Below are 72,089 nucleotides of genomic sequence, written 5' to 3'. Positions count from 1 at the left end.
CTGATGTAACTCTGAAGGCACACTTCTCCAGCTTTACAAATAAACTGACCTCCCTTAACTTTTATAATACTCCTTTGACTTGTTGTTCATGTTGTTCGTCGGATCTTGAGTAAATCAGGATGTCTATATATCAACAACAAGCGAGTGAGGATAAACCAGAGGTCACTCCTACATCCCCAATCATAAATACAAAAAACAACTAAGGAGTGACTTATCTGTGCTGTGGACAAAAAATTGAAGCCAAAGGCACCAGAGGAAAAAGCCTCCCACCACTAGTGACAAGGCGATGTTGGAACCAAAAACAGGGAAAAGAGTGAACACACATACAACAGAGGAAGAAAAAACAATAACTCGTGTTTGATTAAGAAGAACCCTCACTCACCCTAGTGGTGACATGCTTCATCATGGGGTTCCCACTGGAGGAACCGAGTGTCCCTCCAGTGTGCTTCAACGCCTGATTTGCAGCGGAGCAGGTTATTGTGAAGTATGTGTTATGTGCAAGTGATAGTGAGATTTAAAAAAATATCAGTTGTACCAAAAACAATTTTATTTGGTGGTCAGCCAATATTATTAAAAACATGTGTATTGGATATTGTCCGTGGTAATATTATTGACCACTTGTATCCCTTCAAGAATAGGTCGACATGTTTCAGCTGTCTATGATAATTAATGCAGCTTTATGGGTTTTTGGGAGGGTATAAAAGTATGGAATTTTACCCTCTGTGGTAGTAAGGAAATCCGCCTCATGCTTGCTAATAATGCCATCATGTTCCGCCGTAGTCACTAATTCTAGAATTTCTATTTTCAAACTCTCAGACGGGTCTTCAAGTAAGGGAATGTAGTTGGTCCGGTTATTCAGAAGACGACAACACTCTGTGTCGTAATCTATCCGATCCTGAATCACAATCCCACCCCCCTTATCTGCACTCTTAATCACGATTGTTTTGTTGATCTGTAGAGACTGGATTGCTTGGAATTCTGCTCCTGTCATGTTCTTAAAGGGAGTCGGCTCAATGAATTGCTCTACCTCAGTGATAACCGCTTTTTCGAAGGCCAAGATTTCCGGAGGTACCATGTTTGGAGGGGGGGTGAAGTTAGATTTCAATCTAAACTTCGTGTCATTCATGGAGTCTTGAGAGAAATCTTCTGATTGTTTTTGTTCAAAGAAGCTTTTTAATCTTATCTTCCTGAAGAACTCCTATAATTCGCAACATAGTCTGAAACGATCTAATCTCGGAGTTGGCACAAATTCGAGCCCTTTCTCCAAGGTATTCATCTCAGTGGGAGTCAGCGTTATTGAGGATAGATTGGTAACTAAAGTCTCTGGTTGCTTGTGCCCGCCCTCTGGTCTTGTGTTTTGCTGCGGGTGTTGTCGCCCACAGTCTCCGACTGGTCCCAGTGGACCTGGTTGGCACCTTTTCGTTTGCCCCCTCTGCCCCGGCCTCTCCCTAAAAAACGTTGTTGGGGAAATGCATCTGGATAGTATTGTGGGTGGGCCATATGGTGAGTTCCAACCCATCATGGGTGGGAACTGTTGTGGTTGGTGAAACATATTGGGGGTGAAAATTGGGCCCTTGTGGATAAGGCTGCCATATCGGGGGTTAAAAACCTCTTCCTTGTCCCCTGCCTCGTCCTCCCCTTTTGTTCCCAATGCTCCCTGTGGAGGACCCACTCGTGTTGGACTCCCCTGATGTATCGGAGTTATCATCGTTCATGTTAGGGGGTGTATAATCAGGACTGGAATAGGGATAGACCTTAACATAGGACCATCGTTTCAGATCTTTTTTAAATTTTTGGGCTTTTGATTGAGACAAATGTTCTTTATATTCATTGACTTCTTTATTTAGATCATCAAGACGTTTTTTATAACCAGTTAAGGTAGCTTTAAAATGACTTTCTGTTTGCTGTATCTCTATCATCAATGCTTCTGACAAACGTAAGGCAGTTTTTTAGGTCGAGCTGACGTTAGCATTCATGCGAAGCATGAATGCTGTCAGCTCGACAACTAATGTGATCCGTTTTCAGGAGAGTGGACACCAAAGTGTTACGAGCGTTTTCAGGGTCGGATTTGACCTCGGGAGCGAGCGTCTGGTATCTGCGCATGCGCAAAGCCGCTGCGCATGCGCAAAGCCCTTGCTCACACACAGGCAGCCCCCACCTCTCTGCATGCACGCACGCACACACACACACACACACAGGCGCGCGCATGCACACGCAGGCATACAGCACCCATACAGGCACACTATCCGCTACCTCGCATTCTCTCTCAATCACACACAGTCACGCATGTGCACACACGTTCCCTCGCGCACACACGCACACACTCCCCCCCCCACGCATACAAACAGGCACGCACGCACTTTACATCAGCCCTGGGCCCCACTCACCAACTGCGCTCTTCCGGCGGGGCTCCTCACGTCGCGTCTCCAACTAAATCGGGGCTCCCTCAGGTCAGAGGAGCCCCGCAACAGGCGCCACACTCCTCCTTCTCCCCGGCCCCCTCCTGGGGACCCGGGCTACACCGGACGGCAGGGCGCTCCATGCGCCGGCAGCTCGCGGACCTGGGGAGGCGGGACTTCCGGTCGGCCGCGAGCGGATTGGCCGGCCGGCCAAGAGCTTCCAAGAGCTTCCGGGTCGCCACGGGCAGCGTGGCGGCACTCTGCAAACACTAAAAGGTACAGCGTCCTTTCCCCAATGTTGCGCATATGAGATTCGCTTCGACCTACAATCCACACAACTTTTTCTGTACATGGGTTTGTCAGAGTCCGTTTTTACTCGATTTTGGGTCTTTGTGTCACTTTAGAATGTGGAAACGGACGCATGACCTTTTGTGACTGTTTTCCCCAGGAACCAGCGCTGCGTGCTATCAGGAACACTGCCTTCAACTAGATGAAACACACGATTTCAGCAAAGGAAGCACTTTAGAACAGTACTTTATAATTCCTATTTATTGTGACATAATTTGATATGTATAATAAACCACACTCGCATTACAAAAGGCAATAAAAAATGATAAACATACAGCACACTTTAATTCTATAATAAACTCTGATCACCATATTTTATCCTATCATTCACCATATTTTATCCTATCATTCACCATATTTTATCCTATCAAAAAATGAGTGTGTTGTACAACTAAAAGCAAACGCACCAATAAAATTAACTCAACACAGTTATTACTTCTAAATGATGTGCGTTCGCAATAAAGCTGGAGAACACAGCACCACTTGGTCTCCAGCATCACACACAGTGTAGTTGTATTTACACTCCTGACGAGGTGTTGAAGTGCAGCTTTGCATTAGCATTGAGATAGCCAATAGGTCTCGTTTTCTCTGTCTTTCGTTCTTTCTCTCCAGACCAACTCCTCTGTCTCTGCTCTCTAGGCTCTACATCTCGCTCCGGAACCTTTCCATTCTCCCTTGCATCTCTGAACCCTCTTCTTTTCTCTGTACTACCTGTTTTTCTCCACTCTTTCATTTGCTCTTCACTCTTAGTCTCTATTCTCCCTTGCATTTCTCTGTTCTCTTTCTCTCCTTCCCTTATCCCCTGCGTCTCTCCGCACATTCCTCATCTGTCCTCTCCCTTTTATCCATCCATTCTCTGCATTTTCTCTTTATTCTTTCATCTATCTCCACTTTGTCTGGTGTATCTCTCCATTCTTTCATTCCTTATCCTTGTGACGTGTAGCTCCGTCGCCTGGCTCCCTTAACTGTTTATAGTGTAAGCACTGAGCCAGGCGGCCCCAGGCAAGTGCAGGAAGAAAAATCTGTGCGTTTGACCTGTTAAGTAAACTGCTGCCTAGACCCTTTGTACTCCATAGAGGGCTTTTTATGTGGTACAAAAACTGGGTTCCTCTTTCTCCCCCTACCATTGATGGATATTAATGTTACTGTTTTATATTAATCTATGTACCCCTTCCTTCCCTTCTTACCCCGGTCTTAATGTGGACATGATTCTTTTCCTTGGAACTGGAATAGATTGTACGGTATCTATCTATCTATCTATCTATCCATCTATCTATCTATCTATCTATCTATCTATCTATCGCCCTCCCTCTATCTATCTATCTACCTATCGCCCTCCCTCTATCTATCTATCGCCCTCCCTCTATCTATCTATCTATCTATCTATCTATCTATCTATCTATCTATCTATCTATCTATCTATCGCCCTCCCTCTATCTATCTATCACCCTCCCTCTATCACCCTCCCTCCCTCTATCTATCTATCTATCTATCTATCTATCTATCTATCTATCGCCCTCTCTCTATCTATCTATCGCCCTCACTCTATCTATCTATCGCCCTTACTCTATCTATCTATCTATCTATCTATCTATCTATCTATCTATCTATCTATCTCCCTCACTCTATCTATCGCCCTCATTCTATCTATCTATATATCTATCTATCTATCTATCTATCTATCTATCGCCCTCACTCTATCTATCGTCCTCACTCTATCTATCTATCGCCCTCACTCTATCTATCTATCGCCCTCCCTCTATCTATCTATCGCCCTCCCTCTATCTATCTATCGCCCTCCCTCTATCTATCTATCGCCCTCCCTCTATCTATCTATCTATCTATCTATCTATCTATCTATCTATCTATCGCCCTCCCTCTATCTATCTATCACCCTCCCTCTATCACCCTCCCTCTATCTATCTATCTATCTATCTATCTATCGCCCTCTCTCTATCTATCTATCGCCCTCACTCTATCTATCTATCGCCCTCCCTCTATCTATCTATCTATCTATCTATCTATCTATCTATCTATCTATCGCCCTCACTCTATCTATCGTCCTCACTCTATCTATCTATCGCCCTCACTCTATCTATCTATCGCCCTCCCTGTATCTATCTATCGCCCTCCCTCTATCTATCTATCGCCCTCCCTCTATCTATCTATCGCCCTCCCTCTATCTATCTATCGCATCACCACACATCTCTCAGCACCATCACAGCATCACTCAGGGGCACCACAACATCACTATGCGCTACCACTGCATCACTGAACGCCACAGCATCACTCGTCGCCACCACATCACTCAGCGCCACCACTGCATCAATCTGTGCAACCATTCAACAACTGGTTCAAATATGTTCTCTAAATGTTTCAAGCTTTATTACAAATGTCACAAAAAGATGTTAATATTTCACTTCTGTTCTTGGATTTTCGTCACAATAAAATACACTGAACATAATCTTCACAAAAGGTATTTACAAAAGTTTAAGCTATTGCCATTATAAATTACAATAACTTTTATTTAAGTATTAATTATTTAAAAAAATTAAAAGCCATTGTTATTTGTAATATCAATACATCTAAGTCACGTAAATACAACACATATTGCATTACAAATGCTATAGGTGTCACATTTGCGAAAGGTAAAACTATTGGCATTGTAAATGACAAAGCTATTAATTTCGCTAATTTCAAAACCAACACATAAATAAAAATTTGTCATTTACAATACCAATAGCTCAAACTTTCCTAATGCGAGACCTATTGCATTGCAAATGCTTGTATTATTAATATTGCCCAATCCCGCGTGCAGTGCCAGGCAATTTGGGCCCATTCCTTCCTGAACACTGCATCGTCCAGGAAGATTCTCGGGGCATTAGTAACTAAGAGTCCCTTAGGGGCTAAATTGTTACTTAGATATTCTTTTAGCATGGTCCCGTGCAAGATGGCTCTTATGCGGCTACGTTTTTGTTCCCCAAGCTTGTCCCATTCAGTGGTTTGGGCAATAGTCTGGGATATTAGGGGATCAGAAAACAATGAATTGTCATTCATGATGGCATCAAACTCTTCTCTAGTGTAAGACAAACCTGGGTTTTCCATATTGTGAAAAGGGGTCTGCACCAAGAGGTGTAACAAACAACAGACAAAACTCTCACAGCTGCGCGCTGCAAAATATATATCAACAACAAGAGAGTGAGGATAAACCAGAGGTCACTCCTACATCCCCAATCATAAATACAAAAAACAACTAAGGAGTGACTTATCTGTGCTGTGGACAAAAAATTGAAGCCAAAGGCACCAGAGGAAAAAGCCTCCCACCACTAGTGACAAGGCGATGTTGGAACCAAAAACAGGGAAAAGAGTGAAAACACATACAACAGAGGAAGAAAAAACAATAACTCGTGTTTGATTAAGAAGAACCCTCACTCACCCTAGTGGTGACATGCTTCATCATGGGGTTCCCACTGGAGGAACCGAGTGTCCCTACAGTGTGCTTCAACGCCTGATTTGCAGCGGAGCAGGTTATTGTGAAGTATGTGTTATGTGCAAGTGATAGTGAGATTTAAAAAAATATCAGTTGTACCAAAAACAATTTTATTTGGTGGTCAGCCAATATTATTAAAAACAGTGTATTGGATATTGTCCGTGGTAATATTATTGACCACTTGTATCCCTTCAAGAATAGGTCGACATGTTTCAGCTGTCTATGATAATTAATGCAGCTTTCTTCAGGACCATTAAAGTGAATATCCCTGGTGGTCCGCGCTCGCTAAGGCGTGTCCAACCAGTGGATATATAATATGTGAAAAATTATTTTGTAAAAAAATTATTTTATAAAAAAATACCGGAATTATTCGATTTCTGCCACCCTAGTATTTCCAGGGGCCAAAACTCTGTAATTATAAAGCACAACGTTAATGCATTTCACAAATCATTCTTATTTATGTACAACACATTTGATTATACATATATACCATTTAGTTCCAGCAATTATAGTCTCTCCTTAGTGACATTGCTACTTACAACCCTATTTTAGAGTAAGCGAAAAGGATAGACTCGAGGTAATTACCTCCCAGTCTCAGTGTTTGCTGTCTTACGGTTCGCTTATTTAAGAATAGAAATTATACCCATCACAATGAATCGCCAAAAGTATGTACTCAATACACTTAGCTATGACGGGTATCACAGTAAACGTCTGTTGAAAATACCATGGTGCATGATGACCCAGTTTCACAAGGAAATATTAGGAATTGGTCTGTGATCCTCTCACGCTAAACGTGAGCCAAGAGATCGAAAACGGAACTTAATTTTCAAAAGGAAAACATTTTACGAAGAACAACTGTTGATTTGTCCTACTCACAGCACGAGGCTATGGTGCTGTCATCCGTAGGCTAAGCGGGGGAGGCTCTCTTCACGCTACGGCCACTGTATAAAAAACGAGGTTTTCCGTTAATCTAATTTAAGTTTAGCCAACAGATAAAAGTTCCTAGCAATTTCTAATTGAGTGCGCAGTACTTACTTTGCTCGTAGCGGCTCGCCGCCGTGAACCTGCTCAATCCACTGCCGCCGCCCGAAAAGTGAAATTACTAACGAGCAGCGTCAGTAAAAAAGCGAGCATGGTCAGAGGTAGGTCACGTGAACGGCGTGCGCTGAGCTTTAAAGGCATATTGTTCTTTAGTTCGTAACTATGTCCGACATCGAAGGATGTATTGTTATAAAATGGTTTAGAAAGCCCTCATGATGTGATATCCTAGAGGCACAAGGAAAACCAATATAAAGCGTCTTATCGGCATGATTTGAAGCCATCATAAACCCCCCTGCCAAAACGCTCTTTTTCTTTATATAGTTTGTGAACGAAAAAACTTTATTGACAATACCAACCGCGAGCCCCTTCTGATGAACTACTTTCTATGTGGGTATTTGGTATTCACAACCCCTATTAAGGTCGAACATTGAAGCATTTAAACCTTACTCATACCACAGATACCGTATTGTAACAGTGATATTAGCTCTTATACACAAATGACAGTTGGTGTCCTAAGGTTACTCCTGGTGTGGGAACGAAGTGTTGATCTTTTATTTTTATTCTAACCACTCACAGGAGACGAAAGCCTAGTAACTCCTGGTGTGGAATTTTAATTTTAATTATAAACACTCACAGGAGGCAGAACATTGATGTCAGGGTGGTCAACTATTGAGGCACCACTGTCATAACATATCTATATCATAAAGGAGTAGTGAGGGACAAAGTTTTCATGATTTGGTGTCATAGATTACTTGTTGGGTCATTGCTAACAGCAAGTAGTCTCTCTGTGTTTAATGAACCCACACAACGGGTCCACAAGATCGTTAAATTGTGGCAAATCTAGAAAGAAACCGAATTAAGGAAAAGGGCAGAGAATCAAACATTAAGATCACAACACAAAGTTCTTCCCTCTTCATGACTGTACCCCAAGGAATCTCGTCATTAAGGCCTGTTTTGTGGCTTGAAAGTCGGTATATCCACCTCTTTTCTTTTTCAAACAAACTGGCCTCAGAGCCCTGGGCCAGTTGTTCGATCACAGTCCATTTCAGTTCATCCGGTGTATGCTTCTGCTGTAAATAGTGGGATGTCAGTCTCGTGTTGCTTTTATGACACCGGATATTACTCCGATGCTCACCAATCCTTAACTTCACTCGTCTAGTTGTCATTCCGATGTATTGTAACCCGCACGGGCAGGTAATTAGGTAGATAACAAAGCACGAGTTACAATTGGTGTGATTTCTTTGTTGCCACACTTTTCCCTCTTCTAGATTCAGAATTTTTGTTGCACTTGTCAATGGGCACACGGCACATCCACCACACGGGTAATGTCCAGTTATTGGGGGCAATCCCCATGCATTCAGAACCCCCTCAGTGTTGGTGACATCTTGTTGTCTGGGTTGGGTATGGACCAAGGCATCCTTGAGGCTTCTAGCACGTTTGAATGACATAAGGGGTTTCTCCCAATCGTGATTAGTACTGGTAAGTACTCGCCAATGTTTATTTATACAACGAGTGACTGCATTAGATAAAGGATTGAATGTAGTCACGCATGTAAGTGGGACTTCAGAAAGAGCTTCTTTAGGAAGGTTTTCCAATAGGGCATCTCTGTGTTGGTTCCTGGCCCGTTTACAACTTTTCTCCAGAAGGTGTTTCGGATAACCCCGGTGTTGTAGTTTGCCTGTCAGATCCTGGGCTTGCTGTTTGAAATCACTCAACTCACTGCAGTTGCGTCGTATTCGCAAGTACTGCCCATAAGGGAGATTTTCCCTAAGAGATTGAGGATGAAAACTGGAGTAATGCAGTAGGTTATTTTTTGATGTCGGTTTGTAATAAGTTGTTGTTCGCAATTCATTGCCAATGCGAGAGATTATCACATCAAGGAACACAATCTTGTCCTCAGCATAATCATGGGTGAACTTCAGAGGACGATTCAGACCGTTAAGCCAATCAAAGAATGATGTTAAGGTGGTACTGTCACCTCTCCAGATCAATAGAACGTCATCTATGTACCTTTGCCATAGTAACATATTTGACGAGAAAGGATTAGATTGGTTTATTATGTGTTCACATTCAAAGTGATACACATAAAGCCCCGCCACACTGGGCGCGAACTTGCTTCCCATCGAAGTCCCCGTTGCTTGCAGAAACAGCTTCCCATTATATAAAAAAAAATTGCGTTTTAGAGCTAGTGTCGCAATTTCCACGACGAATGATCTTGTGGTGTTATATTCCCAAGCTGTCTGTTGTAACATCTCTGCCAATACCTCAATAGTCGCGTCCTGTGGTATACAGGTATATAAACTCTCGATATCAAGAGTTACAAGGAGGCATGGGTCGTCTGGTAACGTGATTGTTTGTAGCATTGCTAGGAGGCTCTTCGTGTCCTTGATGTAGGTGCTCGTGGCTTCGATGATAGGTCTTAAAAAGAAATCGCAGTATTTTGAGAGGGGTTCGAGTATTGAACCCAAACCCGACAAGATTGGGCGACCAGGTGGTGGTAGGATGCCTTTATGGGTTTTTGGGAGGGTATAAAAGTATGGAATTTTACCCTCTGTGGTAGTAAGGAAATCCGCCTCATGCTTGCTAATAATGCCATCATGTTCCGCCGTAGTCACTAATTCTAGAATTTCTATTTTCAAACTCTCAGACGGGTCTTCAAGTAAGGGAATGTAGTTGGTCCGGTTATTCAGAAGACGACAACACTCTGTATCGTAATCTATCCGATCCTGAATCACAATCCCACCCCCCTTATCTGCACTCTTAATCACGATTGTTTTGTTGTTCTGTAGAGACTGGATTGCTTGGAATTCTGCTCCTGTCATGTTCTTAAAGGGAGTCGGCTCAATGAATTGCTCTACCTCAGTGATAACCGCTTTTTCGAAGGCCAAGATTTCCGGAGGTACCATGTTTGGAGGGGGGGTGAAGTTAGATTTCAATCTAAACTTCGTGTCATTCACGGAGTCTTGAGATAAATCTTCTGATTGTTTTTGTTCAAAGAAGCTTTTTAATCTTATCTTCCTGAAGAACTCCGTTAATTCGCAACGTAGTCTGAAACGATCTAATCTCGGAGTTGGCACAAAACCGAGCCCTTTCTCCAAGGTATTCATCTCAGTGGGAGTCAGCGTTATTGAGGATAGATTGGTAACTAAAGTCTCTGGTTGCTTGTGCCCGCCCTCTGGTCTTGTGTTTTGCTGCGGGTGTTGTCGCCCACAGTCTCCGACTGGTCCCAGTGGACCTGGTTAGCACCTTTTCGTTTGCCCCCTCTGCCCCGGCCTCTCCCTAAAAAACGTTGTTGGGGAAATGCGTCTGGATAGTATTGTGGGTGGGGGGGTGGGCCATATGGTGATTTCCAACCCATCATGGGTGGGAACTGTTGTGGTTGGTGAAACATATTGGGGTGAAAATTGGGCCCTTGTGGATAAGGCTGCCATATCGGGGGTTGAAAACCTCGTCCTCGTCCCCTGCCTCGTCCTCCCCTTTTGTTCCCAATGCTCCCTGTGGAGGACCCACTCGTGTTGGACTCCCCTGATGTATCGGAGTTAATATGTATAATCAGGACTGGAATAGGGATAGACCTTAACATAGGACCATCGTTTCAGATCTTTTTTAAATTTTTGGGCTTTTGATTGAGACAAATTTTCTTTATATTCATTGACTTCTTTATTTAGATCATCAAGACGTTTTTTATAACCAGTTAAGGTAGCTTTAAAATGACTTTCTGTTTGCTGTATCTCTATCATCAATGCTTCTGACAAACGTAAGGCAGTTTTTATTATTAATATTGCCCAATCCCGCGTGCAGTGCCAGGCAATTTGGGCCCATTCCTTCCTGAACACTGCATCGTCCAGGAAGATTCTCGCGGCGTTAGTAACTAAGAGTCCCTTAGGGGCTAAATTGTTACTTAGATATTCTTTTAGCATGGTCCCGTGCAAGATGGCTCTTATGCGGCTACGTTTTTGTTCCCCAAGCTTGTCCCATTCAGTGGTTTGGGCAATAGTCTGGGATATTAGGGGGTCAGAAAACAATGAATTGTCATTCATGATGGCATCAAACTCTTCTCTAGTGTAAGACAAACCTGGGTTTTCCATATTGTGAAAAGGGGTCTGCACCAAGAGGTGTAACAAACAACAGACAAAACTCTCACAGCTGCGCGCTGCAAAATATATATCAACAACAAGAGAGTGAGGATAAACCAGAGGTCACTCCTACATCCCCAATCATAAATACAAAAAACAACTAAGGAGTGACTTATCTGTGCTGTGGACAAAAAATTGAAGCCAAAGGCACCAGAGGAAAAAGCCTCCCACCACTAGTGACAAGGCGATGTTGGAACCAAAAACAGGGAAAAGAGTGAAAACACATACAACAGAGGAAGAAAAAACAATAACTCGTGTTTGATTAAGAAGAACCCTCACTCACCCTGGTGGTGACATGCTTCATCATGGGGTTCCCACTGGAGGAACCGAGTGTCCCTCCAGTGTGCTTCAACGCCTGATTTGCAGCGGAGCAGGTTATTGTGAAGTATGTGTTATGTGCAAGTGATAGTGAGATTTTAAAAAATATCAGTTGTACCAAAAACAATTTTATTTGGTGGTCAGCCAATATTATTAAAAACAGTGTATTGGATATTGTCCGTGGTAATATTATTGACCACTTGTATCCCTTCAAGAATAGGTCGACATGTTTCAGCTGTCTATGATAATTAATGCAGCTTTCTTCAGGACCATTAAAGTGAATATCCCTGGTGGTCCGCGCTCGCTAAGGCGTGTCCAACCAGTGGATATATAATATGTGAAAAATTATTTTGTAAAAAAATTCTTTTATAAAAAAATACCGGAATTATTCGGTTTCTGCCACCCTAGTATTTCCAGGGGCCAAAACTCTAACGCACAACTCTAAAGCACAACGTTAATGCATTTCACAAATCATTCTTATTCATGTACAACACATCTGATTATACATATATCCCATTTAGTTCCAGCAATTATAGTCTCTTCTTAGTGACATTGCTACTTACAACCCTATTTTAGAGTAAGCGAAAAGGATAGACTCGAGGTAATTACCTCCCAGTCTCAGTGTTTGCTGTCTTACGGTTCGCTTATTTAAGAATATAAATTATACCCATCACAATGAATCGCCAAAAGTATGTACTCAATACACTTAGCTATGACGGGTATCACAGTAAACGTCTGTTGAAAATACCATGGTGCATGATGACCCAGTTTCACAAGGAAATATTAGGAATTGGTCCGTGATCCTCTCACGCTAAACGTGAGCCAAGAGATCGAAAACGGAACTTAATTTTCAAAAGGAAAACATTTTACGAAGAACAACTGTTGATTTGTCCTACTCACAGCACGAGGCTATGGTGCTGTCATCCGTAGGCTAAGCGGGGGAGGCTCTCTTCACGCTACGGCCACTGTATAAAAAACGAAGTTTTACGTTAATCTAATTTAAGTTTAGCCAACAGATAAAAGTTCCTAGCAATTTCTAATTGAGTGCGCAGTACTTACTTTGCTCGTAGCGGCTCGCCGCCGTGAACCTGCTCAATCCACTGCCGCCGCCCGAAAAGTGAAATTACTAACGTGCAGCGTCAGTAAAAAAGCGAGCGGGGTCAGAGGTAGGTCACGTGAACGGCGTGCGCTGAGCTTTAAAGGCATATTGTTCTTTAGTTCATAACTATGTCCGACATCGAAGGATGTATTGTTATAAAATGGTTTAGAAAGCCCTCATGATGTGATATCCTAGAGGCACAAGGAAAACCAATATAAAGCGTCTTATCTGCATGATTTGAAGCCATCATAAACCCCCCTGCCAAAACGCTTTTTCTTTATATAGTTTGTGAACAAAAAAACTTTATTGACAATACCAACCGCGAGCCCCTTCTGATGAACTACTTTCTATGTGGGTATTTGGTATTCACAACCCCTATTAAGGTCGAACATTGAAGCATTTAAACCTTACTCATACCACAGATACCGTATTGTAACAGTTATTGTTTTTTCTTCCTCTGTTGTATGTGTTTTCACTCTTTTCCCTGTTTTTGGTTCCAACATCGCCTTGTCACTAGTGGTGGAAGGCTTTTTCCTCTGGTGCCTTTGGCTTACATTTTTTGTCCACAGCACAGATAAGTCACTCCTTAGTTGTTTTTTGTGTGTAAATCAGGATGTCATCTATATAAACAATGGCACATTGGTCAAGAAAGTCTTTTAACACATCGTTTATAAAATACTGAAAAGCCGCTGGAGCATTGCCCAATCCAGAAGGCATGACCTGATATTCAAAAAGCCCATACTTGGTCCTGAAAGCTGTCTTCCATTTATCACCCTCGTGGATTTGCACTAGATGGTAGGCCCCTCTCAGGTCTAGCTTGGTAGAAACCTTTGCCTCCTTAACCTGATCTAACAGCACAGAAATCAAAGGCAATGGATATCTGTTCTTGATTGTAATCTTGTTAATCGCTCTGTAGTCTATACAAGTTCTTAACTCGCCTTCCTTCTTTGGTATAAAGAAAAGCAGAGATGAGACAGGAGACTGGGAGGGGCGAATGAAACCATTTTCTAGGTACTTGTGTGTGTATTCCTTCAAATGCACGTTCTCCTGCTTAGTTAACGCGTAAATCCTACTACAAGGCAAATTTGCACCAAGCTCTAATTCAATCTTACAATCAAAGGGTTTGAGGTGGTAATCTTTCCGCCTCCACTTCATTTAAGACATTTTCATATCCTGCATATTGGCAAGGAATTTCAGTGGTGTGAATCACACAAATGGTTGAACCTCATTAACATAAATGCAGGGATGGAGAATTAGCTGCTCTATATTTTTCCTGTTGGTAACAGTTTTCTTTACAACATTTAGAGTCCAAAACGATGGTACAAGCACTCCTGTTAATCGTAGGGTTATGCTCCGTGAGCTAGGGTAATCCCTAAATCAACTGAAATTGGGGAGCATCAATCAGGTTAAACTGCAAATCTTCAACATGCCCTTCTGGAGATGTCATTTCAACAGACTCCTTATGACAAGTTATAGGTCCTGATGATACATTAGTGCCATCTACTAACCATACAGGGTTTTTTTTGGTTTCAGAGGAAGTAGGGCGCTCTACCTAGAGTCAACGTTAAAGGTACATTTAAAACAAATAAGGGTGCGGTGCGTAAAGAGCGAACGGGAAAAGCCCTTAACCGTTCAAATAGAAAACCCAAAGACTCTCTCAAACATAAAAAGGCAAAGCTCTCGCAACCACAATTTAGTATAATCAAAGACAGAATGTCTAAACAAGGTAGGTAACAGTTCAGTAATAAGCAACAGCAAATCCGTGTGTCTTTATGTCTTGTCCTTCAAGAAGGTTGTTTATTAAATCCACATTCAGCCGACACGTGTTTCGTCGTGTTAGAGTTGAGTCAACACGACTCTTCAGGGCTAGTGGAGAGACCCACTGGTCAGTAGGTCGGATTTAATTGACGTTTCTGGTGGACAGTTCGGTATATGAGGATAATAAACCTCAGAGATAGGTAGTAATTTTCCGCTCTGGATTTAGAGCAATTAATTAGTCTTCAGTATTAGTAAGTTCCAACCAAGTATGGTGAATGCACGCAAGGGAATACTGGATACGTGTGCGTACCAGACCCTACCGGGAGGGGATCCAAAATAAAGGTTTCCAGAAATCAGTTACGGTTCGATCCCTCTGTGGATTGCGAACGAAGTTGCGGTATCCCTCCTCTGTGTGTTCCCGGTCGCCGTGTTTCGAAAGACGGCGACCGGGAACACACAGAGGAGGGATACCGCAACTTCGTTCGCAATCCACAGAGGGATCGAACCGTAACTGATTTCTGGAAACCTTTATTTTGGATCTCCTCCCGGTAGGGTCTGGTACGCACACGTATCCAGTATTCCCTTGCGTGCATTCACCATACTTGGTTGGAACTTACTAATACTGAAGACTAATTTATTGCTCTAAATCCAGAGCGGAAAATTACTACCTATCTCTGAGGTTTATTATCCTCATATACCGAACTGTCCACCAGAAACGTCAATTAAATCCGACCTACTGACCAGTGGGTCTCTCCACTAGCCCTGAAGAGTCGTGTTGACTCAACTCTAACACGACGAAACACGTGTCGGCTGAATGTGGATTTAATAAACAACCTTCCTGAAGGACAAGACATAAAGACACACGGATTTGCTGTTGCTTATTACTGAACTGTTACCTACCTTGTTTAGACATTCTGTCTTTGATTATACTAAATTGTGGTTGCGAGAGCTTTGCCTTTTTAGTGCCATCTACTGCCTGAACTGCTTCACTCCTTTCTTTCTTCAAAGAGAGTAACCCAACCTTGCTAGCGAACTCCAAATCGCAGCAATTCCCCGTTGCTCCGGAGTCTACCATTGCTTTAATAGTCCTTAGATGTTGGTTTCTAAACCTAAGAGTCACAGAGATTATCAGATGAGGAGACGACACTTGCAAGGTGTTGGCCAAAGGGTGATTTTGTGCATTTGGATTAATACTTGCACTCACCATTTCAACTTCGCTCACTGGTGGTGCTGAGAGTTTTCCTTCAACGATTGGTTTGGTTTTCGCTGGCAATTCCTCACGAAATGCCCACTATTTCCACAATACAAACACAATTTATTCTGCCTTCTATTCCTTGGATATCGTCTCACGAATCGTTCCGATCTGCATCGGCTCTATACCTTACTGTGCTTCACTAGTTTTCAAACCTTCTGAATTAATTCGATCAAAACGGGGAACAGTTGAACAGTAATCTCATCTTCTTTCTCCTTTCCGTTCATTTTGTCAAAAATCAAGTTCTAATACCAGATCAATCAAAGTGGACACTTCTGTAGGCCTGTTGGGCACCTGAACAAGGGCATCCTTCAATTCATCCTTTAATCCCCTATAGAACACTGCAGCTCTCTTGCATTCTGGCCAGACTGTTTCGACAATCAATTTATTGAACTGAGCTAAATAAGCGAATAGTTCTCGATTTCCCTGTCGTAATTCTAAGAGTTCATTGGCGGTTGCATGGGATGCTTGGCTACGATCAAAAATTCAGAGGAACTCCTTCTCAAACTCTTGTATAGGATGGGGCCATTCCTAGATACTAACGGCATTGACCAAGAAGCTGCATCTACACTAAGATAAGACAAAGGTTACTCTTGACTAGGCATCTGGGAAAACTGTTGGCCTACACATAAAATGTAGTGTGCACTGAGTCAAGAATATTTGGGCTTTCTGTGGATCACCTGCAAAACGTTCGGGGGGAGCTAATGGAATCACTGGTGCAAAGGAATGTATGACCTGAGTGGCTAACTTAGGTTGTGAACTGGAACGAGGGACATCACTAAAAACTCCTTCCTGAGCAGTAGGGAATTTATAACTTGGACCTGGTACAGCCTCTTTTAATTTCACTGCTAAATCTGCTGTTTCTCTTCTGGCCATTAAAAGGTCCTGCCTTAAATCTCTATTCTCGTCCCTTACTGCCACCACGCCACATCTAAAATTTCACCCAATCTTTTTAAGTCTAGACCTTCAGTGATTCCACCCAGATGCAAGTAAAACTTGGGCACTTCACTCTGTCAGAACACCTTTAGACCACTTGCAAGGGAGTAGAATGACGTCTGATCCCAATTCCTCTCCAATACTTTACCGCCGCCAAATGTTATACTTGCGCTAGAAGAAACCCTCAGGGGGGAAAGGGGTATGGGACAGAGAAGAGACTGCCAAGCCTTCACCAGGTTTTTCTCCCTCTTTGGACTCTCGTCCTGCTCTCTCAGTCTTCTTTTTGATTCTTTGGGTGAAGCTGTAATACAGGTGTTAAATATACATTACTCTTACCATTCCTAATCATTAAGCTCTCGTTCTCTATATTAGTATTACCCACTTCACTTTCACTTGGCTACTGCTTCTCTTCTAAAAAGGAGTTTGCTTTTCTTCTATTAAAACTGCTACGTATTTTAATTTTCTCTGCAATTAGAAAAATGAGCCCATTATAATCTCTGTTAATCCTTTGTTTCTAATTCGTTTAACTTTTTTGGCTCCTATTCTTACCTCCAGCAACTCTCCTTTTTTCCTTGTATTTATATAAACCACTAATTGTAATTCTTTTCTATGACGTTTGAATTTGTTTTCTTTTACAGCACTAATGAAACTCGGGCTTCACTACAACTTCAGAAATAAACTAAGCTGTGGGTAAGTATTCCTGTGAGCCTGTAGCATTAACTAATAATTCAAGCAATAACCTTTGACATCTTGTCTGTTGAACTTGCTAATAAACTGTTTGTGTAATTAAACCTCTAAATATACATGTTCAGTCAAAGGAAAGCAAAAGCAACTGCTGGTAACTCGATACCGCTCTACTGATGCAAACACAGAATTTTCACCTTGTAAAACTAAATAATAAACCCTGGGCTTTTAACTTCACTCAGAAGCTCCATAAAATAACATTCACTTTTAAACAAAATGTGCCATTTCTCTTGTGCTCACAATATAGGTTCCACACAAGATTTCCTTGTGCGTAATTAAACCTCTAAACTCGCAAGCGCCACAAATAGATGACGGAACAGTCTTACTTTAGTCAGAAGTCTCTCAAGAACTTGAATTCAGGAATTTCACACGACGCACTACATTTCAGAAACGACGAAGCCTCGACACCTCTACCCTGACTAACCTTCACACTGCTTCAAGGTATGCTGCCTAATCCTCTGGAATTTCAGATGAAGTGCGAGATACCAGAGGCAACGTTCTGGGACATTCCGATGGATGCAGCTGGGGGCAGGGATATGCACTAGACTGCTGACCTTTCCTGAGTGCAGCCATCTTGAAATTTCTCCTTGCACTACCTAGTCCCATTTGTCTTACACTGTGAGGGATTTTATGAATAAATACATTCATTGACTTCTTGTTCATGACTGAATGACAGCGGGTTCTGACAACAGATGATCATTCCTCTTTTGGCAAAAGACGACTTTCTGGTCACTCTGAACTTACTGAACGCTTATTTCCACATCTCAATCCATCGGTCAAGTCAGAGTTTTCTTAGTTTTGCTGTGGAGCATTACCATTTTCAATTTCATGCATTGTCTTCGACCTAGAGACTTCACCCAGGGTCTTCACCAAGGGATTTGCTCCAGTAGTTTAATTTCTTCAGTTGAAAAGTATAACCATTGTTCTGTATCTTGATGACTAGTTATCTGCTCATTCTTTTTTGATGGTCCAGGAGGATGTGCTGATGGTGATCAAGATGCTACAAGAACTCAAATTAATCATCAACTTTCCAAAATCACACCTGCAGCCAGTTCAAGACACACTGTTTAATGCCGTGCAGTTCACTACTCTTCTAGGGCATGTTTTTCTCCTCATCAAGGGAGTAACTGCAAGTCAGAGCGCTGTTGATCACCGATGGGATGGAAAAGTCCTCTGCATGGTAATAGATGGGCACCGCTGCTCTGAGTGCCCAACTGTACTGATGTCTTGATACCTAATGCTGATTTTTGTTGTCACAGGCAAACACGGATCATGTGTGGTCACCATGACACAGGCCTGTCTCACGGATTGAGGTCTTGTTGGAGTGGGAGGGGTGCCCAAAGTGCTATTCTCTTAGTGGTGGAATGATACTCCCTTCGTCAGGAGTTAAGCATCACGAGCATGGGATGGCTGTGTACCATGTAATGATCAGTACTAGTGAACAGGTGTTTTTTTTTAACCTGTGTCATTTGAGAGAGGCCTACAGGCTCGTTCATTTTTTAAGTTCCGCAGCTGTGTGCTTAACTCACCCTTGGCCTACATTAGTTTGTTGTTAACTGCTGCGCAACACGGAAGTGGTGTATCTGCCCTGGGCGTTGTGCATAGGAAGGGTACAATGCAAGGATAATGCAGTACTGGGCAGTGCATGCATAGTTAATACATGTGCTGGATGTATGTGGTTCAATGCATGAAGGATGTAATGCTGTACAGTGCGTGCATAAAGCATGTGTGTAATTTGCATATATGCATGGGGTGCATGTGTGCCTGTGAATGGTACAATACATGGAGGGCCCTGGGTTCCATTTTGGGAGACCCAGGCCTGCATGGTATAACATGAGAGAGAAGGTAGAACTATCCCCCAAACAGATTTGTGTATTGCTGCATTCATGTAAGCTGGCTGGGACACACACTGGAGAGGGGAGAGCCATACTTCCCCTGCCACACTTCAAAGGGTGCTCTTTGATTCATTGAGAGGTCACAATGAAGTGTCTGGGTACATTTCAGGGAGGAGATGGGGCTCATAAGAGAATCGTGAATAGGGCGGGGGCCCCTGGGCTAACCTTTTGATGCACATATCCCTGTGGCTGACATCCAGTTGTGAATTCTAGTTACTCCCATGGCCTGTGTTGTGGGATTATCAGCTTTGGAGTCACTCCTGCTCTGACCGACTGGGAAAAGGGAGAAGAGGAGTGGACACTTCAAAAGAAGCAGACCACTATAAAGGGAAGGTTGAGACCCCAAAAACTGTCATCTGTCAAGGAGCCAGACAGGCCGCGTGAGGAGGGGAGGCTCAACAAGACTTCTGCCTGTGACCAGGGCTAGGAGCCAAGGCCAGCTAGTCTCCATGTGAGGAAGAGGAGAGCATTGGAGGAAGTGAGGTCCAGTGGGGAGCCCTGTCGACTAAACCACCACTGTGAGGTGTGAGGGAATGGCTGCTGCATCGATCGGGTTGTTGCCTGTGTGCAGGACAGAGTCGACGACTCCCCGTATGCAGGGGGAGGGCCACCAAGAAGCGTGTGCTACACTGTGCAGACCGGGCCAGAGCACATGCATAGTGCAGTGTCGGTGACCCCATATGCCAGGAGGTTTGCCATGAAAACGTCAGCCGTGCAGTAATGGCTATAGCCTTGTTCGGTAGTGGGCTGTGGCCCCTATGTCAGGAGGAGACGCTTCTGAAGACTTCACCGTGCCGATCGAGTGGGAGCCTGTGTACTGTGAGATATGGTGACCAGAAGCATCAAGAAGTGCGACCTGATCTGTCAATTCCCATTGGAGAAATGAGGATGTCGTGAAAGCACCAGCTCCCAGTCAAGGGACCTGCAACATGATCATCACAACCATCCCCCACCGGGAGACGAACCGGACACTTATCCGGCAGGAGGAGTCGCAGAAAACCTCACATCCCTTCGAGAGCACAACCACAACTGAAGGACTCTGCACATGCTAAGTGCAGCCGCATGGGCCACGTGCAACAGATGCACATGAACTCAGCTGCTTTGAGCGCCTGCAGACCGGGTCCACTCAGGAAATACAGACGCTACACGACTGCTGGTGTGGGTAAGACTGTTTTATGGCTTGTTGGTCCCCGGGGTAACATTCTGCTAGTTAGCATGGAAGTACTGGAATACTATATACCTAAATTAGGGTCAAAGTGGGCTTTTGAGACTCAGATGGGTCAGATGATTCGTGGGGAATACCCTGGATGTTATCAGTAGTGAATGGTTTATAACTATTATCGCTCAAACGAGGAAGGGGTGGGACAGGAAATCGCCAAAGAAGCACTTGAGCCCCAACCACAAGCGGGACTGTATGATGGGTTCTGAATGTCATATTTTTCCTTTGTATAGTATGAGGTAGAAATACAATATTTCTCTTTTTTCATGAAGTGAGTATTTGTCTGGACAATGATTTATTACTGCTGCTGCAGGTATTTTGAGTTGTGAGCCTTGGACTGCTCAACCACATTACTGGTGAGAAACAAGTGCAGAAAGGGTGCTTAGCACAGTTGCTCAAGATCCAGAGTAAGTCGGGCACTGGGACATAAGAAGTAAAAGGCCTTAACCCCCATGTTTGGGCCCAGTTACTCCTGCTTGGCTTGTAGCCTTCTGCAAAGAGTTCTGACAATCGTCTTATGCATCATTCCATTCTAACAGCAAGGGCATGGCTAAGGATATAAGGTCTAATGGCATCTGCAAAAGCAGTGGCTCCATGGGCAAGGCACTATCTCAAACTCTTAGTTAACCATATACTCTCACACTGGTGCCAAAGATCTCAGAACTATGAGCAATTGATACCAGTAACGCCATACATAAAACATCAACCGAGTTGGTGGTTAGTAGAGAGCAACTTATTGAGGGGAATAAACTTGTAGGGTAAACAGTCATAATATCGATTCCAAAATATAGAATGGACATAATATCGAAGTAAAAATATAGAATGGACAAAATATCGAATGGACACAATATAATGGTTAAAAATATCGATTTTAAGGTAAGTAATATCGATTTTCAAAATATAGAAGTCAAAATATCGAAATATACAATATAGGCATTAAATATATCGATTTCTTAATAATATCAATTTTTTTAAAGTGTTTTGTATGTTAGTATATGTGTGAAAAGTGTATATTAATTTTTGTAATGTATGTTTAATGTATTTTAAGTAATGAATTTTATGTTATTTAATTTTTGCGTAATTTAATTCTGTAGCGGGTTGTGGGTTTATAGAGTTATAGGGTGGGAAGTAATTTAATTATATTAAATTGAATATTAATTTTTAGCAATTATTATTAATTTTTAATTAAATTTTGCTTTCTAGTTCTGTAGCGGGTTGTGGGTTTATAGGGGAATAGGGTGGGAAGTAATTTAATTGTAATTAATTAAATATTTGTATTTATTTATTGGTATTCATTTAGAATGTATTGTTATTTTCTAATTGGTAATTAATTTTTATTAATTGCCAATTAATTTGTATTAATTAATTGTTAATTATGTTAATTTTCTAAATATATTTTCTGTAGCGGGTTGTGGGTTTATAGGGGAATAGGGTGGGAAGTAATTTAATTGTAATTAAGTAAATAATTGTTTTCATTTATTGTATTGATTTTAAATGTATTGTTAATTAATTTTTAATTGGTAATTAATTTCTATTAATTGGCAATTAATTTTTATTAATTGGTAATTATTTTGTATTAATTAAATATTTGATAATTATGATAATTGTATTAATGTATTTTCTGTAGTGGGATGTGGGTTTACAGGGGAATAGGGTGGGAAGTAATGTAATTGTAATTAATTACATATTAAAAATACTTTTTGTGTATTGATAATTAATTTACTGTTAATTTTTAATTGGTATTAATTTTTACTATTAATTAGTTTTTGTTATTGAAAATTAATTAGTTGTTAAATAATTATGAATAGGTTATTAATTTTTAATAACTAATATGTAGTTGTATTTCTAATTAATTATTACATAATAATAAATTGGTTATTAATTTCAATTAGTGTTTTATTGGTATTGATGTTTAATTTATTTTTAATAATATATTAAATCATTACTTTCCCTACTGTTGCACTCTCTGGAGTGGGAATAGTATTTTTTACCCCTACGCTATCCAACGCTTTCCCTACTGTTGCACTCTCTGGAGTGGGAATAGTAATTTTTACCCCTACGCTATCCAAAGCTTTCCCTACTGTTGCACTATCTGGAGTGGGAATAGTAATTTCCACACTCCCGATATCCAACGCTTTCCCTACTGTTGCACTCTCTGGAGTGGGAATAGTATTTTTTACCCCTACGCTATCCAACGCTTTCCCTACTGTTGCACTCTCTGGAGTGGGAATAGTAATTTTTACCCCTACGCTATCCAATGCTTTCCCTACTGTTGTACTCTCTGGAGTGGAAATAGTAATTTTTACCCTTCCAATATCCAAAGCTTTCCCTACTGTTGCACTCTCTGGAGTGGGAATAGTAATTTTTACCCCTACGCTATCCAACGCTTTCCCTACTGTTGCACGCTTTGGAGTTGGAATAGTAATTTTTACCCTCCCGCTATCCAACGCTTTCCCTACTGTTGCACTCTCTGGAGTGGGAATAGTAATTTTTACCTTTATGCTATCCAACGCTTTCCCTACTGTTGCACTCACTGGAGTGGGAATAGTATTTTTTACCCCTACGCTATCCAACACTTTCCCTACTGTTGCACTCTCTGGAGTGGGAATAGTAATTTTTACCCCTACGCTATCCAACGCTTTCCCTACTGTTGCACTCTCTGTAGTGGGAATAGTATTTTTTACCCCTACGCTATCCAGCGCTTTCCCTACTGTTGCACTCACCGGAGTGGGAATAGTATTTTTTACCCTCCCGCTATCCAACGCTTTCCCTACTGTTCCACTCTCTGGAGTGGGAATAGTAATTTTTACCCTTACGCTATCCAACGCTTTCCCTACTGTTGCACTCACTGGAGTGGGAATCGTATTTTTTACCCCTACGCTATCCAACGCTTTCCCTGGTGTTGCACTCTTTGGAGTGGGAATAGTAATTTTTACCCCTACGCTATCCAAAGCTTTCCCTACTGTTGCACTCTCTGGAGTGGGATTAGTATTTTTTACCCCTACGCTATCCAACGCTTTCCCTACTGTTGCACTCACTGGAGTGGGAATAGTATTTTTTACCCCTACGCTATCCAACGCTTTCCCTACTGTTGCACTCACTGGAGTGGTAATATTAAATGTTACCCTCCTGCTATCCTACGGTAAAATATTGTACATTTTTTAATAATAACTTAAATTAATTATATCTTAATTTTAAGGTTATTTGAGTATTTTTAAGTATGTTTTAGTTAATTATATTTATTATTTAATTAATTTTAAATTACTTTTAAGACATTTAAAAAAATTCGATATTTTGACTGACTATATTTTTTACAGACTATATTTTGGATTCGATATTTTTGTACTTACCTGTTTGTAGATAGGAATTCGATATTTTGGCAGTCTATATTTTGGTGACTATATTTTGGTAAGTCTATATTTTGTCATTCTATATTATGTCAGTGATCCAACTTGTAGTATTCATGTCTGATTCATCTGAAAACAAATGCCGTCCTCTTGGAGTGGTTGGTAACCTAGGGGATCAATAGAGGAAAGGTCACTGGTCAGAGAGGGAAGCTACCCTGTGGTTCAACTGGAGAGAACTGACAGCAGTTTGGCAAGCATTGCAGATATTTATCCCCAGTTGGAAGGCATGAATGTTGTTGAAAAAACAGACAACTGTCAGGGTGGCACGAAGAGCAAAGAACTCAGCTGAGTGATAGGTCTCTTGTTAGCCTGGGAAGAACCTCACCTGCTTCTGTTATCAGCAATCTATATCCAGGGGCGATATCCATCGCCCTTCAATTATCAATTGTCCGTCAATTATCACCTGACAACCTGGGAGTTCAACTTTGTATGTGCCCTGTTTGGAACCCCCGGGATAGACCTATTTGTTTAGCTTTGCAATACAATGCTTCCCTAGTTTTGTGCAACGATGCTGTGGCCCCAAGCTTGGGCGATAGATGCTCTTTCAATACTTTGGCCTTAAGAAATCCCATCAACTCCTACCACGTATTCTCCAAGGGTGCTTTGGTACATTCTAGAAAAGATGAAGAGGGTGATTTTAATAACTCTTTTTTATTAACATCACTTGTGGTTTTCATCTCTAATGCATCTGTCCAAAGGGGAATTTCTTCATCCAGTTCCAGCACATCAGCTTTACAGCTTGGAATCTGAGAGATTAGGATTGCAACAGATGGACTGGTCTTTGCGGGTCGCTCTTCAAATTCAAGAATCATGCTGACCATCAATGTTAGCATCCCACAAAAAAACATTGGAGTTCATTTTTAAAATTGTGCTCTCCTAAAGTCCTAGATCCCGTAACTATTGATCATTTCCAAATTCTGGAATTCTTGAAAGATGGGCTCCTCAAACGTTTGTCTCACATCTACATTGTCTTCCCAGTGGGCAGCCATAAAAGTATTAGAGGTAAGCGAGGACTCTTTAAAGATCACTTTGTTGATTACTAAACTGTTGAAGAATTTAAGACTCAAGAGGCCACCACTGTGAAATTCAATCCCTATGTGGGATTTATCTATAGTGTTGAGTGGCTTACAGTTGCAGCCTTTTGGGACTCTAGAATAGTCGGATCTAGCTTTGTTATCCTCTAAAACATCCTCCCTAGTAGCAATCACCACAGCAAGATGGTTAGGAGAGTTCGAATCATTGGATTTTCCTTACTTGAGATTCTTCCCAGCTCTGGTAGTTCTAAAGTTGGATCCTAGGATTATTCTGAAAATAAATTCATCTTTTCATTTGGCCAAAGGTGTGATGTTATCTGCCTTTCATTCAGAAACAAACAAAGGCGTGCCTTTCACTTTAGATGTCAAGAGGGCTTTATCCATTTACATAGACAGACCATAGTAGTTCATATCTTCCACTTCACTCTTTGTCACACAACAAAGGCAAGAAAGTGTCAACCCAGATATTAAGTAGATGGGTCCACCAGGCCATATCTTAGGCGTACAACTCAGTAGTGGAAACAATCCCTTTAAATGTTCACAGACACTAACCCAGAGCAGTAGCAGCTTCCTAGGCAGAAGCAGGTGGGGCCTCCCATCAGGAAATGTTAAGGGCTGCAATGTGGTTGTCCCACCTAACATCTGTTACACACTTCAAGAAGATTTAACAGATTCTAATGAAGGTTCCTTTGGTACTCATTTTTTCAAATCAGCAATGAAGTCATCGTTGAATGCAATAAAAATCTTTAGGCCAGTATTTAAATGGGCTGGTACTGTCCGGTACGGAGTACCGGCACTTTTTTATTTTGAGAGGGAGAGTACCGGACACTTCTCAAGAGAAATGCAGTGCTTTTAATTGGAGAGTACCAGCACTTCTCAGAAACAAGCAGGTACTCTGGAATAGAGTACCTGCACTTCTATTTTTCCATTTCAAACACTGCTTTAGGCATCACAAATTGTTGGTGACATTTTTTCTACTAGTTAAATCCTTACAATTAAGGGCCGGGACAAAGAGGACTAGGATAAAAACTACCTACCATAACCTTCATTCACATCTAAAACAGAAGACAAAACTACTCCGTAAAAGCTTTGTACATCGGACCCATTGACTTCTGAAACAACGGAACCGCGGTTTTGTCTGTGACTGCTGGGTCACCCACTTCTCGGGTAATCGGGTACTATTATTCTAACGCCTCTAAACATAAAACAGCTGGAAAATAGATGAGCAACAGGTTTGAATGGCATCGGTATATAATGGGAAAAGGGTGCCACAAACCTCTTTTCTCCATATTTGAATGTGTTCGGTCTTACAAGTGGTAGACGCGTGCATAGCTGTCTGCTCGCTAATTTGCCGTTCACTCGATATTTCAGACTACATAATCTCTGGATCATGATGCTGTTTAATATTCATTGATAATATCAACAGCATCTGGCCAAACAAACGCGCTGTCGGTGCATGCATACCAATCAATAAAGCGTTCATCTGAGTGGGTCAATTCCTTGTCAAGCATATTCGGAGCCCGGGGTAGTATAAAATACCAGTTGCGCTGTTTTTATTTTTCCTCTGGTAAGGCCCTTTTGCAGCATTTCTGGTGTATATCACCAGAGAGTGAGGAGCAGCAGAAAGCTTGAAACGGGTCCGTACAAAATTTAGGAATGAATAGAAACCAGAAATCCGCAAGTTGTATCAGATCTTAAAAGTATTCTTCTAGAGGGGCAAAAAAACGTTTTAGAAAGGAAGGAGAAATAAACCTGCTCAAAAAAATTAATAATTCATGCGTGTTCTCTGCAAATAAATCTTTGTGTAGAAAAGCGGTGCGTGTTGCTTGCTTCTTGCACAGGTGAACCAACACACTGCGGGGGTTTATTGCTTTATGAGCTGTAGACAAGATAGTGGAGAGCTGGCTGCGCCTCATTACCATACAGCTGAAGCTGCGTCCCCCCAACCCCCCTTTTAACAAGCTGGAAGAGAAGCCACATGAAAGGCGCTCTGTGTGCCTGGCTTTAATGAGGGGCACGCGACCCAACAATAAGCAGCCTCTGCAATCAGGCAGAGGGCTTTACTGGCACACGCCAGGCTGCAGCCAGGGCTGTAACCACAGCAGCGACAGCACACCAGGGACCGCAGCCAGACCCTGGGCTGGCTGCAGGCGCGCTCAGACGAGCACTGACAAAGGCAAGAGGTCTGGCGTTCATAAGTAGATCCAGGCATTGTTCTGCTGGCTCCAGTCAAAGGTACAACTCAACTAGCAGGGCATGCCATTTTCACATTTAGATGTCTGTTTTTATGTTTTAGTGTGGACCATGACAGGTCAGGTGTCATATTACTTAATAGAGAAGTCACCCAGATACAAAACCATTCATAAAATACAAGAACATTGTTTTAAATAATTGTGTTCTGTAGGCAAATATGGCAAAACAGTTAATGATGGATTTGCAAAGGATGTACTTTAGCCCACACTTTACCCAGATACATGTCCTACCTTGGGAGAAACCAGCGGGCCAGACCCATGCCAGATTTTCAGGATAGCCATATAATACAAATGTATGTATAATTAACCAATATGTAACTCATTTAAATAGTGTGGGGTAAACCTGAAAAACTATGAAGGCACCCAGCACCCTTACACCTCTGTCTGATACACATTTCCTACAAATGTACATGATTATAGAAAGAGACCTCGTGCGTACAGACTGTCTTTACATCTCAATCAATATAGTTTTATTCTAGCATTACTGTTCACTTTCGGTTTGGTTCATACAACTAAACACTAGTACTGCTATGTAATGGGAGATAAGAGGATGTAAAACAAATTCTAGTCTTATTTTCATTAATAGGGTTCAACCAGGGCGCTCATATATTTTTCCTGGACTAGTAAAACATGCCTAACTAGTGTAGTGGATTGGATGAAACACAGCTATCTAAAATGAAAATCAGATAATACTGAAATACTTTCTCTTTAAATTTCGCAATTGCATATGACCTTTGGACTAACAACGTGTGGCCTTCTGGACTGGGTATTCTCCCCTGCACCAAGTACTGTAGCCAAAAATCTGGGGATCAAATTTGATACAGATTTATCATTTCATTCCCAGATTTTGCCAGTTACAGGCACTTTTTTTTTGTTTTTACGTTCACTGATACAGATACTCCATATCTTACCCGTCAAGACCTGTGAGATCATAGTTAATGCCTTGATCACAACTAGGCTGGACTATGGTAATGTGCTCTATTTGGGTTTCTTTAACTACCTGCTTGATCGCCTTCAGATTGTTCAAAATGCCACACCCAGATCTGATCTGAAGATACCTTGGTGCCAGGTAGTCTTTAAACATCTTAAACACCGGCTGCTGAGACAAAAAATAATATGTTTAATTGGTTATTTTTAAATGGTTATAATTGGGTATAACCATTGAGCGCTTTACAAGGAAGGGCCTAATTTCTTGGTTTAAGGCTAATTCACTAGAGTCCACCTAGGGCACTGAGATCATCCCATGCCTGTCTATTAAAGATCCTCAGGTTCAGGCTAGCCAAAAGAGGGTCCCACTTGTTTACCTGTCTATCAGCCAAGGCGTGGGATAGTATTGTGTCATTCCATCAACAAGACCCAATTTAGCAAGTAGTTGAAATCTTGGCTTTTCAATGTGGTTTAATCATCTACAAAGAGTTCTGACTTTGCTTAGATAAGTGTCGGGCACCCTTTTAGGGCAGCTGTTGCGCTCTACAAATTTGGTTATTTATTCATTCATTGCCTCTTTCTACTTCAGACCACACTACTGTTTAGGCAAACAATGACTTGGGATTTCTATTGTTTGACATGGTGGGAAGGTATACATCCTGAAATGTGAGATCAAAATATCTTTTGGCTGGGTCAAAAGATATTCTGCTGGGTCAAAGGCTGTGTCCACAGTAAAGTATCTCAAATGGAATTTCTATATCGACGACATTTTGATCTTCTAAAGGGTTCCAGTGATATGATCACACTCTTCCTAGGATGGATCAATGGAATAAACCCATACCTTCACTTCACAGCACATAGCTCCTCAAGTGAAGTGCCCTTCCTGGATCTCCTTATCAAGAGAAACCCCAACAAACTGACTACCACCACCTATAAAAAACCAACTGACAGTCACAGTCCCTTGCAATACCAGAGCTTCCACCCCAAGGCGCTCAAGGAAAACCTGCCCTACGGGCAATTCCTCAGATTGAGGGTGAATTGTACCGAGTTGGAGGATTTTAAGAACCAAGCCTCCCAACTCAGTGAAGACTTAAATAAACGCCAATACCCATCCAAGCAGATAAAAAATGCCCGCAAGGATTGGCACTTCTAGAAAAACGAGAAAAATGCACTGCTGACATCCTCACCTGTGTAACCACCTTTACCCCAGAATCCAACTTACTGTAAAAGGTGATAAACAAACACTGGAATATCCTGCAGGTAGGAGAAACAACATTTGAGAAAACCAGGTTCGCCTACAAAAGAACATCCAATATCAAAGACATGGTCGTGCACACAAGACCTAAACCCCACACCACACAGGCAAACACCCTTTGGGGACTACACCCTGTTACAGGTAATTTTCCCTGTGGGCAGTGTGCGGTGTGTCCTCTAACAAAAGCAACTTAAACGAATGCACTAACTGATACCTGGGTTTAGACCCAAAAAACACACACCAATTGTAACACCAACAATTTTGTGTACCTTCTTACATGCCCTTGCCAACGCCAATACGTGGGGATGACCACACGCACTGTCAAAACGAGAATCACTGAACACAGGAGCATCATCCGGTGTGGAAAAACAACGACGAAGTTATACACACCTTTCGCAGAGGCACAACATCCATCCAACGACTTTCAGTGGACTATCCTAGAACACAACAAAAACATCTCAAAAGAGTCCTGTTCAGGAAGGAACAAAGCTGGGTTTTTAAGTTATCTACACATACTTTAGGTCTCAATGATGATGTCCAGTGGGCTACCCTCAACAACTGAACCCTACACGAGTGGAAACGAAATGAGTATGGTCTACCTTTCAGACGACAGCAGTCAATGTCCACACTGCCAGCAGACTTTCATTTCCACATGTCTGACAATTGACAACAGGGTTTTGGGTTAGCTCCCCCGCACATGATACTGGGATTCTCCTACTTAAGCCCAGCACGGCAACCCTGCCATCTACTTGATGTCCCTGTAGGTCAGAGAAAAAAATACCACACGCACCCACCCCCCCCTACAAACACTTTAAATTTGACACAGTCATTCCGGGAGGGTCATGACATCCTCACCATAGGCTACTACTCCGGGCTTTTCAAATACACCCCCCACTACGACCACCACTACCTCTACACTGCCACTACTGTCGTGCAAAGGTGGTATACAACACATTTGACATGCCTCATGAATAATGTTGAGTAATGGAAACTATATGAGCAACACTTAATTTTTTCAAGTGCCCGTGCTAACATTTAGCATTCACAGCGTGACACGAAGTTTAAACGTCCCGAGCACACTGCTCATACTGAACATTTTTTACATTACACTTACGTACTTACTTGATACACCACTATAACTTGTGGAGCATCATCACAGATTTGCTTTGGTATATGACCAAATCGCCACACTCCAGTTAATGAACAACAACGGGTTCCGTTCTCAATAAAGTTTTTCATGACAGCAAACATTACCCCAAGATGGCGGCTCCAGTAACCGCTCTAGCTTCCAACAGGACCTCCAGCACAAATACACGGCTTCCGGGAAGCGAGATCACGGGGAACCGGAGCGAGGGTAGGCATACATGCAAGTTGCTGCCACCCGGCTGTGAGTATTTCTGCTTGGTCGCCACGGTAAGCTTCAAGAGAACACCTCTCATTCTATCCGTATTGACTTAACTCTCCTTTCATTCAAAGGAGTGGAGCAACATTGTGCTCCTTGTCAACCCCGTAAGGCCGTAGTTCCTGAACCACGGGTGAGTGGCAACACAATACTATTATTCCCCCACAATCCGCTTGTGTTTCTACTTGTCATGTAAAATCATTCTCCTTGTCATGTGTAATAATCCCTAAAGTGTGGTTGATCCTTTTGCCGAAAAAACAAATGCGACGACTTTGATCAATCCTCGCAACCTCGAGGCGGGCACTTCTGACAATCTTAAATACGAATACGTTACTGGCTACCAAATGTGTTTCTCACGATCATTTTCTTTAACATGATGTATTGGGGTAATCCAACAATGCCTTACCGCCTACAGATGTGAATGTGTCAGTTTGCCCGTTTATACACACTACAAACAAGTCAGACAAGGAGCATAGTCACATAGGCACATCAGCTTTGTGACATACAGTTACGTGAAGGTATGAAAGAATACGTATTAAGTCCTTACCACATACGTACATAGCTGGGTGATTCGTGGTTTTAATCACACTGCGTCGACTAAGCTAACCATAATTATTGTAACTCTGTGTCCTATTGGGTTACCTACCCATTTTTATGATACCGATGGTAGATGTCATGATGTGGCTTCTCCGTTCTTTCCTCCATTCTATCCCTAAATACAGTTGGCCATGTGTCTCGCACTCAATTTGCAGCACGCCACAATGGGTTGACTTCACAGTACCTATGACTCAATTTTAAAATAGAGGATGATTCTGCATAGACGGTACTTTACAATTTACCTCATGGTTACTATTCTAACTGATTGGCAGTGATACCGGCACTACCTGAATACGCCTCCTTACTACTGGTACAGCTTACAATGAGTCTCACAATTCAGGGGCTACGGTAGTTTTAATAGGGTTTTTATTAAGCTGCCCCTCTCTTCCCCCCCCTTGTTTTTCGTCCCTACAATGTCCTGTTTTTGTCTTTTCAATTTCTTCACAGGTGTTAACTACGCCCAGTACAGGACTACTAGGGCCCCATAACAGGCAACCTCCCAATAGTCTTGGAGCCTGTCTTTCCATTTGTGCACCAATCTTTCACATAGGTCCTGATGAAGTGCCAACCGATTCCCTAGGAACAATTAGGCACGAAACAATATCGACCCCACTTTAGAGACACCCTGTTAGGAACATTACATCCCCATACGGCGTCCAGTTCATTTTATTTAGGCAGGATATACCTTTACCATTAAATTTATTGAGATTAGGAATGACCCTGACCTATTTTAAATCACTTCACATGTGCACATAACTACCCACTGCCCCCACACCCGCACGCACCCAACGGCTTCTAAAAAAAAGATCTCCGACAAAGAGCCCCGGAAACGGTGAGCCCGTAGAGCATTGCAGCGCCGGCCCGATGAGGAGCAAGGCCCAATGATGAAGCATGACACCTTTCGGGGTGTGTGAGGGCAACATGACAAAAGTATTGTCTTTTCCCCTTCCCCTTCCATCAACCCCTTAGGAACTGCACCCCTCGTGTTCAACACGTTCTCCTTGGAGCCAAGCGTGCAGGACCTGCTTAAAGATTGGCTCCTGGTCCCATCCCTTTCTTTCTTAAATGTATGCATCCTGAAATGTGAGATCAAAATATCTTTTGGCTGGGCCAAAAGGTATTCTGATCACACATTTGAGGATGTATACCTTCCCAAATTGGCCCACCAAGCTGGATGCAATATAAACAATCTGGGACTCGTTAAAAATGCTAACTTTACCATGCAATTAAAAACAATAAGCCCCAAATAAGAATGTAGATTCAGGGTTTCACCTGCTTTTCTTGTCACATGGATATACTGTTCTGTTTACTAAAGACCATGGTTTTTAGCATGTTTGTTTATAACTGGAGAAGATTAAACTATTCAATGGCACAGGCCAGTTGTAACTGTAGTTATGTCAGTGTTAAAGGCTGTGTCACTGGTCCACAGATAAAGTATCTCAAATGGAATTTCCCAGATACAGGGCATTTTCTTTTTTTTTATTTCCAATACTTTTATTGTGGTATATACAAAGTACAGTATACAGATACAGAGTCTCGATCTCCCAGGGGTGGCAAAGGCAGTTAAGCAACCATTATGTGCCGTTAAGTTACATACGGCCGTTGTGCGCAAAAAACGTGTCCCCTCACTTAGGCATATATACATGGTCCATGACTTGGGGTTATTGTCCCTGGGGGAGTTGAGAAGAGGGTAAAAGCCAAACAAGGACTGCACTGGCTAAACCCTGAACAAGACTACACACCAGCCTGGCTCGCCCTAGAGAGGAGAATCCAAGGAGGGCTCGACCCCATAGCCCTGCTCACGGCGAAGAGGCACCCTGAAATCACCAACAACCAAGTTCTCAAGAACACGAGGAACGCTCTCCTCAAAGTAGACAAGCTGATGGACACGAGCATCAAAAACACCAGATGGGAGGCGCTCTGGTTCAACCCGAAAATAAAATACAAGGGAAGAATACTCAACATGACAGGCTGGTACAGACACGGAATCTCTACCGCCAAGCAGATAAGCGACAATTACACACAAAACACGTTTGACTCAATCAAAACTGCACACAACCTGGCTGACATAGAATTCTACAATTTCCTCAAGATTAAGGTAGCAATCACAAAAGCAGGGCTCAACAAGAATACTCCCTCAATACTGCAATACGCAGGAAACCTAAACAAGATAGGCCACCAAACATCACACCTCTACAAACTGCTACGCCCTGGGAAATCCACCCTCAACAACAAAGCCATGGGGTTTTGGGAATCCCTCACGGGTAAATGACTCGCAGACAAGGAAAGAGAGAAATTATGGTCCTCCGCTACACACAAGAAGGTAACCTCGACCCTAGCCCAGACGACATTCTGGCTGCTCCACAGGCTATACTGGACCCCGGCAAAGCTAAGCCATCAACCTGTGCACAGCCAACAAAGCTGGGAAAGCCCTCGCCGCCTACCTGAAAAGCAAGCAAAGACAACACGCAATAGCAGCAATCACAGACGCAAAAGGCACCTCAAACACAGATACAGGGCATTTTCACTGAGAACTGAAACATTGCGACTGACGGATAAAAAGGAACCTAGAAGCAGCTCTATAGAACTTCATTACTGATCATAAACGGAGCTGTTTGTACATCACTGCCAAGGCTGGAAATTTGAGGTGCTAGCAGGTGCTGATTAGAATCCAACGTCAACGCAGCAAATTTAAGCAACAGGTGTTTAATGTAGAGAAGGGTGTGTATTTGTGGAGAATCGAATAACATCTGGGGTGGGTTGTTTTTGTATGTGGGTGTATGGGGCACTGGGTTTGTTATTGTTGTATGAGTGTCTGTAGGAGTAGATTATACATATGATATTGTCTATTTATAGAACCAAAGTACACCTTTGCTACACAGTACAAGTGAAAACAGTCAATACATCTTAAACATCAAAAATAAGAACTTAATAAAGTTAAAAACGTGTTTTAAATCAAATAAAATCATACTATTCTAAGGACACATTAAGACCACTCACAAATAGAGTTTACTAGCAAGGCATTCCCCTTAAAAAAACAATTTTATTGTATTGTTTCCAGAAACTAAAATTATTTGCATCTGTGGGCGGGTGTGTTTTTAGGTCTCGCTACTGCGATTGCAGGGGCGAAGCCCCTGCTGTCGCAAAGCGAGCCTATTGTGATCATTTCTGCTTTCAAGGAGCCTGGGGAGACAGGAGACAAGTGATGTGCACGCGCCCGTAAACGGATCAGGTTGTGCGCACTTCCTGTCTCCCATGGCTCCTTGAAAGCAGACACACAATCACGCATGCACACACACACAGATACAGAACCCCCTCCCCCCGCCGCCACGCACACAGAACCCCCCCACCCACCCGCGCATATACACACACATAGAGAACGCCCCCGCCACGCACACACATAGAGAACGATCCCCACCCCTCCCCGCCGCGCATACACACACACGCGCGCACATATAGAGAACACCCCCCACTCCCCCCCCGTCGCCGCTGCCGCCCCCCCGCCACCGCCGCCCCCCGCGTACACATACACACGAGCGCACCAAGACGCACCCCCTCCCCATGCAACTAAGCCCTACTCACCGGCACTCCTAACTTCTGCAGCGTCTGCAGGGCTCTCTCCTCTGGCCAGGCACTCCGTGGGCGCGGGCTTCACAAGACGGAAGTCCCGCCCCACGATAAGTTTCGTTTTGGTGAGTGCGCGCGCACGTCTTGTCTTAGAGGCGTGTGAATACATGAATGTGTGCCAAATAGCAACAGGACTCGTATAGGGGCAACTCTCTAATTGTGCAGATGGACTGTGTCGTTCAGCAATTACCTTTTAAATACAATGCTATCCTAAATATGCAGTCAGTGACGACATCGGTATTACATATCTTTATTTAATGTGCAGTAAGGGTTCTCAAAGTGGCCGTATGCATGTAACATTTTCTTTAAGGAGGCTGGGCAAACAATTGATTGGGCTCAACCACATTTATTGTATTCATTGTTGTTTTGTCTGTACGTTTGTAAGTAATTTTTGTGATTCATTTGGGATGACTGAATACTTTAAGTTCAAGTTCCAGTCTTATGGAAAAGGTTTTGAAAGAGTGTGCTCTGTTCTCTATGCTATCCAGCAAGAAGCTGTGAGGACAGGGAATGTTCAGACGGACGAGGGGGCATAAGAGGCAGTTTTTAAGCTGAAGGGACAGTGAGCAGAGGGATGGGCGAGTTTAAGAAGCTGCATGCAGTGTAGGGGTAGTGTGAAAGGGATGGAAGAGTATTCTATGAGCAAAGGAGCATTGTTTGCTGGGGAGTAGGGAACAGGGATTTGGACACGCTAAAGACAAGTTCAATCTTAAAAATAGATCAAATTGCATAATATCACAAATGGTTGAGCCCACCACACTCCAGGCCCACCCGCAGTTCTTCCCAGTTTAAATTCAAATTTGAGTGTGTACCAGATCCTTCCAATAATGTTGTAAACGTGGCTCCCAAGGTATACGCTTAATGCAGAATATCCTCCTCAAGTTCACCTAGCTCGTGTAGCAACATTGGTGATGCAATAACCTTGTATTTATTTACATAGAATTGTTCTTGTGAAGCGTCAATTCGATTAATTAGAAATTATTCAGGACTGCAGTTGGTTCCTGTGCCTGTTGGCTGCCCTGACACTGTCATATTGTTTCCCACCCCTGGCTATCTCATAGTCGAGAGGATAGGAAATTACCTAGTATGTTTGATTTATGTTTTGCAACAATGTTGATAGTGTTTTTGGGTTTGTATGCAGTATGTGTAAACAGTTTATTAAGTACGGCTGCTTAAGACGGAAATATTTTAGAAAAGTGTCACCTCTTTTCAAAGAATATTCCTGGCAAGTAGGCATTTATGGAATTATTGCTCCAAACGTATCAGAATTCTGAACTGATACGAGGCAGCCGCCACCTTCTACTGTATAGCAAATGGTGTCAGACTAGACTCAACAGCAAGACGGTTGATTGCAGATCCCTAGTGCGGGGAAGCCCAAAGTAGTTCCATTCCTGTGCCAGGAAAGGCTCACTGCTAATTTGTGATAATCAGTGATGTCGGATGAGTACCTATTGCGTGCTGGGTAGTGCCATGCATAGCTGTTCACTGTGGCATTTGTTTTCAGTTTGTAACATGTTTCAGGTTTTGAGGGTGCTGTTAGTAGTGTACTAAAACAAGCATTTACAATGCAATAGGTCTCGCAGTATTAAAGTTTGAGCTATTGGCATTGTAAATGACAATGCCTTTTATTCATTTGTTTTTAAAACCTGCAATTGTTGCATAAACACCCACTTTGAACGTATAAGCAGTAAAAGAGACTGCCAGCCTTGCTTTTCATAAGCATGGACTATAAGTACAAAGTGCTTGTTTACGCACCGAAGCAAATGAATAAAAGGCATTGTCATTTACAATGCCAATAGCTCAAACTTTAATAATGTGAGACCTATTGCATTGTAAATGCTTGTTTTTATATTAAGCAAACAGGCTTCCCACATGTTGAAAACATATACAGAGATCTGTAATGGACAAGTGGGCCATAAAAACCTGACAATACTCCATTTATCACATAAGTATGGTACTTTTGTGAGTTGCTATAGTTCATCTAAGCACGTCAACCTGGAAACCGATGCCTCCTGTAATCCCACAGAGCATGCCAGGTACTAGGAACGTTTGCTTCTTTAAACATCCCTTCTAGTTCAGGCTGCACTCTGGGTGATGCACTTCAAACGTCAGGTGCCTGGGCTGTGATAGTATGCACACATGTCCTATAAAAGGAGACTAAAGACACAAGGATCGCCTAACTAGAAAGGAAGGAATAATAGGCCAAGGTTTTGTTTAATTTGAAACGTGTGCAGTTCTTATGCACTGTACGCCTCGTTAACGGGAAGCAGCTATTTAGTGGATTGGGGGAGGTGGGGGCGCTTGTTCGAATGGCCCAGTATGGGAAATATATCAACAGATGCCCGGGCTCCGCTAATGAGCACACCGAGTCCTTGGTGGTCAGTGCGGCGGCGGCGGCAGCAGGGTATTAATTCTGTGCAGGGGTGCTCTCCACAGCATTCGGTGCTGCGCGGGGAGAAGTGGGAGGCGCCAGGGCGCTGAGTGGCAGCCGGAGCAGCACACGCCATGGTCAAGAGGCGCTGCTATATAAACAGTTTCCAGTCAGCCGGCTGAGCATTCAGGGAGCTGCTGCTGCTTGCTGCCAGCGGACACCGAGAGGCGGGGCTGAAGTTTGACACAAGGGAGCCTGCAGGATCCACGCACACGGGGCATCTTAATCACCTGGATTACACCTTGGCTATTTGTTGTGCTTTGAACCGCAGGGGATATCTGGGAGGAAACGCACAGGCGGAGACCCACTGCCACATTCTTTTTTTTTCATCTTTTCTTTTTTGTGGTATTTTGGATTTTCTTGTTCACTACCTTTTTAAACCACGTGGATGATATAAACATCAACAAAGTGAAAAGACAACTTTCTTTTGCGTATAAGTTGAATTTGGAGCTTGGCACTCGCGGACGGGATGGCGACGTTATGCGTCTTTGGTTTGACGTTTCTCTCCGTGGTTTTGCAACAGGTAAATAAATGAGCGGTGGAGGCAGGCGTCGCGGAGGCCTGGGTGCTGGGTGGGGGGCAGGCAGTCAGGTCTGACGTGGGTGTCTCTCTTGTGTGCAGGTGTCCTGCTCGGGGGTCTTCCAGCTGCAGCTGCAGGAGTTTGTGAACGGCGGCAGCCTGCTAGAGAACGGGCGCTCCTGCTGGCCCGACTGCCGAACCTTCTTCAGGGTCTGCCTGATGCACTTCCAGAAGGTGCCCTCCCCGGAGGCCTGCACCTTCGGCAGTCTCGTCACCCCGGTGCTGGGGGCCAACTCGTTCGCCATCACTGAGGTCCCGGGATTCAGCAACCCCATCAGGCTGCCCTTTAACTTCACCTGGCCGGTGAGACTGTGGGATGAGTGCAACGAGATCGGGGTGTCTGTGAGGGAAGGGGGGCGCAGGGGGGCATCAGAGCGTTTGTGCGTGAGACGGGTGGTTTTCGGCGTGTGATTGGGGGCTGCAGGGATCGTGCGTGTGTGACTGGGGAGGCTCAGGTTAATCAGGGTAGTTATGTGTGTGTTTGTGGCTTTGTGAGTGTGGTGCGCGCTAGGATGGATTTGATGGCAGAGGGAAGCGTTTGCATGTGAATGAAGATGCCCTGGTGTGTGCGATTAACACAAACTGTATGCGTGTAAAAGTCTGAGGGGCTCTGCTGTGTATGGCTGAGTGACCGGAGACACTGTTGTATGTATGCCCAAGCAGAGAGAGAGAGAGTAGAGTGTGCGTGCGCGTGAGTGTGTGTGCGCGTGTGTGTGCATTGCAGTAACCCCCTGAAACAAAGACCTAAGCTAAAGTAATAGAAACTACTGATGACATAAAAAAACAAATGCATCAGTGGAAACTTACCAAATAATGGTGGAAAGGGTTGGATTGTGTCGGACTTGAACAGGATGGACTGGAGGATGATGTCTATCATTAATATAATTACTCATTTAAAGGTGCATTATTTAAATAGCTTTTTGTCAATAGTTTCCACAAACGACACTTACAGGAACCCCTCAATTTTACACGTAATCTACTGACAGAAATGTAATAAACACGCAATTACATTGCAACCTAAAATATACACATTCGAACAATATGTGTTTTCCCAAATATTTTATTAAGCATAAAAAGAAACCGATATTTTAATTCATAGGCAAAGAGGGGGTGGAGTGGGATTAGACAGGCATCACAAAAGGTGCCGTTACAGAAAATATGCCTATAGTAGGTAAGAGGAAGGTGTCCATTTAGAAGCGCCAAATCCTCCATCCACCCCTCCTTCCTAAGCACTGGAAAGCAGCTCTAAAGAAGCTCTGTTTAATTGAGCTCTGGACAAAGTAATGCTATCTGCAATTAGATTGATTAAACCGTACCACTGACCTGGCAGCTCTGCAGAAAGCGGGGGTTTAGTATTTCATCTACAGTATACAAACAGGGGACTTCAAAGGGCGCAGTTACTGTATTTTCATGCATCTCTCAATTTTTGCATTTATTGCAGGGCACTTTTTCTCTCATCGTTGAAGCTTTCCACGCTCCCGTCGACAACCGTGAAACAGGTGAATACAGGCATATTTCTGCATTGTACACGCTAGAGGGCGCCAGGCTTTCACAAACTGGAAGCACATGCTTGCAAAACAAATCTGAAGCAGTTAATCAGAATAACCAACATCCTAAACAATCTGTACCGTCCTTATTGAATTCAAATGTTTATAGTACGGTTTCAGTGTTAGTTTTAGTCCACAATCAAACGCTATGCCCTGCGTGATAGGAATCAGGCCTGCTTTGATTTCTGTCCCCCCTACGTAATCTACAACACAATTGCGCTTCCTGTAGTTTATTTTTGGCGTGGGAAAGAAATCCGTTCTCTGGTGAGAAAACCAGAAGTCTGCCAAAATCCCCTGACTGCCTTTTCCTGTATTTTACACCTTTTCAAATTCCGCCCTTTGCAAAAGGAATAATGGGTTCTGGATGTTTTGATGACATAAAGGAAGGGGATATTTCAACAACACTGTTCCCACTTTGAAAACTTTTTGCAGGCTCCTTAAAGTTTTGTACTTGATTCAGCGCCTTTGTGTTTGCTCTTAAGCTAAAGTTTTTGCGAACACATGCTTTGCAATCTAGTCTGCTCCATTGTATGTCGGTGTGCAAGAAAGAAAAACATCTTATGTTCTGTTAATTTAGACCACACAATTTTGAAGATAAGACTCAACTTTAGACAAGAGGGTACAGTGAAGAAGACTGCATTCAAAATGCAGTATAGAAAGGAAATGAGGTAGTTATATAGAAAACCTTTTTTTTCATTACGTTCACTCTGCTTTCCAAGTTAATGGGTTTAAAGAAGAATATCACATTGGTACATGCTAAATAATTTTGTAATTTGCCACTTTACATATAAGTATGTAAGTTGTTAAAATCCCAAATTGGTGTTTTATTCCTAAGGCAGAGAGGCGAAGAAATGAAAGTGCACATAATCTTGCCCCTTTCAAACAAGCAATTCAAAGTTGATACTTAGAGTATTTTTTAAATACAAACTTTCTTTAAATAGAAAACCAGCATGTGACTTAAGTGCAGCGTTAACATACTGTGCGTGAATTACTAAACATACAAAAATATAGTTTTCATCCTACTGTCACTATTAGATATCAGGGATAATAAAGGATGATTCACTAATCCTAACCATGTGCAATTGTCTTAAATAGGATCATACTGAAAAACTGTTAGTGGCTGAAATGTACTGGTAGTAAGGAACAACATATTTCTACTGAGGCCCAGCATGCAACGGGTCATGCCTGTAAGTCAAAAACTCTGTCTTCGTGGTTGTAATGGGAACATTGCCTTCTTGTGGCAGCTTCAGGTTTGTTGGACGGAGCATCGATCATCAGCCAGTTTGCCATCCAGAGCCACTTAAATGTGAGTGAAGAATGGTCTCAGTCTGTTCAGGAGAAACACCAGCTGAAGCTCAAGTACGCATACCGGGTTATCTGCAGTGAATCTTACTACGGAGAGAGCTGCTCTAGGCTATGCAAGGGCCGCGACGACCGTTTTGGGCACTATGTCTGCGACCAAGATGGCAACATGGTCTGTCTGAAAGGGTGGACCGGAGGAGGATACTGCACAGAACGTAAGGCTTTCTCTATTTCTCTGTAAATACTGTACCTCATTAAATAGGGTGTCGTTAGAAACACATTGCCTAACAAATACATGGCTAAATCCTAGATTCTTGGCATTTTTGTAGATGCTGAAAAATGCATTTGTTTTTGGTCATGTAATATATATTTTCTTTGGCGAGGATATGTAGGTTTTGCTGGAAATTCCAGTCCTAATGCCATTATCACATGGGGATTATTTCACAACCCCCTCCACCATCACTGCATTTTCAGCAGAAACTACATAATGTTTGAAATAGATATCAAATGGTCGAAACACACACACATACATGTGTGTTTTGTGTGTGTGTGTGTGTGTGTGTATATGTACACAGACACACACACACACACAGAGAATATTTCAAAACCAGATGTGTGCAAACCATCAAATCCCTGAAAATTTCCAAAGTGCTAGAAGACTCAACGCATTCCATACCAAAGAGAAAATGAAAGTTAAAATGTTGTTTTCCACTTGTTTCTCTTGTGCTTCAAATGTTTACTCTCGTCTACTCCTGAGTCACATACGTCAAACTGTATCAATCACTGCGAGTAGAAGCCTACAGACCATTAAAACTAGGTTTGTTTCTGTTACTTGAACCATGAGATGAACTAGATCTAAGTTCATAACATGTTCATCAAGAAACATTCCCAGTCACAATGGTATTACTGCAGCATTTGAGCTGCTTGAGTCACCTTGTAACCTCCTGTAGAATACCCACAAACTGACCATGAATAACTGTAAGTCCTGTAACTTGTAGTGTCAATGATAGCACACATCGGTCCATACCTCACACAAACTGCTTTGTGTGAAACGAGCCAGGCCTGTGTGAGTAAAGATGACAGTGCTTCTTTAAGTGATGTATCAGTTTACCTTCCTCTGACATTGAGTCTCAGGTTTCATATAGTGCAAACCGACTACAAGCTCACTGAGAGGTTTCATCTCTCTCTCTCGCACTCAAGTGACCAAGTTGTTTTGTTCTGTCTTCTAGTCTCCTGTCTAAAACAATAACAATAAAAAGATAAAGTTCAAACAACTTTCCAACTCACGTATGTTTTGAAACAAGGGTGCAGCCACTAAATTCAACACCTTTTTATTTCAAAGTATACTCCAACCTGTACACTGAGATGCTTCTTACATGACCCTGTGGTACTCCAGTGGGGAGGGCCTTCTTGTGATTCTGGTACTTAGATACTAAAACGAATGAACTGTTTCATTGATGCTTGAGGACAGGTTCTCACTTATTCGACGCTTGCTATTCCCTTTCCAGTAATACTACTAGGAAATGACTACAACAGTTGAACATCTAACTGCTGAAGCAGTTAACATGGCAAAAGCAAGATGTCCGTTTAGGAGTACCATTGTATAACTACTGCAAAATATTTGTAATTATTTTTTTGTCATGGCCCGTTCACCGAAATAGTACAATATTAAGACTATCATATGGGAAATAACGGTGTGAGATTTTTTTGTAAAGCTGCATCCTAATTGATTAAAACTGGTTAATAACTTTGACATGGCAACATTTCTCAGAACCAAGAATTGAGCAGATTCTTCTGTTCTATGCATAAAACGATTCAAATGCTGAGTGGGAGCATGAGACTCCAGGCAAGCTTTGCATTTTCAAGGCCCTAGGAGAGTTCAAGCTGAATCTTTGTTCTTTAAAGTTGTTTGAAAGATGGCCTAAGAGTCATTTGCAATAGCACCCTAATGGGTTTCCACCAAAATATCTAGGAAAAAATATTGTGGGGCCAAAATATCAAGTATATACACATGTGTATATGTGTGTATATATGTGTGTGTGCATGTATATATATATATATATATATATACATATTATGTATTTATATATATATAAAATCTTATACTCTTCAAGATGCACAGACACTAAGCAAAGAATAGTACAGCCCTACTCACCCACACTTACCTGCATGCACTCACCTTTATTATATTTTAGTTTTTGGTAGTTAGGCCTCGATATTTTGGCCCCACTATATTTTTACATCTATATTTTGAAGCATAATTTCTCAGGTTGTGACTGTTGTGATGACTGTCCAATTGTTTGATCTGAATCCACTTTACTCCTCCAGTTGGGCATTCCCGCTGGTGAGGGAGGCACCAGGAGGGTAGGGCAGAGGTAATAGGAGGGATAAGCCCAGTAGGCATTAAGCTCAAACAGGTATATTGGAGGCTCTAAGTTTGACAAGACTAGAGTGCAACAATAATTTTGCCCTCCTACACTGAACTGCGCCACCGGTCCTCATGGAATGGATTTAGGCACTATTTTAATTTGGTTCACCGTTATTATAAACCAGATCTATCTATGTATTCTCGACTTTGTATTATGAATATTTTATATCGAATATTCATTTAGTGGCTATGAGAGTATGTTCTACTTTTATGACGGAACACACTCATTCGGATTTGGTTAGATCGAGGCACTTGAATAAGGCACTCGCATAGGTTACCTGAATAATGGACTATCGTTGACTTTATTGTTAATTACGTTTTTGAACATTTAGTGTATCATGCTGATTGTTTGTCTAATTGTCATGGTTTTAATCAACTATACAATCAAACATACTAACGATTAAGTACTCCTCCAGTTGGCTAGCACTGGGCAAAACTAATGTTTTGGAGTGTCACAAATACCCTCAACAGTATTTACCTGAAACTCCATGTCAGAGAAATATAAACTAACATTTTCACATAAAAGAACTACCCCATTTACACAGAAAGCCCTATGAGTTTTATCAATCGCAGGTTGTAAGCAGCATGCATTAATTTGTGCTCGGGTACATCCGGCATTCATGAGCAGCTAAAAGAGACTCAAGTGCAGTTATATCATTGTTGTGACTTGGTATGTTCAGTGGTGACCCATGTTTTGAACATGGCTGTGGCCTAGTTTCTCACGCCTCATAGCTTGGGTGGCAGAAACCAAAAAGGTAGGAAAAAGTCAAAATTTCTTTTGAGAGTTCTGGGAACATTGTTTTACAGTTTACAAGAAGACCTGCCCTACTTTTGCCTGCAGTATCAGCCACAGGTCGTTTTCGTACCTTCATGTTGCTATGGCAGATTTAACTCATAGCTGCCCGTATTTAAGAATGTCACATTCTGCCAATGTACCTGTTATTAATGTTACAAAGCTGTAATTTCAGCCATGGTTCAGAGATATAACCCAATCAGGATTTAATGAGGTTCTTTGAGTATAGTGTCAAGGAATTAAATATCGTTGTGCACTGTATATATGGCCCCACCGATCGTAGGCCCGGTTTGCTTTCATAGTCATACTTACATCTAGAGCTTTCGACAAACGTTTCACTGTGTCTGTATCACAAATGGATCTTTCAGGATGACTACCCTACCACTCTGTTTTATAGGCCCAAGAAAACGACAGAGCTGTCACTTCACCTGTCCTTCCTCTTAGAAATGTCGTCTTCACGTGACCTGCGAATGACGTTCCCAATCCATTCATGCTACTTTTATGTATCACATATAACAAAGACTTACGAACGAAAAGTCACAGGGTACATGGACTCCTAAAAAGATTTTCCTTTGAGGTAGCATTGCAATATAAGCCAAACGAGTGGTAGAACCTGCCTTACTTCAGCTTCCCGCTAACATGCGCGCGCCCCCAGGCGTCAGTGGGGAGCAGCCACAACACACCACGCGCTGCCGCGCACCTGGCTCACACCACGCGCTGCCGCGCACCTGGCTCGTGCCGCTACGCTATCTGGCGTGTGGCACAATAGACACGTGCCGGCGACTGGTCCAATGGGCGCGGTGTCAATGTTTGGATCAGTGAAACGCCACGCCTCTTCCCAAAAGAAACTAGCGCAAACGGCGAAGCGCAGTTACGTCAGCGCTGAGGTATTAGAAAATGCGGGTCAGAGAGCACGTCGCAGCAATTGAAGCGCGCGCCAAAGCGCTGACATTTTGGCGCGGGACAGAGACCGGTAGACTCAAGCCAAAGCTCTCACGCTACCGCACGTCCAGGTTGTGCGGAGACTACCCCTGCGGCCTCTCCATTTTCTGTATGTCAGCCCTTCTTCGCACGCCCTGCAGCGGGGGCTGTGATCCTTTAATCCCCACAGCTCCGTCAGTCCAAGGGCGGGGCCAGAGGCAGCACGCGCCGCTCGTTAATCGGCAAGTCGTTAGCTGCCGCCACGTGCCGCCCGTTGCCGCTGTTATTGTTTGTGCGGTGGTCGGCAGCTGCACCGATGGGGATGCGGGCGGGGGCCTCACCACGGCCACCATGGTACAACAATGAAGCAGCTGCCAGCGATTGATGGGAGGCAGCAGGCATCTGCTAGGAGCCAGCCAAGCATTAAACCTGGTGCTTGTATCCCCGCGTAATTGATGCCCCTCCAGCACACGAACTAGAGGCACCACACCAAGATATTACATAAAGGGTCGCACAACGAATGTATTCTTGGAATAAGTTAATAAAGAGTGCAAGAAAAAAATCTACCCCCAAAACAAAAGCTTGTTTCTGATAAAGGGGTGTTAAACGTGATTTAGACACGTGCATAATGTTTAAAAGCACTCCTAATCCGATCTCTCAAACACAAGGATGGTTATGTTTATATATACTTAAGAGTTTTCCCTCTTGTTCATAATCAATTATGTCATACTCTAAATTAAAAATAACTGCCTCTGCCTCAAGTTGAGATTGGGGCATCTTCTATAGTTATTTTAAAAGCGCAACATGGCTAAAATGTGGGAAGAGAGACTTATTTGCTTTGCCATATTTTCCAGTCCAATGAGCGCTAGTTTGGGGGCAGCCAACCAAATGAGGCCATGCTATTCAGTGTTGGGAAGATGCCGGTATCAAGTTGTGGACTTAAATCTACAAATCGTGGGTATTTGCTAGATTTGAAGACACACTTTCAAACATATCCTCTAAGAGGCCCTATGTCACTTGATACCTTAAACCCAGCCCCAAATCTACCAAGGTTTCAGATTGCTATGTGTGAAATGTTCATAATTTCAGTGTAAATATGAGTGACATTTCAAAAACTATGAGTGAGAGTTTCTCGTGAGCAAAATCAAGCAGTGAAGTAGAGGTAAACATAAATAGCAGAAACTGCACCCATTTGGCAACGAGAAATTAAGATCTTAAAACTGCCGCATTGTGATATTTCGTAGTTACTACTAGAGACCTCAATGATTGTCTGCTGTCCTTAATAAAATATGTGAGCCGATCACTGCACTATTCGTATAGCAACAGCCCAAAGTGTGAGCATTTCTTTACATATTGTTATCCAACAGCGCTAGCTCATAAATTACAAGCCAGTGAGTGACACAACTACAAGCAATCACCTACAAAAGGATATGAGAAAACTCAAAAAGTATATAATACCAAAAGAATATGTTGGTAGGTGCACAAATTGATATCAAACAGTACACAAAGCCGTGGAATCTCTCCAAAAAGCAAAGTGCAAATAAGCTGCTCCCAAACAAACATTAAACATTAAGATAGAGTGCCGAACACCAAACAAGTGAACTAAAATCACATTAAGTGATTCTGGAGATGTACGCGCCCTGGTGTCAGAATCCACGTGCGGAAAATGTTTAGGCCGGCAAAAATGTGAGAAAGAATCTGTGCTCCGGATGCTCTATTTACACTCGCCGCATATGCGATAGAAAGAGGACAGAATGTACATAACAATGACAGTGTCACTGCTGGGCCTGGCAGTGATATCTGATAGTTCGGAAGCATTTCATATCCAATTCTGGGCTCGAAGAGAGATGAGCACAGTTTGTGCTACTGCTTCTGGATAATGAAAACACTGTGTTCCGGATAACTTACTGTTTCCAGTTATAACTGCTTCTTCTATGTCTAACGTCTCCCAGAAATGGAGGCCGAAGGGGTTAGGTGTAAGGTAAGGGAAGGAAAGGTTTAATGAGGCGTAACCGGGAGAGTAGCCGAACATCGGCCTAATTAGAGGCACTATAAATGCGTTAAAATTATTTTTAATGCTGTAATGCGGGGACTTGCCTTAACATGCGTTAGGCTAACGCAGGATGCGTGGCACTTGGCAGGGCTACAGCCCTGTTTGAGCCATAATGGCTTTGCATCCTTAGATTTCTGAACCTGTACTATAAATATTAAAAGTACATAATCAAGTCCCAAAATTAAACTTGTTGGCTAAAAGGCACATGACCTGGGCCATTTGACAGCTGTGTTCAAGTGATTAATGGTGACCTGATGTAGTTTGGCAAAATATAACAGTCAAAGAAGTGTATGGATTACTCCATGCCACTCAGCTGTCTTTCTTATCCAAAAGAAATGATAATGTTCTTCAAGAAAGCCAACCTCAGTGTTTTGCTCAAAAGTGATGCTGAAGTAGTGGTTGAAATGGAATCATAGAAGTGGCCAAGAGTACCTCAATGCTATTGATAAATGCCAGTACTCTCCTATTAAAAATATTGAACCCAGCTGAGAAGTGCAGGTACTCTCCCTTTCAAATTAAAGAAGTGCAGGTATTCAGTATGAGTATCTGTGAGTAACCATCCATTTAAAGTGCTGTCCTGAAGAGATCTAGGATTGTAGTGTAGAAACTTTGTAAATGTCAGCAGTTGTTAATGGTATTACTATTGGTGTATATGGCCAGTCAGAATTCACATGTTCATCTTTAGCACCATAGGTGACCTTGGTTACCGTGGCCAGTAAGCAGGCATGAAATCAGGCATTTAAATGCTCTAGTCCATGTCAGTCTTGTTTAGTTTGCAACCCCGACATCTACACCAATACTGATTTGTTTTCTAGTAGCGTTCTCTGCTTTCTCAAAGGCTTTCTTAGTCTCCATGTAGTACTATGTTACTCCTCTTAAATTTAATTCCCTATTCACACACTAAATTCACATGTAAAATAAGCATGCATTGGATAAAGCCCTCTCGAAAACAACATATGCAAAAATCGGAATTGCTCTTGTTTAAACCATACTGTTTGACCTTTGTATCATGTTTTTTTACTGTTTCTATTGGAATGCTCTCCCTTTGTCTCTTCACACTCAGTCCAACTTCATACTGTTTCGAAAGTCACTCAAAACCTGGCTTTTTAACCAGTAGGTCTCTCTCTTTGCTCTGTTGTTTCTTGATAGCGCCGGGAAACCCTTTTTGGGTAGCTGTTGCGCTGATATATAAATTTAAATAAATAAATAAAATAAAATAAAAAATAAATAAATACATTGTAATTCAAACATTCATTTATTTTACAGCCATCTGTCGGTCTGGTTGCAGTGAGCAAAATGGATATTGCAATAAACAGGAAGAGTGCATGTAAGTATTCATACTATCTGCACCACGCATTGCAAAATTTTAAGAAGTGTTAATTTTACTTTATTGTATTGAACTGTTTCAATAGCAACATAATAACAGTTAAATTAATGCTTTATTTTTTTGGGGCTAAATTAAATTTCCTGCTGTTTTTCAGTTGCCGCCCTGGTTGGCAAGGTCCCCTCTGCACCGAATGTATTCCTCATTTAGGATGTCGCCATGGGACATGTGCGACTCCATGGCAGTGCACTTGTAATGAAGGCTGGGGCGGTCTCTTCTGTGACCAAGGTAGGTCAGACCTGTGAAATCATGCCATGTGTGGTGGATACCTCCTTATGAAGTTATCATCTAACCTGCAAGACTATTTTTTATTAAGTGAGGATTACAACAAGTGCAGTAAGGCTTTAAGAACAGCATATTTAACAGTTAAGCACACTTAAAAACAATTGTTTCCCTGCACCGTTATTCTGACATTGATTGTAAAAGACAACATGTGTTTATTGAACAATGTAGAGATTAAGAAAACCTCTTTAAAATGGCATTTATTGTTTTTTTAATCTTTGAACTAACCATTTGTCTAAATTCTTTGTTTGTTTACAGATTTGAACTACTGCACTCACCATAAGCCATGCAAAAATGGAGCCACATGCATGAACACAGGACAAGGAAGCTACACATGCTCATGTAAACTTGGGTTCAGTGGGGTCGACTGCGAGAGAAAGATCAGTGAATGTGACAGCAACCCCTGCAGAAATGGAGGTAGCTGCACGGTAAGAAAAGCGAAATCTACTATATTGCAATCAGGAGCCTAGTGTTACTGCACAAGGAGAGGCTGGAATACAGCTGACTGGTGTTGTTGAGTCAGTTGCTTTTATCTATGAAAGACTCACGCATCCAGGAGTTGCCACTTGCTCAGCTGTGAGTTTGTACAGCATGCTTCACTTCTGTGATACAGAAAGGCTTAGCAGAATGTCTAAGGTGTTACGTGAATTAAATGTCGAGAAATGTAGAAAGTGAAAGGGGGCGCTGAATATTTTCTTCTACCTTGTAGTAGGGGTTTTATGAAGCTCTTATGCATCTGAAGGTCTCTTGGCACTATCACAGTACGTGCGCAAACCAATGGTAATTAACAGGTTTTAAAGAACAAGTGTGTGTTAATCTGACTTCTAATTTGGTGGTGCATGATTTGCATATAAGTGTAAAGGGAGAAAGTTCCACAGTCTGGCTGCATAGATTGAGAAGGTCCGACCACCCACACCGATTTATGAAAACTTTGGGATAAGTACTTGACCAACAGCGGATGAGCAGCGAATCTTTAAACAGAACATTTTTCTATTTTATTTTTGTTAAAAGTGGGTGAGATTCAAGTCAAGGATATTTACCGTACATAGTCTCTTGAAAAGGATATATTCCCAAACTGGGAGCATTCGAAGGGTGTACAGGTAGCTGTAAAAAGAGGCTCCACTCCTAATACAGCTGTGTTCTAAATAACTTGGAGTCTCTCTCTTGAAGGCATTTAGTAAGGCCCAAATAGTTTGCCTTATCGATTCTTGAGCCAGTAATCACTGAGACTAACCATTTGTTTGCATTCATCGTCAAATATAGAGCCATTTTCCAATGTAATTTTAAATTGAAGTTGGATGAGTGCTGAAACCTTCTTTGATAGGCGAGATTACAATGGATCTTAGCTCACAGGTTAATCACTACTTTAGACAGGGCTGGCTCAGATGGGACCCATTTCCATGGTCTATTAGCATATAGTAAGGTTAGATTTCCCATCGGGTACCTCATTTTTTTTGGCTTCGGTTTAAGTCAGTTGTTTTCAATTTATTCTCAAATAAATCTCCTGGTGCCTGGAAAATGGGAACAGGAGAACTATTTGCTGTCTAACCGGACTAATAGTTGGGTATCATCGGCATATATGTATAGATTCACATTCCTGGCAAGAAGTAGTTTTGATACAGGACTTCATAAATATTAATGAGATGGGGGAAATTGCAGAGCATTGGGATTCAGCACAGTTAAACTTCAGTTGCAGTAAAAGAGGACAGTTTTACTGCTTGGGTTTGTCCCTTACTAAGTTATAAGAACGATTCCCAAGCAATGTCTTTGATTCCTGCTTCTTTCGGTCGCTCAGGAGAATTTCCTAATCCACTAAGTCGAATGCTGCTGACAAGTCTAATAAAACAGAACATTGACCTTAGCCATCTCCGCTTGAATTCTTAAGTTGTTGAGTATTACGAGAAGGACCAACACAGTACTGAGGGTCAATCGAAAGCCTGCTTTGATAGAATCTAGTACAGTAGCCGGTCACAGGAGAGTACTCAGTTGTTTAGCCTCATTACTTTCCAGTAGCATGGATGCAGTAGGAAATAATGATATTGGCCGGAAGTTTTTCATTATCAAAAGATCCAGTACAGATTATTATGTTTAAATTGGTGTAACAAAGGAAGTTTTGTAGTATTTGGAGACAATGCTTTGCGCTAGTGAATAATTAACTGTGTTTTATAAAGGTAGTAAGCAAACAGCCTGTAGTCTGGTTGTAGATTCACTGCCCGTATCAATCCCCACAGGAGAGTATATAGGTATGCACTCAAGTACGTCCTTCGGACATGAGTCAGAAGTGGAGCCTGACTTTAATTTAGTCAAGACTGTCTGAAACTCTTCTGTCAAAAAAGGTGAGGGTAGAAAGCTAACTGGGTTGTAACTAATAATCAGCAGCGGCCGTGGGAAATGTACCATATTCAGTTTCAAATTGTAATATGTTGTTAATAAAATAGTAATTTAAAGAGTTGCATAACGATTTTGATGGGGAGATTTTATGCAGTGGTTCTGGTCATATATGTAGGATTAATGATAATCTGAAAGGCAGTTCTATGAGGATTGGCAAATGTAGTGTTTTTACAATGATGTACTGGTTGTAGCACTTTTGTATGCCATCATGGCTGCTTTATTGGAACATTTTGATACCTCATCGTTAAGTCATCTCCATTGGCTTTCTGCAGTTTAGTTTTGTCCTTAAACCAAGGAGCGAAAATATTATGTTTAGTAAAACGGTGAGACTTAATTGGGCAGCAAGGCCAGCTGCTAGGGTCACCAAATTAAGGTAAGTTGTTCAGCTTTCCTCCATGCTCTTTGACAAAATTGTTCCATTCCCTGCCAAACAAATGAAACATGGCATACATTCTGGAAGCCTTACTGTTGCTATCAATGAAAACACTGAAAGAAATCATTACTATGGCTCGGATCTTTTAAGAGTATGTCTGAGAAGTCAGTTTTTGATAAGACAAGCATTGACTCAGTATAAACTGTTTCTTGTTAGAGCCCGTTGTTTTGCTAAATTTGCTTTTCGAATGCAAATAAAACACACAAGTCTCAACATGCAGAAGTTCCACGTAGTACAGGTGTACCCGTATTATTGTACTGTGTGTTTTTTTCCTCTCAGAGATACTAGGCTGGCTCAGAAGTGACTGCTTTCTGTTACGGTGTGAAAGGTGTTTACTATATTCCTATTCATGTGTCATTCTTTCTACCTCAGAAAATGTAATTTGTGTTATTGTGTGGACCTTTTGAAACAGTTTATATGAAACGTAATACAGTATAGCTTGCTTGCTTTTTTCCTGTGTCTGTTTCCCCTTGTGGTATTACATGAACACATTCAGACTATTGCTTACAAATGCTCAAAGCCCTGCTTAATGTAATTGCTTTACAATTGTATAGTGGTTGTAGTCAGTTCAAGAAAGAATTTGTGAATCTGCCCCCACGGAGTTACACCCTCACATGGGGTGCAGATATAAGCTTTTTGGAAAATCACAAGACTTTGCAGAAGTAAACATAGGAAATAGAAATAGAAAGATGCGCCAGTTGAAGGTTTAGAGGCATACTTTAAAAAAGGTTTGTTGATTCCTTTTCTTGCCTGTGCAGAGTTACTTCCTCTGCATATTAGTACGTGTTCAATTATAAATGCTGAACTGCAATCGCCTGTGGAGAAGCCCTTTCCCCTACATCACAGCCAATTTTAGGAGTGTTCCCTTTCTATTCCCAAACTGGAAAATCAGTAGTAAATCCCTTACCATTTCCAGGGTGGGAAGGGATAGCTGGTGAATTTGTGGGCATTTGCAAACTTACCAGGAAAGCCCCACTCTAGAACGACCATTACTTGAGTAGACTTCACATGTGTGTAATATTACACAGCCATGAGGTAATATTGGACCTGACTAACGAATTTACAAATGCATTGCACCTTTTTTGAATGCCTTATAAATAGAGCCATATATACCTGGGCTTTGTCTGTGCAAATGGCTATGAATCAGGCCCCCTTTGTTTAGTGGATATGTGCATATGTATGTGTGTGTCTTTATGTTGTGCCAACAAATATAGTAAAATGACGAACCCAAACATTCGTTCCCTTCATAGCATTTTTATTCTGTTGCAGGACATGGAGAATGGTTACGTGTGCGAGTGTCCTGTGGGCTATTTCGGATCTCACTGTGAAAACAGTGCCTTGAATTGTGCAGATTCCCCTTGTTTCAATGGTGGTTCATGCCAGGAAAGAGAGCCAGGTGCCAGCTACACATGTTTCTGTCCACTTGGCTTCACAGGCTCCAACTGTGAGAAGAAGGTTGACAGATGCACCAGCAACCCATGCATGAATGGTATGTTTGTAATGATTTATCACACACAGTTTGTTCCGGAATAAAAACTCCAAAATCTCCCAAACCTGTGACCATTGCCTATTTATCTCGCGCTGTAGTCCATTAGTCTACCACCAGGTCGTTCCTGATTTAGCACACCTTTTACTTCTTTTGATCTCCTTTGTCACCAAGAAATATCCATGTCAGACCACAGTGTTGTGACATGCTGTACAGCAGCACCGGCATGCATATTTACATAAACCTGGTGGGTCAAAGTGCATACTTATGAATCAGCTGTACTTATCTGCTTATTATAGGCACATTGCTGTTGTATAAATAGCAATGATAATTATGACAGGTGACCTTGATAAAGGTTCTCATTTCAGACTTAGATTCCAGTACAGTACGCTCTGAGCCACTGGATAAGAGTTTAAAAACGGGTTAATGTCCCAGTGAGAAAATACATTCCAGAAAGTAGCTAGAGTGCATTTGTAAACCTGTGCCTGGTTGAACTTTTGGTTTCATTTTTCTTCTACTAGGTGTGTGCATTGACATGGGTCAGACGCGACGTTGCCGCTGCCATTCTGGTTTCGCTGGCCCAACGTGTGAAATCAACATCAACGACTGTGCCAGGAGCCCCTGTCTGAATGGGGGTACATGTGTTGATCTGATAAACAACTACGACTGCACCTGCTTAATGGGATATAGTGGAAAGAACTGCAATCTTAAATCCAGAGATTTATGTGCCTCTGCGCCTTGCCAAAATGGAGGCACATGCCACAATAGACCTTATGACAATACCTTCGTTTGTGCTTGCCCCAGTGACTATATGGGAAGCCAGTGTGAGTTTCCAGTATACACTTTGACTGTGCCAAAGCCCAGTGCCCAAGATAGTAACTTCCCATGGTTGGCTGTTTTTATTAGTGTTGGCTTTGTGGCACTGCTAGTCTTGTTATTCATGATCATTGTGGTATTCAGACATATGCGAAAGCACCAAGAGCAGGATTGTGACACTATGAACAATCTCTCAGACTTCCAAAGGGACAATTTAATAACAGACTCTCAACTGAAAAACAATAACAAGAAGAAGGACCTGGAGGTGGACTGTGGAGTGGAGAAAACAAATTATAAACTGAAAAACCACACAACGGACTTTAATCTTGTGAAAGATCTGCCAAGTGATATTAAAGACCGAATTGGAAAGGATGAGAAATTTCATAAAAACGAAAAGGGTTTAGAAGACGAAAAGTCTCCACTTTATTTATATAGGTGAGAACATGTCAGATTTGCGTAACCTGCAAGGAAAATACTTGTTAACGTGTTATGAGAAAATGGTAAATTTCAACTGACCATATTCTTTTATGAAAATGTGTGTGGTCGTGTTACGGTCAGAGACAAAAGTATATGGGTCTCCGTGGACATCTCCTCGATAGTATTAAATCCACAATCTGTCTATTTCTGTAGGCTATTAACTTTCTGGGGATGTAAAATAAAATAACTGGGGTACATAGGGCAGGCATACAGCCCTACGACATGTAGAAAACTGAAGCTAGCTCCTTGAGTCGAAGTATGACTACAACTTGCATGTTGTAGAAAATATCTGAGTAGACTAGAGTTGTCAGGTTTGTATCTATGGAGGTGTGTGTCATCTGTGTGATACAGGCACGCTTGTTGAGTTGAGGTTGAAAATACAACCCCTGGCCTTCGATCAATAACATAATTTGTAGCTGGTTGATGATGGGCGTGCTGGTTTTACATTTTGCATGCTACCGATAAAGATCTCTTGTGCTGTAAAACTATTTCACTCAGTGCTGACCATCATCAGTCCATGTGATTTTGATCATAATATTTAATATAGTGGAGGTGGCAAAATGTTTTAAAAATCAATCACAAAGTCGCTCTTCAACAGTCCGTACATTTAGTATTTGGGGAAGTAGAATTGGGTTGCAAAAGTAGTTTGTTGTGAGTCATTTGCTAACATGGTTTGAGGTGTGTTTTTGATTTCTATATCTTTCTCTGTTTCTTTAATTCCTAATTAACACACATTTTCACAGATTTGTTTTATTTCCCATTTACTCTTTTTTTTAGTGAAAAACCTCAGTGTAGAATATCAACAATATGTTCTCCGAGGGACTCTATGTACCAGTCTGTCTTCGTGATAACAGAGACAAAAAATGAGTGTGTCATAGCCACAGAGGTAAGGAAATGATATTAAAAAAGAAGGAGTTAAAGTTTTCCTGGGCACAAATCGTTTCTAAAGTGAATCACTGAAGTAATTGCATGTATGTTCAGTATTTTGATAAGTAGCCTTTTGTCAGAGCTTTAAATGTTATGCTAATGTTCCACCCCAATGTAAATCAATCATGAGTATACCTAATGAGTTTCACAAACGGGTTTTCAAGAGTAGTAACGGCCATTTCACATTTTAACTATAGAAAACTCACAAAAGAGGTACCAATATTATTGCTTTTTTCCACATTTGTAACAGATAGGTGCGTTTCTTCACATCCTAAATTCCAAACTGCAAGGCCACAAGGACCCTAAGGGTATTTCCTACAGTCACTATAATGAACATCTTCACTATTTTGATCGACTCAGCATTTAAAAGCTTACACCAAATATTGAACTTGCTACCCCAGATCATTAAGAAAATGAAATGGAAGCTACTGTGTTCTAGAAGAATAACACAACTGAGTGCTACAGATGTGCCCTGGCAAATATAATAAATGGGACTGTAACATAAGTTATTTCTAGCTAGAGGAAGTATGCACTAAATAGAAAATTAGATTGACGATGAGTAGTTTTAAGGGATTTAAACCCACCTCACGACTATATCAGTGATTTGTGTGGTTTTGTATAAGGAGGACCTATATATAAGTCAACAGGCCCTTTACAGTGTAGAGGGAACATTACGTAAGAGATGGGGAGGTGTTTGGGCACTGGGAGGGAATACTTCCTGTCTAGAGGCCTGATGATGACCCAGAGTTACCCCTCCCCGGAGTCACACTTTGATGATGGGTAGTTTGAAGAGGTGCATAATAAGCATTTTCCTGTGCAGGAGGAAAGATTCTGCTTGGATGATTTCTATTTGGATGGCATTCCATATTTTGGGCACATAGCAGAAGAAGGCCAGGCACCTTGTTCTGTCTTGAATCTCCTAATTCAAGTCAGTGTACCTCTTAAAACGTTTTGTGCACTAATATCAGAATTTGCTCAACCATTTACTTTTACAGTTTTGTATGGCAGAGGGTAACCCAACATTTAAGTGTTTACTGAAAAAATGTTGCATTAAGAGCTGTGATTAGCATGTACACATACTAAGAGATACTCTATGCAGAAAATAAGTGGTTGATGTGACGAAGTGTCTTTTGTAGTGATAGCCAAAATTTGTGAAACAGGCAAGTGCATAATTTGTAGATGATCAGAGGTGTTTTTGTTTGTTTTAGAAATACTAAGACCAGTCACTATGAAGTAAAGAAAAACAATACCTAGAAACCAGTGGATTCTAGAATTCTTAAGGAACAGGAACAGTTATACCAATCAAATAAAACAGATTATTTTGATTGGAACACTAGCAAAATATATCAAGGCAGTGCTGTGGATCGTATATGTTTATATTTCAGAAATACTTAGATATGGCTTCAAACTCAAGACTTGTAAATACGTCGAATAGCTTGGCAATGGGTATTGGTAAGCAGGCCTGATTTGTAAATGGTTGATTGGTAGGTGCCGGAGAATGTTAGTGAATGAAGTTCACTCTGAGGGAAGGGGGCAGACAAGCTGGGATAGATTCTCGATACATTGTCCTTCAACTTATTCTTTAGTGGTGTTTCAGAGCTGCTGGAAGGTGAGTCTGTTTGCACATGCCACACCATCTGCAGAACAGTTGATAAACCTGAGGTGTGTGAAGAAAATAAGGTTCTACTTAGAAAATCTGAATAGGTGCTGTGGGACATGGCAGGTTCTGTTAATCGCAGCTAAGTGCAAATGCTCTCCCTTAAACCACAGATCTCACCTAGAGCCTTAGGTAGAATCGCGGCGGCCACACCAGCAGAGATAAGTGTAGATTAAAAAAAAAAAGCTCAGAGATGGCCTGCTAGTGTGGTAAATTATTTAAGCAATATTTTGAGACTCAATAGCTTAAATATGAAATTCTGGTGAAAAGGTATAAGGTAAGGATGTCCGGTGTATAGAACCGCAAATTCCAAAAAGATAACAATGTAGTTGATGAAGATTCCTACAATTATAGGCTGTAAAAACGTTTTCCTGAAACGTAGAGAATGCACAGAATACTATTAAAGCAGAAGTGATTGAGACAAAAACAGTGTTTGAATTAGATAGTATTCTGGATAGCAAAATATAAGTCCTGAGGAAGGGTCTACATGTCGAGAGCAAACAGAAAATAGGCAGATAACTACACCAGAGGTGGTCTGTTTATATATGAAATCAAAATGGTTGTCTGGGGTGCCAAGTTAGGTGGTGGGCCAAATTCAAACTGAAAATTCAAATTGGAAAAAAAACATTGGGGGTATTATTGGCATGGATTTCCTAGGTAGTCTAGGACCGCTCTGATTCGACATGTCGGTCCTTACATGAGATCAGATTCCGCTTGTCTTTGGTTGTCGGCCCATGATGAATTCTCAGTGTTTTAAACCAAATACAGTGCAGTGTGAGACATCTAAAATGTTAAACTACTACCTAGAGCTACCCCTCATGCATGATGTAAATGCACACGAGGCAAGGATGGGGACAGAACAGAACTATCGATATTGGTTTGTTTAAATTAAACCAGATTGAAATAACTTTAATTGAAAGATTGTGTTTGAGACTGAAAGTGAGATGGCGACGAGGAAGTGGCAGAGGAAGATTTATTAGCGAGCTTACGAAAAGGTATACGATAGAAGTTTTTCATATGTCATACATTAGACGGTTTATCTTCTTCATGACAGATAACAGCATTAAATCATGTTGAAAGTGTACAAAGAGTCACTTTATAATTGTCTGTCTGCAGAATCATTCTTCATGAAGCTATAAAATACTTCGTTGAATCTTAGAACTTTACACACAGAGATACCTTGACCCATATGTTACATTAAAGCAAGTACATCTCAAGTTGTGTTAATTAGCCTTAATATAACAGGCAGCAGTCACGAGTGTGGCATCATAGCGCTCAAAATGTCTGGAGGAATTACAGGCGAAACTATGTTTGCCTGGTAAAACGTGGTTATAGTATGTATGACTTATGTGGAAAGAACAGGTGTGATGCTTGAGACCTTGACACGTGGTCTGGTCATGTCACAGTGAACACATAAATGTAAGAGCCACACATGTTGAATGAATCTCGTCTAGTTTTCTGTAAAAGAGCAATATCGCAAGCTTTATGGAAAACGGGGCAAATGTCTTCAACTTGCTAGACTTTACACATGTGCTTTAGTTTGATAAATCCGGAGCCTCTGTTGTTTCTGGTTAAGTGTCCAGCAGAGGAGCAGGTCGACTAGCGGTCATTCTTCTCAGCTTCATAATCATGACAAACCTTGACCTGTGACACTTGACCCTGACCGGGGCTCAGTCCTCATTAGTGAGCTTTCTCTGTGAAATAGGCAGTCACTGCTTGGGCAGGTGCTTGATTGGAGCGAGACGAGGAGGGAGTTGCGCGCACATGTCCTAGGAAACAAGAGGCTGTAAGGGGTAGTACGATGAATGATAAAAACACTTCTTAATCACCGTTAACAAATGTGTCGCTCCAGATGGACACTGCACTGGAGCCAGTTAGTCTGTCTAAGAGGAACTGTTTGTAGGGAATTACCTTGGAGGCACCCTGACCTTGGAGAAAGGGCAAACAAAGGGCACTGTGCTTTCTTTCGCCATGCATAATGACTTTATGTGAAATGATGATTTGTTTAGTTACCCTTTGATTAGAAGCTCACTTCACTGGCTTTCTTTTCACAGGTGTAAGGCATGAATGTACATCTGCAACCTGCTATCTCCGCGGCAGCACCAGAGAGACACCTGCCACTGCATTGTCGGTGACTCAGGACTGCATGTTGACTGTGGGTGTTCCTTACATGCAGTTTGCTGCTCTCAGAAGGACTGGAATGAGATGAACAGAGCAGAATGACTTTAAGGAAAGATGCGATATTCTGCCTTTTGATGATCTGCTTCTGGGTAATTTGAATGTAAGCAACGTTAAAAGAGAAAAACGGAGAGAACTGGAGCAATACGAACTATTGAAAGATGACACTAATTTTTGGACGCCTCTCAAGATCGAATTTTGAGCAGCATTGTTTTCTGTGAGAGCCCAAGTTGCCGACAGCTCATTGATATGCTTGGATGTATGGAAGTAGTGCCACTACCGGCGTGAGAGATCTTTCGTAACAAGCTAGATATGTTTGCTATGCAGATACTGGATTAAGAATAATTGAGATATACATTTTTGAAATCTCATGAGTTATAAAAGTGCCTAAAGTGTGTTATAGAATCAGTAGCGTCCATTGAGAGATTCACTGCCTCCTTTTGCAATACCCAAACAGTATTGGGCTGAGTTGATACCTACTTTCGTGTATGTACACTACTAATGAGGAAGAAAGCAATCTTCTGCCACCATTCATCTCATCTAGTTGAGGCCCATGCAACCTCCTACACTTGAGTGTTAACTTTAGGTAGGTGACATTGCTGAACTGTATGGGATCCCAAGAATTACATCCTCTCCAAAAGAAGGGACATATAAATGAAATTGAGGCCTTCATTGCTGACTCGTCTCTTTGTAGACCTAGACTTGAGGGATGGCGCCCATACCATTTTCGTAAGCCTTACAATGCGTTTTGAGTCAATCAGGAGCTGGAACCTGCAGATGCAAGGCCACAGCTGCCCTTGTCACACCTTTTGCACTACTGATTGTGGTTAGAAGCAATCTTATTTTTGTATTTTCTGTGGACTTGGAAATTGTGGTTTTGTTGGTAAAACAACAAAATTGCTAAAAACTGGAACTAATCTGTCACTCATAGTCTTTGGTTTACATAGAGTGTTATTGTCCGTTTTTGCTTGCAGAGTGTGGTCTCTTCAGTTATTTCATGCATTTCGAACCAGATTTAATCTGTTTCTGTGGCCTAACAAGAAAAGAGTTAAAAACACTCATTTTTCAGTTCGTCTTGGACTCTGGACCCTGTGGCAGAGCAGGCCATAACAGAATGGCTTTCCACCTCTCATTCTTATTGTACCAAGCTCAACAGAAATTGGAACAGAGCTCAGTTGTTAAACCAGCAGAACTGGCAATTTGACTGTTTACGTGTATATATAATAATATATTTATATGTACACTTACAATCACGAAGAATAAGAGGACTCCGCATGCACATATCCAAAAATGACAGTTGGAGTCCAAACGATTGGCTGATAGGGAAATCTTTAATGTTGGTAAGACTATGGAAGAATTATCCAAGGAAAACAGTAGTCCGGGCTGTTTTTATTGAAAGACACAAATGAGCTAAACCATGTGCCGTCCAGTACGCCAATCAATTTGCTGCCTTTATTCGTCCAGTGGGGAGGCATCTCCCATAACCACTACCGGCCTTCCACTCCGACCACACTAGAGCTTTTTACAAGTCTTTATCAAGACATCTTTTGGAAACCAATAATACATTTTCGTTTTGATTGTTGTTGCTTGTTTTTTTGAAGTCTAGAATTTCAATAATTTAAAAAAATGAAAAGCACTGAACTTTCTACGTTTTATAGCATTATTTTGTATATAATGTATATTTATAATCAATACAGAATTGTACATATGTTTATTTCTTCTTATGTCATGTTTTTCATGTGATGTCAACAAAGTTTGAATTTGTGTTTACACAATGAAAACATCTTCCTTCTACCAAAATGTTCTATGTCCTTCTTTGCTCTGTTGAAGCTTAATCTTCACAGTGATACCACGTATCGTATCAAATCTCTAAGCACGTTTTCGCAGGGTTGAAAGACAACCTTACAAATCCCCCCAAGTACAAGTCTAGATCATGTCTATCATTATGTTAACACATTACGTTAAGAAAGTATGAAACATGGGCTAGTGTGCACGTGTTTATTATTTAATATGTCTCAAATAATTTGTCTCTCAAAAACACAGCCATTGTATTTTCTTCAAATTAGTCAGTGTCGACCACCTGAGGGCATGCGTTGCTAGCGTTTGCAATGTTAGGTGTAAGTTGTACAAACTAAACTTAAGTCTGATAAAGATCCCGAAAGGTAAAATGTGTTTTTATTAGACTACTTAGGCTTTTGGTACTAAATGTTGCTTGAGTTGTATTAAATTAGTTGCTAGATATAAATTGGCAAGCTGCCTTATAAGACTACGCGTTTAGTTGGACACCATGAATGTGCTCAGTCTTGTTTTGTTGATAAAAGGTTCAAATGAAAAAGGGGCATGCCAAATAAGGAACATTTGATCCTAGTATTCTTTTTTTTCTTTTTGCTCTTTGTTGTTTAGCGAGTCACTTTTGGCACAAGAAGTATTGAACAATGAAAACCGGTCATCCAAAATACATGCAAAAATACAATTTATGATATAAGGAACAGAGAGAGTGAAATGATCACCTACCACATTTGGGAACGGTTCCACAGCCTGACTTCTTAGTGTGTCATCACAATATGATATTTTCAACACCCTGATGTATGGGATGCTAAATTTAACACAGCTTTATAAACTGCACAACACACAAACCCTAGCAACACATTCAGAAAGGCATGTTATGTTTAGATTTCCCAGTAGTTCTTCGATACAATGACATCTCCACCAAGCAAAGAAGCACTTACGTCTTCATATAGTTAAGAGGAAGGACCCTTGTTTGGTGGAGATTTACCTCTTTGTAGTCTCGTAGTCTTCTCTATAGAAGGATTCATGTTATCACATATCTCTGGATAAAAATGCGCCAGGAACAATCACATTTCCAAAATGTACACAAAGTCACTAGTGACATTTACTCATGTTCCATTACTCAGTTGTAGTGTAGAATACATACTGGACATTTACCCAAGGAGGCAGCACTTAGTAATTAACCAGTAGATGAAACTCCGCTTGGGTAGATATTTTGTGCAAAACTATGGATTCTTATTGGATAAAAGGGCAGGTGCAGTTCCTTTGAGGCTGAGTCTCTCACACAGCTACTGACACACCCACAAAGACATTTAGACAGCCACTCAGGCGCTCACACACCCACTGACAGATCCACTTAGACACTCACTGATACACCAAGTCACAGCCCCACACAGCCACTCACAGACCCATACAGGTACCCACTCAGACACTCACTTATCCGCTCAGACACCCAGTGAGACTCTTATGCAGCCACTCCCAGGCCCATACAGACCCTCACACTCAAACTTACACAACCATTGAGACACGCTTGTACCCCCTCACACACCTACTTCGACACTCATGCACTCACTCACTCCTAAAGGATACATGTTACAGTTAGGAAATAAAAGTTAAAAATTCAGTTAAAAAAAACCAAAGGTTACAGGGATGTTATAGTTAGGAAATCTACTAAACAAAAACTTAGAAATTCACTGAAATAAAACAAAGGTTACAAGGACGTTATAGCTAGGCTCAGATTTCACTCGTACAAAACTAGTGAAATTCAGCAGTTATAGTTACCTGAGTCTGCAGCGGCTCCAAAGTTATTAGCAAAACTAAAACCCGCTTTTCATATGGAAAAATGGTCCTAACTATAACTACCTACTGGTGATATATATCTCAATCATTTATAAAGTGCAGCAAATCAACCGTAAGGGCCTGAAGGGGCTGGCGTTCTTAGCTGATCCATGCTGCTCTGTTCATTCGAACAGACAGGTCTTGACTCATTTCCTGAATTCCCGGAGCAATGAGGTGGGCCTAACATGCAGGGGGAGGTCGTTCCAAACTTTGGCTGCCAAGTGTGAGGAGGAGCATTCTCTGCTGTTGCCTCAGTGGATCCGATTTCCCATTTTAATTGCTTAGGAACGATTATTCACTGATACAGAAAAAAAAGGCTAAACTGAATTACACCAAACTTGGTTAGAATTTCACTCAGAATTGTCCTTTTATTGGTTTAGTGTAAATCCATTAAGTAGTTTTTGAGAAATTAGCATTTTAAAAAGGTGTACAGAGTGGGCAAAGTGGGGTTAGCCTCAGTAACGGGTGACAATATCTGGACCATTATGTGCTGGAGAATCCGTGATATCAGTACTGAGGACTCTTTTTGACTCCAAAATTAACAAAAAACTTATTTCCGGTTGGCCAAGGGAGCTTTTATATTCTATCGGCCATGTAAACACCGATTTGATTGGCTGGCTGCGACACAGAGAAAAAGTTTTGCACGAGCCACTACAGGACTCGGGGACTCAGTTCCCAAAAAATTGAAAGGTTACATAAGGGGAGTGAGTGATGTCCATGTAGGGGGGTGTCCCTAAGAACCCCCCTGTGTTTAAAGTTAAAAAAAAGTAAAATTCCGTTGTGGGATATTCAGTACTAATGCCTAGTACTAGTGAACTAAGTGAAGGTCACATATGAATATCCATGGTACTACCTAAGGTCCTTGGGAGAAAGCATTCTTACCTTGGGACCACAGTTGTATGCAAGGAAGCTTGCATGGAACCGTGGAGCCATTGTAGTGATGTTTGCTCCTGAGGAACCGTGTATCCAAACTGGACCTGCGGTTTACAAAAAAAATACTAGTCCTGTGCCTGTGCGAAGTGGGGTTCAGCATTTGTGGGGTTCAGGGTGCATAACCAAGTCCTATGCACCTGTCCCTCTTTGCACAGCCTTTTAGATTGGACAACTGCTGAGAGCATGGTACGTTACCCTTTTTGCCCACCGCTACAACACATTGTCAAAGGCTGCTCATAGCAGGGTTGAGCAGTCCGCAGAAGGTGAGGCACAGTGCCTGGCTGCAGGTTAAGCTCTGCATCCTGCCGTCTGTGGCACAGCCTAAGGTAGTGTGAAGTGGAGTTGGGCATATGAGCTGTGCGCAACGGGGCCGGTCACTCATGGAGAGTTGGGTAGCCGAATACCATGCACAGTGGAGTTGGTTTCCCTTGGAAGCCTGAAGAACCGGGTTTTAGAACCCGGCGGCGCCAGGGGCACGCCCAAAGTCTTCGGGTTCACCTGTCTTAGAATACAGAGACACGGGATACTTCTGAGTGGCGTCAAAGATCAAATTTATTGGCTGCAGCCAGTAACAGAAGTTCTAGAAATCATCACTGTATGAGTTCTCAGGAGAATGCTCAATTTTACAAAGCAAGTCATCCCTTTTTATGCAAAAAATCACATTCCAGACAAATACCTAACATTTACAAACTGTCCAATCACATGTATCCACACCAGAGGTATCGCATGATGGTAAAACCCACTTTTCAGTTGCCCAGCCCATGATCAATCATCGGTCAAACCCAACATTCTTCTTTAGACAGGTCGAACGAACCCATAATGAAAAAGGCCACAACCCAATCATAAATAGACCATAAAGAAAGGAGCAGAAACATGTCAGAGTGGGATAAGGCATATTTGTGCGCAGTAAAACTTTATGATGTCCTGTGCTCTGATCCTTAATCTTGATCAGCTAAAGGGCAGGAACTGGTTTAACAAGGTCAGCTTCAGGCAACAGGGTCAGTTCACTCAGGTCAAACAGGAGTCAGCACGAACTCGAGCTAAGGTGTACATGTCCTTAAAAGACTAGTTCACCCACAGTCATCGGCCTATGTGAGGGCAACCACAAAATGGCTGCCATACACAAAATGGAACCCAAGGATTCAGAACGAAATCCCTAAATACGTAGTGAATCCATCGGTCTAACATGACGAAAACACTCATACTTGCCGCACTAACTAGTTACGGTTCGCTAATATCAAATTCGTAACAAAACCATGACCTTTATGAAACGGGTTCAGAATTCACGGAACCTCAGACCCTCCTTTTGCCCTTACATAGGCAATAACCTAAACTCACGTCAATCTGAGTCCAGGTCTATTTTCATCAGATCATCAAGATGTTGCTGGAGCATAATCCTATTACTTAGTACCTCTCTTGGGACAGGTCTCCTTGCACACGTAGTAGCACAGAGGCCACATATAGCAGGAGCGCACTGCACACAAAGACAGAACAGGAAAAGAATCGCTAAAGCCATCCCGATGATCATCAGAATCTTCCATCCCCAAGTGGATAACAATCTCCAAAACCATCCCATCAACGACCAATCTCCTTGGCCTGGTACACTGTAGGAGCATTGTCTGGAATAAAAATGCAGCAGCTCGATTGAATCAATTTACATACCCCTCCTCTGTCTGCAAGTATGACGTCTAATGCAATTCGATTCTGCAACGTCATAAGACGATCCGATAGGACCTCAGCAGTCAAATTACTAAGGGCACCGGCAGTCTCAACTATGGTGGACTCAACCACTCTCGTCAATTGCCGTATGTTCCTACTATTAACCATAGGTCCCCAAAACGGCAGGAAACCCTTAAGAAAATCTCCCAATTCTTGTCCTGAAGTATCTTCCTTACTGAAGACAACTCTAACTACTCTAGTTCTGTGGTAATCTGCAGCTGCAGTATACGTAGGGGGCAACAGATACGAAACATAACATGTTCCCGAAAAATCAGGGGGCAACCATGCATATGCTCTATCATAGCACACAAAATACGTACCCTTAGCTGCTAAAAATGGTGGGGAAGTCTGTGACGCAAAAACATACGTCTCAGTACAAACACTCTTCCCTAACTGAGCTCTCGGATTCTTGCCATTACCTTGCATACAAAAATGACCACGATGGGGCACAATGCAAATCGGGGATGATTTTTCCCTTTGCTGCTTTTCACTCAGACTAACACCATATCCAGTCACGTTCCAACCAATATAAGCTAGTGTCTCATCTTTAGGGATAGTCTCATAGGAATCAATTCCTCTAATCATATCTACTATTCCTTTCACTAGAGCACTATTACTTGGATTATCTTTCATAGAACGCAGGGGGTAAACTTCATGGGCATAAATAAACATCGTCCTATATGCCCATACAGATCCATTATAGCTGAATGGCAGAACCAGGTAAGGAATACCCTTATCCGTGGTATGAGCCATAAGACCACACACCCAGCAATTAGTGGTGTTCACTACTAACTGATGCTGATGCAGAAGCTGCACAAAGGAATTATTAACGAATTCCAATCTTTATGTTAGGATGAAAAGAATGCGAAGAAGTAGTAGTAGGAAAAGACATAGGTTGTATGGTGGGTGCAAAAGTCACTTGGAAAGAAAAAACAAGATATCCCACTAAGAACATCGTTATGCTAAGTAACATTAAAAGACATGTTATCAAAAAACATTTGCTACTCATTAGTCTACACAGTCTCGTCTTAAAATTCATTTCTACAACAGCTCTCTCGATCTCAAAAAACTCCATTCTCTAACCGTGCTGTTCGCGGCAGGTGGTTCTCTTCGGCTCAGAGGTACGTCTGTAAGTCCAGGGAACGCCCTAGAACAAACCAGAACCGTCTACCTTATGTCTACACGGCTGTACACTCCAAGGCTTCATACCGCGACCCTACAGCTGAACCCGGATGGCGGTTCGAAAAAAGAAAAATAGATCAAAACAGCTTTTCGGATGAGAGAGCGTTTTGTTTTTCAAAAGCAAAAAGGAATTAATTGTTTATTAGTCCATCGGCTCTCGGTCGTAGATTATAGCGGCCTTTACCAGGCACTGTCTGATCTCGGAACAACAACTCAGGCTCAGTAGTGTCCAATCGTGTAGGTGGAGACACAGCTTCTTGCAAAATATCGTTATCCTCGCGCTCAGAACTTGTTCCAACCAAACTTGCGTCACTGAATGGAACGTAACGTGGCACTGTATCAGTCTCTGAATCACCAACACCCTCCTGGACCCACTGGTCGTACGGCAAAGGCAATGATACCCTCTTACAATGTACGCCGTGGATCCAGTTCTTCTTGCCCTGAACTCTCACTGCGGTACGCGTCGATAAAAGGACTTGAAATGGTCCAATCCAGCGGGGCTGATCATTCTTTGTCCGCTGAAAGTTGCGCACCAACACCCAGGAACCAGGGGCAATGGCGTGTCCTGAATCTTCAGATGCTTGAGAAGTGTATCGTAAACCTGTTGGTGTAAGACACGCAATTTAGCCGTCAAATCATACAAGTAGTCAACCAGCACGGGATGTTCAATCTCGCTAAACTTTGTTGGCCTCGGCACTCCCCATACATTTGCCAGGCGGCCAAACACGATCTCATAGGGACTAAGACCAATTCGGGAATGCACTGTAGTCCTTGTTGACAAAAGTGCCAACGGCAAAGCATCGGGCCATAGAAGACCAGAGCTCGCCTGAATCTTGGCTAGTTTCAGCTTCAGAGTGCCATTATAGCACTCGACTAGGCCAGCTGATTGGGGGTGATTTGCAGCATGAAATTTGTGCCTAATGCCCAAACCTTCAAACACTCTCTTCATGACTTGACCCACAAATTCACTTCCATTATCACTCCATACCATCCTTGGCAATCCGAATCTGGGGAAAAATTTCTTGAGTAGGGCTTTAGCTGTGGACAAGGCAGTATTATCTTTCAGGGGGTATGCCTCTACCCATCTCGAAAAGGCACAAACAACTATAAGGACGTATTTTAGATTATTACACCTTTCCATGTGTATGAAATCCAATTGTAGCACCTCTAACGGATACGTCAGAGGTGCAAAGTGACCAGCTGGAGTTGGAGTTCCCTTGCCAGGATTATACATCAGACAAACCATGCAGTTCTTGACCAGATTCTTCGCACACTTAGGAATTCCAGCATTCTGCCATACTGGAGCCAACAACTTACAAATCCCTTTCGCACTAATGTGAGCCATTCCATGCGCCATCGTAACCACTGCAAGCACATACGCATCAGGTAACAACCATTGCTGATGTTCTGACAACTCAGTCCAACAACCAGTCGAATCCAATTTTCCCTTACTCTCTCTCCACACACTCAATTCTTTCTCCGTAGCTTCAGCCTGAATTGACTTCACACTCTCTATCGTATCTTCACACATTCCTCTATCCAGAACCCATCTTGCTGGGCCCGCAACATACATTAGACTTGTCACATCTTTCGCCGCTTCTTTCGCAACTTCATCCGCAAACGCATTACCACGAGAAACATTATCGGTAACCTTCTTATGTGCACTGCATTTCACAATCGCAACTTGCATCGGCAACGTAAGTGACTCGAGAAGCTCATTCACCAACTGACCATGCTGAATCTTCGTACCATGCGAAGTAAGAAATCCATGTTCTTTCCACAAACGCCCAAAACTATGAGCAACACCAAACGCATACTGGCTATCGGTATACACAGTCACTCTCTTTCCTTTCGACAACACACACGCTCTCGTCAGTGCAATCAACTCTGCTGCTTGGGCTGAATTTTGTGGGATACGTGCAGCTTCAACGATCGTACACAATGTCTTCACAGCATATGCTGCAGTCATATCACCATTCGGGAGCTTGTAGCATGACCCATCAACCCATAGCGTACCATCAGGATCCGAAAGAGGAGTGTCTTTCAGGTCGACTCTACCCTTCGTCTCCTCTTCCGTCCTCAAAAAACAATCATGATGTTCCAGACCATCTGTATCCACAGAAATCGGCAACAATGTTGCTGGATTCAATACATTACACCGCTTGATGTGCACATGACTAGCCAAAAGCGTCAACTCATAACCCGACAACCTCGCACTAGTAAGGTGCTGAGTCTTTGTTCTATTTAACAGAGTATCCACTGCATGTGGATCCATCACGACCAATGTATTATCCATCACCAATCCAGCAGACTGTTGGATGGAAACAGCCGCTGCCACTGTAGCTCTTAAGCAACTTGTCAACGCTCTAGCTACCGGATCTAAAGTCGACGAGAAATACGCACATGAACGTTGCTTATCACCAAATTGTTGAGTCAAAACTGACAATGCACAACCCTCTCTCTCGTGGACACAGAGTGTAAAAGGCTTACTGTAGTCAGGAGTACCCAACACTGGAGCAGAACACAACGCATCATGCCATTTAGAAAAACTTTTCTGACAATCGTCGGACCAAGGAAGAGGGTTCGGTATATCCTTACAAGTCAATGCCAATAGAGGTTTTACCAATAAAGAAAAGTTCGGAATCCACTGTCTACAATACGACGTGATACCCAAGAAAGCACGCACTTCTCTCTGTGTACTTGGCACAGTCATTCGAGCAATCGCTTGAATTCGTTCTGGGGTCAACCTTCTTCCCTCCTTCGACAAGAGATGACCTAAGTAGGTCACTTCTTGGCGACAATACTGCAACTTAGAGGGTGACACTTTATGATGCAAGTCCGACAAATGTCGCAACAAAGAAATAGTAGCTTCTTTACAAGTTTCCTCATCATCAGCAGCCACTAATAAATCATCAACATACTGGATAAGAGCAGTACCGGCAGGCAACGCAAGAGTATCAAGCTGAGTCTTCAAAGCCTGGCTATAAATAGAAGGGCTTTCGCAATAGCCTTGGGGAGCTCTCTTAAACCGGAAGTTTCGGCCTCCTAAAGAGAAGCCAAAAATATCTCTACTTTCCTCTGCAATTGGAATGCTGAAGAAAGCATTCTTCAGATCTATAACCGAAAACCAGGCAACTGAAGCAGGAATCAAAGTCAACAAAGCAGTAATATCCGGAACAACTGGAAACTGGCACGACAATCTTGTTAACCTCTCTAAGATTGATCACAAACCTATAAACAGGTGGCTGAGTAGAGTTAGTGCGCTTCAGGACAGGCAAAACGGGACTGTTACACACATTACCTCTCGTTTCTTCAATCACATCTTTCTCAATCAAATCATAGATGATCGCTAAAAGCGCTCTTTCACCATCGCTAGAAATCCTATATTGGGGGATGCGCGGCAATTTAACATTCGCTTTAAGCATTACAACGTAAGGTGGAATCTCCAAAAGACCCACATCATTAGGACCTGTAGCCCAAAGAGTATCAGGGAGAGAACGCAATTCCGGTGGAAGCCGATCTTTAGACAAATACATCGGAGAGATCACTTTCTTACCCAATGTAAGCTGTACTCCCGAAGGAGAACAATGTAATGTTGCATGCAACCTTTTCAACAAATCCAAACCCAACAAATTCTCACCACAACCTGTCGTTAAAATGAGAGGTGCTTCCAACTCACAAGGCCCTATAGAAAGAGACAAGGGACTAGAAACTGAGTTACGAACTGGGGCGCCAGAGAATCCTACTGAAACATTAGTTAAGCCAGACAAAGGTGCGCCAGGGAGTTTAGAGTGCATGATAGAACTCTTCGCTGCACCAGTATCCAAAAGAAAAGGCTCTACCACACCCGATGTGGCTACTGCAACATAAGGCCCACTCTGATCTACTGGAACCGACACTACTCCCTCTCTTTGTCCATGGCTGTCCTAGCAATCATTATAATCAGCATTCTCACTCTCAACATAATAGTCATAAGCATAATACTGAGTCGACTGACCAGATGCAATTTTCTGTTGATCAAAGCAATTCATACAATTCTGCAGGGGAAAGGAACGTTCGTTCTGAGGAAACGCACCACGTACTCTACCCCTAGACACTTGCTGAAAACCACCACGGCCTCTCGGGGCCGCCATACCACTCGCGCGTTGTCGTAAAACAGGGCACTCATTTTTATAATGACCTTCCTCCCTACAGTACGCACACTGATTCAAACCCAAGGGGGGTCTTGGAGGAAAATACCCAGCGTTCTGTTGCGGTCTCTGAAACTGTGGAGGTTGCTGAAACTGTGGGCGTTGCTGTGACTCTTGCTGATTCGAGCGAGGCGGATACGCCTGCTGCAAAAGAACCTTTGTCTTTAAGTCTTTTGTCTTTTTCTCTGCTTTTTCTTTCTCGTCCTTATCCCTATTCTCATAGTACTGTGCAGTCGCCAATATCTGGGCCGACGATGAAACAGCCCAAGAACTTTCGGAATCTTTCAACTTATTAGAAAGTTCAGGGAGAAAATTAAAGACAAATTTGTCCACAAATAATCTTTGCCCACCTTCCGTACTCATGTCCTGACCACTATGATCTATAAATGTTTCTTCAAACCTAGTGAATAAATCAGATACACTTTCATCTTTCTTCTGCTTCCATGCTGCTAACTTATCCCAATTCACTCATAAAGCAGGCATCATCGTCTTCATTAAATTAATAATTCTACCTGGCAATTCCGTAACCAAAGGTTCAGGTTTAGCACCTCCCTGTTATCTACCATCTGCAGCAATAATATCGCCCAAGTATCTCCTAATTCTGCCGCATGATTCTCATGACGAATCTTCGCCCACAAAGGTTGCGGAACTACATTACCCATCAACATGTCGATGTCGGCTAAATTCATAATACACGCATCTACTGTCTGTAATAACCAGCAGGATTCTTACGAGGATCAGGTAAGGTCTGCTTAAGAGCCAAGACCTCTGCTCTCTTCCAAGGGACATGTACCCATACTCGCTGAAAATGAGCCGGTGCGGCAACAATACCCTGATTTACATTAGCCTGAACTGCTTCCTTCCATACAGGAGGAACTTCTCTCATGGGATACTGTCTCGCTTTTCTTCTAACAGAGGAATCAGGTTCGTAAAAATGTCTGAGGCGGAAGGCTAGATCTAAAAGCCATTATCGTCTCTACGGCATCTGTAACATCAGATTCCACTATCATCCCTTTAGCAAATTCCGACTTAACATCAAGTAGTTCCTGCGGGATCAAACCCAAATCATTATCTTCCCATTCCTGACGCAGAAACATACACATTACATTAAAAACATACCTTTGCTTGGGCGGTTCCCACTGAAAGAAAGCATCCATAACCGCTGGCAAACTATACCTTGAGGCATTTATAATCCATTTACGAGCCAACAAATCCAA

The 72,089-nt window shown here is 42.2% G+C and overlaps 1 protein-coding gene across 1 annotated transcript; it reads left to right on the top strand.

Moving 5' to 3' along the window:
• The first annotated feature begins 37,675 nt into the window (after positions 1 to 37,675).
• Positions 37,676 to 61,021, top strand: DLL4 (delta like canonical Notch ligand 4). Its single transcript, XM_078659772.1, has 11 exons — positions 37,676 to 38,090; positions 38,189 to 38,449; positions 39,588 to 39,645; positions 40,938 to 41,210; positions 48,457 to 48,517; positions 48,672 to 48,802; positions 49,115 to 49,284; positions 52,950 to 53,169; positions 53,688 to 54,417; positions 55,237 to 55,345; positions 59,098 to 61,021. The coding sequence occupies exons 1-11, from the start codon at positions 38,037 to 38,039 to the stop codon at positions 59,101 to 59,103; spliced, it is 2,073 nt and encodes a 690-aa protein (XP_078515898.1). The 5' UTR covers positions 37,676 to 38,036; the 3' UTR covers positions 59,104 to 61,021.
• The last annotated feature ends 11,068 nt before the right edge of the window (positions 61,022 to 72,089 follow it).

The sequence above is a fragment of the Lissotriton helveticus genome, chromosome 9, assembly GCF_964261635.1.
Source record: "Lissotriton helveticus chromosome 9, aLisHel1.1, whole genome shotgun sequence".
Taxonomy (NCBI): Eukaryota; Metazoa; Chordata; class Amphibia; order Caudata; family Salamandridae; genus Lissotriton; species Lissotriton helveticus.
The sequence above is the reverse complement of the archived record's forward strand: the minus strand, read 5'-3'. Positions and strand labels throughout refer to the sequence as shown.

Bases quoted from the DNA above. Each gene is read 5' to 3' on its own strand.
- DLL4 (XM_078659772.1), top strand. From the start codon at position 38,037: ATGGCGACGTTATGCGTCTTTGGTTTGACGTTTCTCTCCGTGGTTTTG. The intron at 41,211-48,456 runs GTAAGGCTTTCT...TTTATTTTACAG, and splicing joins AGGAGGATACTGCACAGAAC to CCATCTGTCGGTCTGGTTGC. The intron at 54,418-55,236 runs GTGAGAACATGT...TCTTTTTTTTAG, and splicing joins TCTCCACTTTATTTATATAG to TGAAAAACCTCAGTGTAGAA.